Raw genomic sequence first — 72,089 nt, forward strand, 5'->3', positions numbered from 1 at the left:
CACATCCTTACCATACAAAAAGAAAACATCATCATGCATACATATACCAATATACACAAAATTCTGCATTAATAAGAAAACAGAATTTCAACACATCCAGTCCACACTAATCAGAAGCAGCCGGTGCATCCTACATAAAACCAATATCAACCCAGCATTCCAAGTAGCTATTGTTCTAACAGTTCCTAATTGTTCACATCAGGTTCAACATTAATGTCGGACCTGCTACCTCATCTGCATAATACCGGAGAACGAATTGAAAAGGGGAATCCAAAATGTATAGCAGACAGCAAATATATTCAGTTCATCATGTACAAGTATAATCATTTCAAGATTCAAAAGAAAAGGCATCAAAATCCAGCCTAGTTGTAATTGAGTCCAAACATTACTATTTAACATCCAAGTTACTTTCAAGTTCCATCAACTAATCATAACAGTTGTTAACTCACCTGCGATCATCAACCACAAAAATTCAGCAAAGTCACTAACCAACTTTCTCTAACCACCTAAACTAACTTTCCTAAACAGCCTAACAGAATCCTGAACCAATTCATAACAACTTATAACCGTCAAAACAGAAGATAACCAACAGCTCATAACAGAAGCAGGAGAAGACTTGGATGATCAGAAAAGAAAAAGAAACAGAATATAACTAACCTCTCATCCGCCCTCCATTCATAACAGAAGATCCAAAGGCTCAGATTGACTCTTCTGTAACAAACCATAACCGAATTCACTCCACTTGAACTTCTAAAAAATCAGAGTCACGACACTTCACAACCTTCAACCATTCCTCACACTTCACTCTCTCCACTTCATTACCATCTTCTCAACCATTCTTCATTCTTATCATCACCCACACCTTCACTCTACTTCCATTCATCACACACCATTCGTCATCACCTTCAAACTTTACTCTGAAATTCCATCAACGAACTTCAGGCGCAAGAACCTTGTTCTTCATCTTCAGCCTTCCACTAGTCATCTACAACCAACCTTCCTCCTCACGCCAAATCCACAGAAAAGACAGAAGAAACAGATTCAAGGCCAACAGAAAATTACCAGAACAAAAGCGTAACAGAAAGAGAGAGCATAACAGAAAAACTCACCTCTAATCGAATTCTCAGAACCTTCATCTCCAATCGATCTTCTTCGCAACATCAATCCAAAACCTCTCAGCTCTTCATCATCATCGATATTCATCATCTCTGCTCCAAACAATTTCGTGAAACCCTGTCAACGCATCTTCATCGCGTCATCTTCTTCATCGAGCTGCACAAACAACAACAATTCAACATCGGACAATCAACTGCTGAATCGCGCGAGAGTGATGAATAGAGAGGTCGAACTCGTAAGAGCAGGATTCAAGAAACTACCTGGGAGCTGATATCTCTGGTCTTCTATTCTGATTGGAAACGGAGAGACGTGAGAGTAAATCTAGAAAGAAGTCGCATCGGAGAATAAGTGAAGGAGGTGTGCACCGCCATTCTTGAGAGTGAATCGGAGATAAGAGAAACGGATTGAAGAGGAGACAACGGAGAGTTTGTGGTGACACCGGCGAAGTTAATCGGAGAGGCGTCGCCGTTCACGATTGAAGAAGGTTGACACCGGAGAGCCACCGCCCCGCCGCACTGAGTTCATCGTGAAAGAGAAGAAGGGGCTCTGAATCGTGAATATGAAGGGACACAAACAGATAAAACCCTAATCCTCTTTCTATTTAATTTGATTATTTGAATTAATTGAGAAATTAAATTTGATTTAAACTTCATTAGTGAATATAAGATGTGGATTAATTGCTGTTAATGGAGATTTAATTAGGAGATAATTGTGACTAATCTGAAACAAAAAATCTGTATACCATTGAATCTGGGCCTAACGTCAGTTACTTCCCCCACCCCCCAGGAATCAGGCCCATGCGCTGACAACTAGCTTTTAGTTCAAATCCTTTTTACTAACTCACCCCCTGGCAGGCAGACTTCTAGAATTTGTTTCAATATTGTTTTCTTTCTAACTTTAGATTCATAAACCATTTTTAGTTCAAATAAAAATAAACAAAAATATGTTTTAGATACTTCTATGTGTGTAAATAATTGTGGTATTTTTTATAGGTTTTTAAAAAACTAGTTTGCTATTTTAAATAAATCATTTACTTTGGTATGTTCATGTTTCTCTTGATTTCGATAGATTTTGCAAAGTAATTTCGTTTAACACCTTAGGAACAGAATTTAACCACCAATTTTTGTATGATTGCTGTAGACTAACCCATGATGTTGTGTATAAAAAATGAACTCCTAATTCTTTGTTGTGATTGGTATTTGGTTAGCTTTGTTTAGCTCGATTAATATGCGTTTCTAATAGATACTTGTGACGTTTGTGCTCTCAAATTGAAATGCATTCATGCAATAATGTTGATTCCCTTTTGTACATATAATTAGGGATGTTTAGAGGTCCTAAGACCTGGAATTGAAAATTTTAATTCATGTTTTCTCATTTTACTTGATTTTCCTTTATCACATGTAAATAACTTGTTTTTGGTTGACGATTGCACCGTAACTTGTACAAATGACCCGTAATTTTGTGTGAACTTCTTGGCATGATTTTGTGATTGTTTAGGCATCTAGTATAGGCTATTTGCTACTGACTTGTACCATTTGATTGCATGTTTCTAACTTCATTCACAATTTGAAACCGTTTAGCTAGTATTAACCTAGTGTTGTCTAGTTTTGGTTAGAGTTTTGTATTGCTTCATGCTAATTGACTAATATAGATTAACATATGATATTGGAACTAAATGAATGAGTTTGCTACTGACTTCAAGCCTAGTTCATGTATTCACTTGTTTTTGTTTTGATTAATTGATGTTTGTCCGCTAATTGGTAAGTAATGACGTATGCGATACTTTGGTAACTTCTTGTGGATATTTTTGTGTGATACCGTGGTGCTTTTGTGTTTGATTTGGGACATTCAATCCCTTGTTTTGCTACTGACTTGGGGCTCTTTCTCCCCTTTCCATGCTTAGCCTCTCATTCCTTGCTTTGATGTTGCTTACTCCTTACTATTGCTTGCTATGTTCCCTTAGACTCTTCCTTCTTTGCTAAGAGGAATTGAGATAGGATAGGTATCCTTGACCTTAGGGCCATTTGTAGATTAGAATAACATAGATTAGATTTAGAAATAGTTCCCTTTTGCATTCTTTTTCTTTTTCAACTCTTTAAAACATTAATAAAAGGAAGATGCGAATCACATTAAGCAAGTGATAGAGAAATGAGTGGGATTCATTCCCTAATCTATTTCTCAATCACTTAGTGGCATAGAAACGAGTGGGATTCATTCCCTAATCTGTTTCTCGGTCACTACTTAATGGGAGAGAAACGAGTGGGATTCATTCCCTAATCTGTTTCTCAAACATTAATTAATGGGAGAGAAATGAGTGAGATTCATTCTCTAATCTGTTTCTCAAACATTACATAATGGGATGGAAGTGAGTGGGATTCATTCCCTAATCTGCTTCTCGATCATTATACATTTTATGTGATTCGAATCGAAAAGTAAATTCCCTTAAAAAATACACAACCAAAAACACTTTAAAACATATGACAATGGTTCAGACTAAAGCAAAGTAGAGAAAGTGGTGAGTGGCCCGGTATTGGGAACTGTTCATCACTCATCTATCCTAAAAGACACAAACCAAGCATTTCTTTTTCTTTTGCCTCGTTGGCACCTAAGGGCAATGTCATTTCCGTTCGTACGCATCGTAGGTCTTCCCTTATGCAAGAACGTGAACGTTGACTCCGCCCAATTAAAAAACACAAAAACAAACAGAAAATCTTTAGCCGAGCTACGGTAACTCTGATTCCTGAAAAGGATACGTAGGCAGCGGGGTAGGGCCCGTGCGAGTACAATTCTTTCTTTTCCCTACATTTTGCATTCATTTCGCATTTAGACATAGACATAGTTATACACCCTTTAGATAGAAACAAACATAGGTGGATACCATCGAGTACGATGGGCGTGAGGGGTGCTAATACCTTCCCCTCGCGTAACCGACTCCCGTACCTTGATTCTCTGGTCGCAAGACCTTGTTCCTTCCTTTGTTAGGTTTTCTGATATTCCTTTCCCTCTTGGGATAAATATATTGGTGGCGACTCTGTTCATTTTTCGCGAGCGTGCGACAATAATCCACGTATACGATGGTTTAATTTCCATATCCATCACCTATATGTTTTTCATATAGTATGCTTATATCCATCTGACCCACAGTGAATCTGATTTTCCACTCAATCCAAAGAAGTATAATCATGGTGGTTTTGTTCCATATCTCTATGTCAATTACTTTTAATCCCCCATGAAATTTGGGGCTACATATCCTCTTCCACGCTATAGGCGCCTTTCGGCTGCCTTCAAACCCTCATGTCCACAAGAATATATGACATATGGATTCAATTTTTTGAAGCACACTTTTGGGGAACAGAAAACATTGCAGGTAGTAATTAGTCAGTGTGAATGTTACACTATTGATAAGTTGTAGTCTCCCTGCATATGTTAGCAGTGGAGCGGTGCGGTCCAACGTTTAATTTTGCCCACAATACGATCCACCAATGGCATATAGTGGTGTATAGCTAGTTTCTTACCAGTCACAGGTACACCCAGATATTTGAAGGGTAGAAGGCCTTCTTGAAAACCAGTCACATTGTAGATGTCCTATCTTGATCTGTCATCAATACCAGCACAATATATCCTGCATTTTTGTGGGTTAATATATAATTAACTTTGATATTATAAATTTGAGAAATATTTAATAAATGATTATGATGTTTTTAATCATTAGTACATAAATATAATTTATTTTCATTATTAATTAGGAACAATTTATCTATTAATTATATTGAAAATAACAAATGTATTAACTCATTAATAAATATATTGATAATTGTCACAAAAGTATTGAATATAAATTGATTTGTAATTATAAAATTGATTAAGCAATAATTTATCTATTAAAATATTGAATATACTTTAATATAAAATGGTTTGTAGGTAATAAAGTGTTCTTATCTAAAATGACATTCAAAAGCAAAAACAACAAGACAAAACTCTACAAATCAAAAAATAAAAAGCAACACGAAATAATTTGTATTAATCATTATATTTTTCGAGGAATTTTCTATTTTAAATAAGTCATTTGTATCCGTCATGTATTTTGAGTTGTTCTTAATATTTTAAATAAAGCATAATTTATTATTGTAGTATTTAATTTTTACCAAAATGTAAAATTGTAATTTAAAAACATTATTTAACCTTTTATATTTTTTTTACTAATATTATTTTTATTTATCTTTATTGAAACCATCATCCTTCTAATTTTAATTATAGATCTGAATAATTTTTAAAATAAATTAATTAATTTTATTTTCACTGCTCAACCGGTTCAAAGTCTAGTAATCAATTAATTGACATTCTAGTCAATTAGGAGGCGAATTTGCTCCTTAATCGATTATAATAGAGTTCATATGATAAATAGCGAGATTAGCTTTTATAATTGGTGATAATTGCTTCTTAATCAAATAACCACTTGCCAAAATTGTTTTCAGAAGAAAATAGACAAAAATGAAGAAAATGAAAAGGTTTTAGTGTTTGTATGCATTGCATTAGTACATAATTCCTTAATATGCTTATTTTACAAGCTAATTTTACACGCCAATGATTTAAACAGAACCAACCATTTACCGGTGCAGCAGGTTATGTAGCACTGGCCCCAAATTCTAAGGGGTCATTTTTTTTTTAATTACTTAACGTTAGAAATGAAACAAATCGTTTAGTTACAGCTAAATTGTATATTATATAAATAATTGTATAATGATTAAAAGCAAACAAAAGAAAGAAAGAAATGTAATTTAGTTATAGCTAGAGAGAAGAAAGTGAAAACGAAACACAGTCAGCAAGTTAATATATTGAATTGCAATTTCTAAATGCCTTAGAAAGTTTAGAAAGTTAGAAATTGTGGAGTTGTGGTCATCAAAACAATTCCTAGGTAATTAAACCAACTGATTGGTTGAAAACGTTTTTGACTCATCATAGTTGGAATCTTTTTTAGAAGCTTGTTGGATAACACACTGGATACGTTAAGACAACGAGGAATGTTTCTCTTGTCTTATGTGGTTTGACTTAGGTGTCATTATTAGAAATTATACACTATAACTTTCTAGGATTTTTAAAAATGTAAACTTCTAAATTATTCAAAATATCTTTCTACATATTTTGTCCTTCCATATTACTCACGCAATTTCCCTCTCTTGTCTACTTTTAATATAATAAAGTAGAAGGCATATGAAATACTATAATTATCTCCCTAATCTTCAATTTGAGGGTGATAAACGGGGACATAGATGTAATTGCATCTCCTTTAATACTTTAATTAATAAATAAATTTTTTAATCATTTGGTAACCTTTCAATTATCCCTTTTTTTGTTTTACCATCATTATAACGTGAAAAAGTTTTTTTGGAATTGTGCAATCTTTCTTGGAATACAGCAAAACCACCTCCACACTTCTCCTCTTTGATTTCTGAGAAACCCTTCAATTTTCTCTCATTAATCTATATATTATGGCTTTTGATATCAACCAACAAACCCTAAACTACAATAACTGCATAATGCATCTCTCATTAATTTTTGTTTATGATTTTTCTTTTAAAATCGTTCTTCTTTGTTTGATAGCGTTTTCCTCTGCATCTTACAATATTCCCATCTGTGATATACTTATGTTTTTTAAAATCTATTACATGTTCCTTCATCTTTGTTGTTTGATATCGTTTTATTTTTCTGTTTTTTGATTAATAGTTGTTTTCCTCTTCCATCTTTCAATATTCATTATAACTTTTTATTTGAATCTAAAAAATCGTCTTAAAAATTATTGACAGGTTCAAATCCCAACTTTTCGAGTGTAGGAGCATTTGCACCTGCTATGGACGTTGATGCAAACAAGCATTTGAAGAAGGTAGGTAGGTAGGTTATCATGGATGCGCAGTGATAATGCTTTGCAAACACTTGAAATCATTTTATATTTTACTGTATCTAGCATTTGGAGATTTTAGTGTATCGTGTATGGAGCAGAATGGAATATTTGGAAATGTTTCATCACTATGTCTTCAATCTTTAAATATGTCATATGTTTGTAAATATGTCATATTGTTTTCTTCATTCATTTTTTAATCTTTAATTCTAAATTTTTACAGTGTCAATATAAGATGCATGCATCTTGCAAATTGCCATCGAATTTCAAATAAAGCTTCAGTGAAGTTGTGAGAAAACTTCCACTGTTAGAGGAGATGGACATTTTAATGTGCAATCTATAGAAGAGTTCTCTTGAAGTTGGACATTTCAATATGCAACCTATGGAAGAGTTCTCTTGAAGTTCTTGGACGTTCTTGCCCAGTTTTGAAATCGTTCAAATTTGCAAGGGTGTATGAATACATGGAATGTTCTAATGAAGTGACTTTTGTTATTGCAGAGATAATGAAAGCACTACACTATTATGATATTCAAGGAAATCTGCTTACTATTAATTTAGTTACCAACTTCAATAATAATCGTTTTTTTTTTAATTTTCATCCCTTTTATCTACTACTGTATTTATTTTTTCCTAAATTATCAAATTAAGAATGGAATAACCATTACAAAATTTCAAGGGATGTATATGCATTCAATAAAATTAAAAAGTATTTAATTTTTAAGTGGAACGATGCGAATACACTATGGTTGGAAATAGCTACTGTGAGGTCATGAAAGAGGTTTTTTTAGAATAACTTAATTGTACACTTCATTTTAATTGTTTTGGAGAAAAAAATTGTATTTTTAGTTGTCATTTTTAAAATTCATTCCAACATTATTATTCGTTTGTAAATAATGCATATTTATTTATTAGCACAATGAACAAAAATAGATATATCATTTGATGATAATTAAGTGTATTGTAGAAGTTTAATAATGGAAAAAATAAACTTACTGCTCTTCACATGAAAAAATAAATTTACTACTCTTCACATGAAAGTAATTTTTTTTTCCATTATTTTTTGATTGCACCTGTTTAACTTTTCACATGAAAAAAAAAACATAAGTTTTATTATTTTTTAATATGATTATTTATTTTTCTCTGCAATATTATTTATTTAAAGACATGATTAAGATTTACTTTGTAAGCATAATGTTGCATTCTATAAATATCAAGCATATACAAAGTATATACTTAAACGTTTTATTATAAAATATTAACATTAAAAAATTACATAAATATTTTTTTTATCAAAAAATGAAATAATTATGATTGGTGAATACATAAAGTTTGAATGATAATATAAATTTGTTAATCTTAATGAGCGATTCTTATATTTCCTTTTTTTTAAACACTTATTCTTTTTTCCAATAAATGTGAATTAATTATTAATTATCATAAATTGTTATTCCCTTTCTCTTTCCAATAAATATCATTTAATTTTCTACTTTAATATATAAAAAGTAATTACCACCAAAAAATACATTATTATCCTAACTAATACATAATCATTATTAAAAACAACACAATTAATACATCCAATTTTAATTGATTCTTTCCATTATTTCCATAAAATTACACGGTTTACAGAGTAAACAATGTTGCACTCAAAAAACTCTTACGTATTCCAAGCAACATGCATCATTACAACTTTAATGAGAGTTGAATAGACAACCACTATATTAAACAATGCAGTGACAACCTAAAAATTCAAATTGACAAAATTGATTCAACCGGTCATTATTATTCTCTAATCTCTCCAACTACGGTTGTTTTTCTATTTGTTAAAAATATATTTGTGAACACAAATAAGAAAATAATTCAATCTAAATCCAAATTTATGAGAATAAATAAATGATTATAATATTAATGTATAATTATAAAGATGACTAATTTATAGGTAAAGAAATATTATATTTTTAATGATAATTGAGTTATAAATATCGCTAATTTATAGTTAAAGAAATATTATATTTTTAATCTTAATTGAGTTATATTTGTGAATACAAATAAAAAATAAATCAAACTAAATGCATATTTATGTTCAACCATATTATATCTAAATTATTTAATAATTATTTATTTATTTATTTTTAAAATACTTTATAGTCATTTTTTTATAATTACTGTGAGAATAAATTATTTAATTTGTATCAAATAGAATGAGATTTCTCAATAATGATTTACACTATTCTAAAAGTGTATGCGTGATTATTATTGATATTTATTTATCTTCATCTCCTTAAAAATAATAATATCACATTCATTCTTTTTTCAAGTGAAATATTTGGATGCTTTTGTCATTTTTTTTTATGTTCTTTCAGGTGATTATTCAAATGGGATGAGTTAGATTTTAATTATTTTTCCTTTTTTAGTAATAATAAAATACAATAACTATTAATAATTGAGAAGTTTGAAATATCACATTTAATGAGGCCAATTACAATTATACACTCATTGTTATTCACGTGAAAAAATTATTAGTAAAAAAAAATTATGTTGAACTATTCCACTTCCAATGCATTTTTGGCAGCTCTCCATCACGTTTCATGTGCATAAACCAATTTCAATGTTATTTTGCAATTATTCTCTTGGAAACATTCACAACGCTTCAAATTATTATTATCTTTATTTTATTTATTATATATTGTGATAGGAAGGGTATAATCAAATCGATCATCAATAATAATAATAACTAATATATTATAAAACAATATTTGTAATTTGACATAAAAACTTAATACTATATATATATATATATATATATATATATATATATATATGCAAATTAAAATCTTAAGTTTTAATAATTGTAATTATAATATTTATTTAAGGAAAGAAAATATATTTATTTTTAACTATGACATTTACTATTATAATAACCTATGATACTCACAAAAAATGAGAGCATTTATAATAAATCTATTAATTGATTGCTGTAATAAATCAATTCAGGCCCTTCAATATAATTACCACTATTATTAACTTTTATTCTAATCACGCATGACTCACACCAAATGCAATGCTTAATATTAAACCCTTAATAATATATGGAACAATTCATCTGAAATCATATCAATTTTATAAGGAAAGTTTTATTGTTTAATATAATCATTTAATTATTTTATTTATTTTTTATCATAATCAATGTTGTCTTTTAATATTTTTTATTTGAAGTTATATTGATTAAACTGAATCTGTTAGACAAAAGAATAGATTGATCTTATATACATTCATCCACATGCTGAAAAATTAAATGACCCAATAGAGGTAGGTATTAGCTGTAGGTGATAATAATTAATCGTCTTTTTTAATTAGTTGTAATTGAGTTTAGGTGGTAATAATTCATTTTATAGGTAATTGTAGGTAATTATTAGTTGTATCAACAAGACTAAATTTATTTTATAGAAAATTTTAAGAAAATGTCATTGGGAATATGCAGTTTTAGGTGATAATAATTAATCAGTTTTTTTAGTATTTGCAATTATTACTGTTTTTTAAGAAATTATTCATCTACTATTATAATAACTACTATCATAATAAAAAAAAAATCATTTCTACCAAAATTAATTTCATTTCCAAGTTTAAACTAATATTTTAATTGGATTTACATGTCTTCAATTATCTTTTTCATCATTAACTCATATTAACACGCCTATATCTTTAGTATTTGACAATATTAAAAAGAATCATTATTTTTTGGATGCTACACATTTTTCGATGACAAAGTTTTTCAATATCTAAAAGCAATCATTATGCTTAATTAATCATAAAAAAAAGTAGAATTTAAAATTAATTATTTATAGTAAATAAATTTTTTATTTATTTTTATTTTTATCAAAATTCATTATTTTTTTTCCTCTATAAATAGAGACTTGGTTCATTTGATTTGGACTCATAAAAAAAATTCACTTTTAATTGATAATAGATATTAATATATAATCATAAAAACAAAACTTTAAAAGAAAATAAGAATATGATGTGGGGTAGGGTGTTGAATTTTATTAAACAAAACCATTGTAGTGAAAAAAAATTGAATAGGTGTTGAATTATTAGGTGGAAGAGAGAGAAGATGATGTGGAAGATAAAAAGTGAAAAAGTAGGGTGTTGAATAATGTAACCATTGTACATAGTCTAAATATAACTCTCTACCTTCCATACAATACAAATAAAATAATTAGTATCTTGACATAATTCAAACCCAAATGGAGGAATCTGAAAAGTATGAAATAATTAAAAATAAACGTACAAAAAATATTTTATATAGAATTAAAAATTAAAAATTAAATACATACAAACATATTCTCATATTTCCAATGCCTTCATTACCTAAACATGCACCTAAACAAACACTATTATAGGGTTGACATTAATTTTAATTTATATTCATTATTTTAATATCCATAAAAAAATAGTTGATATTAATTTTTATTTTAATTTATTCCTTTAATATCCATAAAAATATCAAATATATCGTACAAACAGAGAGTTAGTATTGACCATTTTTTCTATAAAAATTAATTCAATCAATGACATGTAATTTTTTTAAAACAAAAATATCATATATTTGATAAAAATAATATATGATATTATGACATGATATAACGAAAAATAAAATTGACTTGAAAAAATGTTAGCATTTTTATATTAAAATATTAGTATTTTTTATATTAAAATGTTAGCATTTATACTAAAATATGATACAAATATTTGTTAATACAAAAAAAGAGTGACAAAAAAATTTGGCTTAATTGCAACTTTAGTCCCCCTATTTTGTCTTTTTCTTGATTTTGATCCCTCTATTTTAAAAATCACTATTTTAGTCCTCTTTTTAAGTTTTCTGTGCAATTTTCGTCCCCCTATTTTGCTTTTTTCTGCAAATTTAGTCTCTATTTCTATCTCTGTTTCAATAGAAAACTCAAAAGGGGGACCAAAATCGTGATTTTAAAAATGGGGGGACTAAAATCAAGAAAAAGACAAAATAGGAGGACCAAAGTTGCAATTAAGCCAAAAAATTTCTTATGAAACACACAAATTTATTATTCTTCTTTATATTTAAAACAATAATTTAATATATCAATTATAAATCTTATTCAATATATTATAACACTGTCATTTAATTTTACGGTATACATTTAAAATATTAATTAATTAATTCTATTTTATTTTAGTTTTTCAAATTTGTTTTTGACTTAGAACATTTTTTTTACCACTTCTTAAAATCAATTCAAACTATTAAATATCATTTATCTTATTTCTCTTTTTTTTATATGAACAAATATCATATACTTTATGACGATATTGTATGATGCATGTGAACGCAAGATAAATGACTACTTAATTATTTTATTTATTTTTTCTACTATAGTATATATTTCTAATTAAATTAATATTTATTCATATTAATTATAATTTCAAATATTTTTTTCTTTTTAATGTGCATATCTTTTATATATATTTATTAACCATCGTTATATATTTATTTATTATTTATATCGAATTAACGTGACCCGTGCGAACGCACGTATTTGCAATTATTACTGCTTTTTATGAAATTATTCATCTACTATTATAATATTAATAACTACTATCATAATAAAAAAATTTATGTCTACCAAAATTAATTTCATATCCCAATTTAAACTAATATTTTAATCCAATTTGCATGTCTTCAATTATCTTTTTCATCATTAACTCATATTAACACGCCTATATCTTTAATATTTGACAAAATTAAAAAGAATCATTATTTTTTGGATGCTACACTTTTTTCGATGACAAAGTTTTGCAATATCTAAAATCAATCATTATGCTTAATTAATAAATTGGCATAATCCAATTAATTATTACGTTGACAAGTAATAATTAATTGGATTATGCCAAGTTACAAAATTATTTAAAAAATATAGATCGATAATTTCACAACTGCTTAATACACTTTTTTAGTATCAATAAATATTTTTTAAATTCTTTTTAATTGTCATTTCATAAATAAATATACTTTTTTTATATATCATTTCGAGACTTATACTACACTTTTTATTATTATTTAATCAATAATACTCATACTGAATTTTACGGGATACATTTAAAATATTAATTAATTAATTCAATTGTATATACCGGATCAATTTTACGAAAATAAATTATAAATATTTTTATAAAGAGGAAAAAGTTTTCTGTTGATACAATTATTTTTATAAATGGTATCAAGTTTTAAATAATTTTAGAAATGGAAATAAGTTAACTGCTAATACAATTATTTTTGTTAAACGGGAATAAATTACAAATATTTTTATAAACAGAAAAAAGTTAAATGTTCGTACAATTATTTGTATAAACGGAATTAAGTTATAAATATTTTACTTATCACGTTCCATTTTTCAAAAAAAAAAAAGTTTCTTTTAAGTTTTTCAACAATTGTTATTTGTTCAAGATTTGTCACAGATTTCTTATAAAACTTAACTGTCTTTAAATTTATTTTCTATTGATAAAATCATTTAATATCAATAGTATCCATAAATTTACAATACATAAGAATTTAAAAATTATAGGCATGCCCGACGAGCCGAACCTGTTTTTTTGACGGGCCGACAAAATATTGACTTAAATTGAACAATATTAGAGATCATGGGTTTAATGACTTCTCAATTACTATAACATATGTGTTTTTTAACGGATATTAGAGATCATACGTTCAATTTATTAAATTTAATCATATTATTAAACCAATATATTTTTTTGGTGTGTAATATATTTTATCTTATAATATTTATTAAGATAAATTGTAAAATTAAATTAACAATTACCAAACCTATTTTTCCACCATATATTTAGTTTGATAGCAATTACCAAATCTATATACTCCTAACAACTACTAATAACTTGATAAATTAAATTAATATTTGTATGACTTCGTATTAATTAATATACATTTTTTTTGCTATAACTATATAACATTTATTTAATATTTATTTCGACTTTACGTGACCCGTGCGAACGCACGGGTCCATTACTAGTTATGTTAGAAACAACATCAATTTAAAAAAATCAATGAAACTTTTTACAGATTAAAAAAATTGCAATTTTAAACTTATGTTGTTATTCTTTTATAACAATTAATCTTTTATAACAATTTTAAACTTATGTTGTTATTCTTTTATAAAATGTCTAAGGTATATCTAAGACAGCGCATTTAAAAAATAAATATTTAAAAATAAAGATTTTATCTCTCATACTATGACAATGGTTGATTAAAATAAAATAGATATTGTGTTGACAGTGATCCGTGAGATAAATAAATTTTTAATTTTATTTAAATAAAAAAATAGATTATTAATGTTGGTAGTGATAATAAATAAATAGAGAAAAAATTAAAATGAAAATGAAAAAGTGTGGAAAAAAGAAATGTGAGAGAAAATTGAAATTTTAATGAAGAAGGAATGAGTGTAGAAAGAGAGAGAAGTGAAAGAAAGAGAATGTGTTATGCTTTAAAGAGGGAAGGAGAATTTTAATTCTAAACATTGCAATTGACACTTGGCAAAAGCCTTGATTTTGATTGGACAATAAAAAAGTAGTAGGGTGATTTTGTTCGTTACTATTTTGTCCAATTTGTAGGGTGTTTTATAGTCATATCATTATGCCAACAAATCATCTACAACTATGGCTAATTAAAGGAACTTAACCAATCAAACCTCCGGTCATAAGGTCAGCTATTGGTCTCCCAAAGAAGAACCGTAACAAGGAAAATGATGAGTCTAGAAACACAAACATTTTATTAAGAATTCTTCAAATAGTGAAATGTCAAAAATGCAGGAAGAAGAGACATGATAAGCGAACAATTAAATGGAAAAGGGCGGTTGAGAAAGCAATTCCAAAAGGTGGCAATAAAAAGACGAAGGCAAAGGGTGTTGGATAGACTGTTATAGAAGGAGGGTTACAAGCACCAAAATAAATCCAAGACTAGTAACTAGTTTAATTTTGAAGCAATTATTGGTCAAACTATTTGTTTCCTATGTTTTGCATATTTTGGTCCCTACACTGAGTTTAGGTAATCAATGAATACATTCTAGTTCCTATGTTTATCTTGTTTTGGTTCATCCACTAGTTATGTATTTTCTTTCATATGAATGAAATGAAAAATATTGTGAAACAATGGTATTCTAAAATGAAAAAGTGTTGGCCAAATTGTTATGTGTTATTCCGAAATTTGCTAGGCCAAACAGGTTCAAAACTGCAATATGTGAATACAGGTGCAGAATGTTGTGAAACATGTCCAAAATCGAGTAGAATACATGTTCAAATTTTGATGAAAACAGGTCAAAAAAATATTGAGAATAGATGTAAAATTTTGTTGTGAATACACGTCCTAATTCTGCTATGCTATTTCTATTTTGGATTGCGAAACAGGTTCATTTTTGTTGTGAAAATAGGTCCAAAACTGTGTAGACACTACTAGAAATACTCGTATTACTTGCGGAATTTCCTGCGGAAATTTTACCGCAGGTATACCTGCGGATTTTCTTGGGATTTTATTAAATAAAATAAATTTCCTGTGGATCCAGTATTGACAGCAAATTCCGCAGAAATACCTGCGGATTTTACTGCGGAATATATATTTTAAACAAAATATCTAACAATAATATAGAATCCGCAGGTAATTTTACAGGAAACTTTCCTGCGGATCTTCCTGCGAATATCAACTTTTGTTAACACCAAACTGTAGTACAGTATTCGCAGGTAATTCCGCAGGAAAGTTTCCTGCAAAATTACCTGCGGATTTGACATATTTCATTATTTAAATTAAAAAAAGTTAATTATTATTTTTTCTATTTTATTAATTATGTTTATGGTGTTTTTTTATTTAGTTTAATTTTAATTTTTTCTAAGTTACTAATTATTTTTATAATGTATGTTAGTTAATTGGAAAAATAATAGGTATGGAAGTTTTTAAAAAATAAAATTAAAAAACTATAAAAATTGGAAAAAGATTAATTTGATGAGAACTAGGTAAACTAAAAAGTTTTTTTTTAAAAGTTTAATATATTTAAATGTTTTCTAAAAATAATAGTGATTTTAAGATTTTTTTTTTAAATTTAATAAAAGCTAGTGTTTTAAATTAATGTAATTCTTCAATTTATATTTTAATAAATGGTATGATAATTTTATAAAATAAAATTTAAAAATGTATAGAAAAATTGAAAACAATTTTTTTTATAATAATACCAAATAATCAATCACTAAAAAATTATATTTTAAATTTATTAATTTATCTTTTAATATCATTTTTATATTTTAAATTTAATCTCTTATATCAAATATACCTTTATGTTATAGATATAATATTTGTTCTAATGTTTTATAAGAAATTATATTTGAACTCTTGTAAAAATATTAAATATTAAATTTTGGTTGAAAACTAATCGTGTTTCAAATAAAAAATTATTGACATAGAGAAAAGAGAAAGAAAAACCTAATCGTGTTTCATTCTGAAACTTTATTCCTCTCTTCTCACTGTCGTGCTGAATCTCTTTCTATCCACCATCGCGATTTCTCTTTGTGGAATGCTCCTGCATCTTCGTGTATCATCACCGTCAAGCGCTTCTACACCGTCGTGAATCCTCATTGTCGACGATGTCACATCCATTTCGAGCATCTCAATACTAGGGTTGTTTCACTTTCTATTGCGTGTTTTGTTACTCAGATTAAAGTGTAAATATTTATTCTTCTCCCCTACTTCACTCCATTTTAACCCTGGGTTGTTTGTTTCTGACAGTTTAAAGTTGCGGATTCGCTAGAGCATCGGTCACGTTTGCAGAAATTTTGTTAAAATCCGCAGGTAACTCCGCAGGTAATTTGAGTATTTCTAGTAGTGAGAATTTTATGTAAACAGGTTCAATTGTGGTCCGAAATTCAATCAAAAAGTGTAAAAATTTTGTCAAAATGATGTCAAAAATTCTGTCAAATTGTGCCGTAGATGCAGTAACCCTATCTTCACAAGTTACATCAATGTTAAACAAACAAATTACAGATAACATTATGCACCAAATCTCATTTCATTGAAACAAACACAAGTAACAATACATCACATTACACAATACAACACATGTTACAAGAAAACACAAGTAAACCATAAACGTAATCTTCATCTTCAACAAATCTTCATCTTCATCTTCATCTTTCTTTATATTAATATTTGGAATATAAAAAAATATTAGCTTAAATATTAAATAAAAATGAATTGAAATAATTTTATATTGAGTTGGCAATGACACTTCAGTCAAATGAGTGTCATGTCATATAAAAAAAGCTCTCAAAATTGAAAGAGGACTAAAATTTTAAAAAATAAATAAAGGAACTTAAAATCTAGAATTTAAAATAGAAGACCAAAACTAAAAGAAAATATTAATATGGAAATCAAAATTACAATTAAACCTCCTAAATTTTTCAAAATCTAGTTCTACTCGTTTTGCCTTCCATCTTATTCATGCAATTTCCCTTCCATTATATATATTTTTATGGAACATTTTACAAATATAAAAAAAATTACAATTTTAATCTTATATGTTTATTCTTTTATAAAATTAGTCTTCCAATTTTAAAATCTACTAGTTTAAGTCCCTCGTATATTTATGGACTAAAAGGTAATAATATAATATATTTTAATTGATGTTGATGATTTAAATGGACATCTTTAAAATTAAAAGAAAACGATTAAGATTGATCTACAAATTCTGTGAAATATTGAAATATTATAACAACACAAGTCTCTTGAAAAAACGTGTAAAGCAGCACATTTCAACAAAAGGTTTTTAGGTTATAGTGAAGAAAATCACTAAGAAAGTCCATTATTTTAAAATCTAATGATTCAGATTCATTCTCATATTCTCATTTAAAAATGACATTTTTATATGATACATTCCTTTTATATATATATATATATATATATATATATATATATATATATATATAAATATATATATATATATATATATGAGTTAACAGGACAAAAATATTTCTATTTTAATCTTATACTTTTATTCTTTATAGAATTAATGTTCCTATTTTAAATCTTCTAATTTTTCTGAATCATGCAAAGACTAAGTAAGTCTACAAGTCAACCTTAAACTAACAAACGTACTACTCATGCTAAGACTAAGCAAAATTTCTTTATCTGACTCATGCAATTTCCTTTTGGTTACGGCAGAAACTATAGATTTTAAATTCTATAAATAGTTAGAAGCGTCGACACGCTATTTAGAAGTCGTATCGCCGCATCGGACACAAATACTCGTATGACATATATCTGACATTATTTTGCAGTGTCCATCGAAAAAAATAATTTAATCGCAGCGGATACGGATACGACACTTTGTTTTAAATAAAGGACACACCTAACTTTAAAAAATTTAATTTAATTTAAAAAAAAAAAAGCTCAACTCAATAATTATTAGATTTTTATTTATAAAAAATAATAGGTTTTTTTACCTTTCATATTTCACTTCTCCAAAATAAAAATAATACAATCAGATTCTTTTTATTCTTTTCTTATTACACGATTTAGAGGCTGATTTTATCAATATGGAGTGACTAGTTGTATTATTTTGTTTTGGTGGATTTATGTCTTTTTTTTGTTGATTTAAAGTACTAAGTTTATATATATATATATATATATATATATATATATATATATATATATATATATATATATATATATATATATATAAAATTTGTTTTTCGTTTTAAACTTTTTATAAATTGTGCTCATACATTACATTATTATATTAATATATAAGTCGTGTTTGTGTCCTATGTTTTATATATTAGCAGCATCCTCGTGTCCTATGTCCGTGTTCGAGTCTGGGCTTGATATCCTTTTTTCACAAAACATTCTCTTCAGAGTGTATCTACCTAAAAAACATGAAGTTTCTTATTGTTGTTTGTACCATGAAGTTTCTTATATTGAAATAGGTTTTTTTACCTTACATATTTCACTTCTCCAAAATAGAAATAACACAATCAGATTCTTTTTTTCTTTTTTTTTATTACACGGTTTAGAGGCTGATTTTATCAATATGGAGTGACTAGTTGTATTATTTTGTTTTTGTGGATTTATGATTTATGTCTTTTTTTTGTTGATTTAAAGTACTAAGTATATATATATATATATATATATATATATATATATATATATATATATATATATATAAAATTTGTTTTTCGTTTTAAACTTTTTATAAATTGTGCTCATACATTACATTATTATATTAATATATAAAATATAAATAGTCGTGTCTGTGTCCTATGTTTTATATATTAGCAGGTTCCTCGTGTCCCGTGTCCATGATCGAATCTGGGCTTGATATCCTTTTTTCACAAAACATTCTCGTCAGAGTGTATCTACCTAAAAAACATGAAGTTTCTTATTGTTGTTTGTACCATGATCTTGTGGGCATGTGCTTACACAACCATGTCTCGAACACTATATGAATTATCGGTTGTTGAAAACCATCTGCAATGGATGGTGAAACACGGATGCACATACATAGATAGTGTCGAAATGAAAAAACGCTTATAAATATTCAAAGAGAATTTGGAATACATAGAAAAGGTTTTTCGCAGATGCATCTCTGAAAACACCCGTAACAAAATGAAATGTGGTGCGTTCAGAGATGCTTCTCCGAATTCATGGGTTAAAACAAGAATTTCGTCAGAAACTCCTAGAAGGTTAAGAGGTAGGTGTACAAAGAAATTCCCAAAAATTAATTGCAATTCTAATCTACTATTTTTTGGCCCACTTGTTTTGGCTTTTTTAAAAATAATTTTTATAATACTACATAAGTTTTTTTTAATTATTTACAAAGAAACATTTGATAATGTTTCAAATGAAAATTTGATTTTAATAGTTATTCTTAAAATGTTATTTTAATATTTTATCATCTTTTTGACACGTTTTTCGGATATCAAATTTTTTAAAAATTACTTAATTTTAAATTTATTTCAAATATTTTTTCATAAAATTAAATTATTTTTGAAATACAACTTTTTAAATAAATTTACAATTTCGACTAAATATGATCTTCAATAAGTTATACTTATGTTATAGAATATCAAAATTAATTTTTCAATTAAAAAACATAACTATAAAAAATAAAAAATGATATTATAAAATTTATTTATAAAATTACAAAAAAAATATTTTTTTTTTAAAACTAAAACAAACATACCCGTCAATAGAATGAATTTTTTATTTTAAAATCTTTCAGTTTGATTGGCTCCTATATTTATGAACTAAAAGATAATAACATAATGTATTTTAAATGGCAAACTAAAAGATAATAACATACTGTATTTTAAATGGCGTTGTATGGTATGAAATCAGCATCTTTAAATTTGCAAAAGAAAAAAATATAAAAACTTCTGTTTAATCTCTAAAAATTATTTATATTTTTAATAAATAACACATATTTGAATGATTCTATATTATATGGGAAGTATATTTATTGGCTGAATCATACAAAGAGGAAGTGATATTTACGTTTACAAATCAACCTTAAACTAACAAACGTATTACTCATGTATACCCAGATTTTCGCCAAGAACAAAATTTCCTCTTCTTTTGTCTGTTATACTATAATTTCCTTTATTGACTCACGCAATTTCTTTCTTGTTACGTTAGAAAACTGGATTTTAAATTCTATAAATAGTGATATCTAATGTTACTTTTCTTCATATCTAGTTTTTCACAAAACATTCTCTTTAATATCTAGCTACTCAAATATGAAGTTTCTTATTATTGTTTGTATCATGATCTTGTGGGCATGTGCTATGTCTCGCACACTCTATGAATCATCTGTTGCCGAAAAACATCAGCAATGGATGATCAAACACGGACGCACATACACAGATAGTGTTGAAATGGAGAAACGCTTACAAATATTCAAAGAGAATTTGGAATACATAGAAAAATTTAACAATGCTGGTAACAAGAGTTACAAGCTTGGCCTAAATCCATATTCTGATTTGACTAGTGAAGAGTTTATTGCTTCACATACCGGAATTAAGATTCCAAACCAACTTTCTTCCTCTAAGTTGGGGTCAAATGCAATACTGTTCGATGTTAATGATAATGTTCCAACCAACTTAGACTGGAGAGAACAGGGAGCTGTCACTGATGTTAAGAACCAAGGCAATTGTGGTAAGTTACATAAAATTTTTTTTTCATATTAAGGAACTAATCTTCATCTTCTGATATTATTAAATATGTGTTGTAGGATGTTGCTGGGCATTTTCAGCTGTGGCAGCTGTAGAAGGTATTACGAAAATCAAAGCTGGTAACTTGATCTCATTGTCGGAGCAACAATTGCTTGACTGTGATCAACAGAGCCATGGGTGTGGTGGAGGTTATATGGATAGTGCCTTCCAATCTATAATACAAACCAATGGTATCGCTAGTGAAGCAGATTATCCATACCAAGAAGTTCAACAAACATGCCAAAAAAATGATCAGATGACAACCGCAGCTCAAATAACTAGTTTTGTAGATGTACATGCTAATGATGAACAACAACTACTACAAGCTATAGCACAACAACCAGTATCAGTTGGAATCAAAGTTGGTAGTGAATTTCAGTCATACAAGGAAGGCATATATTCCGGAACATGTGGAACATCCTTCAACCATGCAGTTACAGCAGTTGGTTATGGAGTAACGGAAGATGGAACAAAGTATTGGTTGATTAAGAATCAATGGGGTAAAGATTGGGGTGAAGGAGGGTACATGAGGGTGTTGAGGGAAAATGGTGACCCTGAAGGTCAATGTGGCATTGCTGCACATGCTTCTTATCCCACTATATAGTAATACTTTCAAATGAATTTCACTTTATCAGTTCTTGTTGCGTTGCTATAAGTAACTATAAGTGATGTAGTTTTGTCCAAGTTTTCCTTATTCTGAAGCTCTTGGCTTCTTCGTGTTTGTGCTTCTGTTGTGATGAAATTAATCTTATTTATATAAATCAAAGAAACATATTTATTATTATAATGCTTTAGAGTTTGAATACATTTCATTAGTATTCAAGACAACTTTGAACAAAAAGGTATTAGTATATATAGATGAAGAAGAGAAATACTTGCATGAATACGAACCTAAATCCATATTTTTAGGCACAACCAATAAAAAGAGAGAGAATATAAATTTATTTAAATTTTAATTTCGTTTTTAATTGGCATCATGGGGGTGGTTGAGATAAAAGAGGAGAGAAACAATTTTATTTTTAATTTTTAATTAATAAAAAAATGTGATTGGCTGTGTGTATGTACAGGTGTTATGGTTGTGTCTATGTAAGTATTTTCCGATGAAGAATATGAGATTACGAAGGTTGCATGTGCATGATATGTAGCATGTACTGCATCTCACTCAATAATAGTTGCATGGTAGTTAGTTTGTTAGTGTAACAGAATTGATACACTATATAAACTACTTGTAACCATTTTTTTTCATCAATCAATGCAATCTATTCTACAGTTCATCTTCTTCTTTTTGGCTTCTCCATTAATGGAGCTACATGAACACTAAGATGGTATTAGAGCTCACCTTGTAGATCAAGGTTTAAACCAAACTGAAGGGTTGGATTATTTTGAAACTTTTTCTCCTGTGTTGCTAAGTTGTCTATTGTTCGGGTATTGCTTGCATTGGAAGCTATACATGGATGGTACTTGTATCAATTGGATGTTAACAACACATTTCTTCATGGAGACTTGCATGAAGTTGTCTACATGAAGAATCCTCAAGGTAATTCAGTTCCTAAACCTGGCCAAGTATGCAAACTAGTCAAATCTCTTTATGGTTTGAAACAAGCTAGTCAACAATGGTTTGAGAAGCTTACTACATTCCTTAAGGCCCAAGGTTTCGCACATGCTCATGCTGACCATACCCTATTTACCAAATCAGATTCCACATCATTCATACCTATTGTAGTTTATATGGATAACATTATCATGGCTGGAACTTCCCTAAATGTGTTTGTAGATTTGAAGAAAGCATTGCATCAATCCTTTCACATCTAGGATCTTGGTAAGCTTAAATTATTCTTAGGGCTTGAGGTAGCTTGATCTCCTAAAGGTATCACACTATGTCAACGAAAAGATTGTCTTGAATTACTTCAAGATGCTTGATTGACAAGATGTAAACCATCATCCATTCCTTTAGAAGTCTCTATTCATTTTCTTCAATACAATGGTTAAGCTTTTTTTTGATATTACTGCATATAGAAGGTTGGTTTGTCAATTGTTATATCTCATGACCACACGACCAAACATTGCTTTTGCTACTCTGTAGTTAAGCCAATTCATGAGTTCTCCTACTGAGATGCACTATAAAGTTGCTCTTCGTGTCATGAGATATTTAAAGTGTTCTCTTGTTCGCGGTATCTTCATGTCCAAATCATCTGATTTACAGATCCTTGGTTTCAGTGATGCAGATATGGGAGGATGTATTGATACACGAAGATCTATTTCTAGTTATTGTTTCTTCATTAGCCAGTCCTTGGTGTCATGGAAACAAGAAACGGTGAGCTGCTCTTTTGCGGAGGCTGAATATCGTGCATTGGCAGCTGCCACTCGTGACCTTCAATGGATGTGCTTCCTTCTCCATGATCTTAAGCAACACCCCTCGAGGCTTCATAATTATTTTAAATTAATTTATTACAATTAAATAAATAATAAATGTTTAAATTAAAAATATTTTTATTTATAAGATTTTACAACTTTTTATTAGTTTATTATGTTATTGACCTTTAACTTCAAAAATATCCCTATTGACCTTTAACTATTTAAGACTTTAAAATGTATCATGTTAGTCCTTTTTCGTCTAATTAGCGATAAATTCAGCGATAAATTTTTTATTTCTTCCCATCGCTAATTAGATGAAAAGAACTTGCATGATATATTTTAAATAAATTATTTAATTTTCTTAGTTTTTATGCTATTTACAATATAAATATTATTTTTTTTCAAATTTTTTATATTTTATTTTATTATAGGCCCTATTTTAAAAATAGAACAGGGCCTCTAACCGGTTTGGGCCGGCCCTGGTGATGGATGGATAAATATCTCATGCACGTGGGGTTAGTAAACAATGTCTGTATATACAAAGATAATAACATAACCAAAGTATAAATGTACAAGGATGTAAATCAACAAGTATATGTACAAGTGTATAAACAATGGGAGATCATGGCAATAAGTTATATTAACATGGTATTGCACTTGGTGATCAAAAAATCAAGGGATCATGGATTATGGTTTTAGGGTTTTGATTATGTGTACCTAAACCTAATCATTTCAAAGTTGAATAAGCAAAACCCTAGGTGGATCAACTAAGGGAACATGTTAGTATCTTCAAGGTTGACTTTAACCTAGCCCTAATTGGTTCACAAAATATATACAAGTCAATGGACAAATGTTTACTAAAAAATATTTGAAGAAAAAAATTGTTTTTAAAGGTATTAAAATACCATCTTTTGAATTAATTAAAAGCATATCAAAATAATTTTTTTTTTTACTTTTGAAAATATATTCACAAAGTATGTCCCATAAACAGGGAGTGTGCAAAAAATCAATTAAAAATAAGTTAATTTGGTATTTTAAATAAATTCTCAATGTTATAAAATAAAAAAAATAAATCTAGTAGTAAAATTTTGTTTTGGCCTGGGTGAATGTTAAACCCACGCCCTTCACTTCACAGTTTAAAACCTTAACCATTGGGTCAGGCGCCATTTCGTAATCATAAGGTGCAACCAGTCTATTATATAACAAAACTAGTTGAGAAATCATAAAAGAAAGAATAAAATGACAAAGTAGCAAAAGGGGGGATCAAGCCCGCGCCCTTGACAAGAAATGGACTTAAAGGTAAGCGTGCTACCACTGGGGTGGTCACACACATCCATTAATTTAAACGCAAACCACTAAATATATAATAAAACAAGTTTAAAAAATCAGAAGATGAACTTCATCTTCTTCCTCAAAAACACGGTTTCTGGAAATTTCAACTCTCTTAGAACTCAATCATTTTCAAAATTATACACATTAAAGTTGTTCCATTTTTCAACACGAATTCAGACATGTATCAAACATAAATTTATTTAACCTATAACTCATGAATTTTTCCAGAAATCCTTAAGAACCCTAAAACTTCAAAATCAAATTAAATGACATGTTCAAAGAATAAATGGCAACCAGTTGAGAGCTTTTGATCCTCACATATTGTAACTAACATAATAGAATCGAGCTTTGCTTAAAATGATACACATATGAAAAAGTTCAAGATCAAAAAGCTTACCTCTGCAGTTGAAGATCGAGGGAGTGTTTAAAGGACTTTCAGAAATGCTTTGATGGTTCGGACAACTTCCTTGGACCTTGGTGAAGCTAACAAGATGCTTAGAACACCTTGAGATGGTCTGCAATGCTCTACCTGATTCCTCTTGCAAGTGATCAAAAGTGAAAATGGGAAATGATGATAAAGTTTTTACAAATTCAATGTAAGTGTTGCTATAGCTTCTATGAGATGTATAGATTGTTTGGATGGCTGTTTGACACAGAAACAACTTGGAACTCAAAAACTCTAAGTTTATGCAAAGTGACAATTTTGAAGTTTCAAGTGGAGTTGTGCTTTTGAGAATTTCTGTGTGTTTGATTTCAGAAGCAAGACCTTCTATTTATAGGCAAGATTTGTCGTTTGTGGAGGGAAAAATCAGACCAAATGGTTGATTCAAACAAAACTTGTACCACTTTGCTTCTTGATGAAGAAATGAGAAAGTTATGGTCTCAATGGTCCTTGCAATACTTTAAGCAAGACTTATGGTGGCTTCTCTGCACATTAGATGGTTGCTTATTGGGTTTGAAACTCTTTTGGTGTAGAACAAACAATGTAAAGGCTCAATGCAAGAGTTGTTGGTGATTAAAGCCACTTTTCCAAAAAGGAAGTGTGATCTTTACGCTTGAAATGGAATGGATCACTGGACAATGGGCAAAACACTTGGACAATAGCTCAAAAGCTTGTGTAATCTTCTGACTAGAGGGAGATTTACAATCAAGAGGTTCTGCAAACAAGGATTATGCAGATTTGGTTCAAGATTGCAACTTGGTTCTTCATAAAAAATGACTTGTAATTCAGGAATGAAACCCTAACTTCATCTCTTCGAATCTCCTAGATCACAAATGCTATTGAGGAGTTCTAGTACTTTTTGGAAATATCTAGACATCCTCTACAACTTTATTGTTTGGTGTTTCTTTAAATTCTAAAGGACTCTTGATGATAAGTGGCCTCAAATATGCTTTCTTTTAAGGGGAAAATCTGCCCTTTGTAAATTTTTCTAAGTGTTTGAAAAAGTAGACAACTTTAAAGCTTCATAACCTAAAAACCATTTATATTTTGAAAAATTGTTCATAATGACAAAGTTGTAGATCTTGAAATTTTCTTCAAATTAGGCTTTGGAGCAAAAAATTTGGCCAAACAATGAAGAAGTTACGACCTTTCAAAGTTGAGTAAAAAATGTACTTCTTCATGAAAAAGTCAAAACCCTAATTGTTGACTTTTTGATTCTTGATTGATTTTCTTGATTTTTCTTGACCAAATGACTTCAATAATCATATATTCATGATTTTGATCTTCAAAAGTCCATGGTTGACCAATTTCCTCAAAAGTCAAAGGTGATCTTGAACAGTTGACTTTTTCCAAATGAATTGCATTCTTGTAAGTACCAATTGAATTAGGATATTTCAATCAAATGAATAATGTGAGTGGATTATAATGAGGAATTGGAGGTCCTTGAGTCATTATTTAATCCATGGAACCATGCCTTGAACAAAAGTCAACTTCCTAGATGAATTATGTTAAAGACCCTAATTGTGGACCAGATGAATTTGAAAGTTGTTGATCTTGGATTGAACCACACTTGGGCTTGGATATTGATGAGGGGAATCACTTTAGATTATTAGAATGCTTGAGCTCCTTTATGAGCCTCAAAACCCTAATTGCTTGAGTTCCTTGATCAATCATCTATCTTGTGTAACAAGCAACAAACAAACACAATATTTTGTTAGCAAATGATGCATGAATGATGATAATAATGATCACACTCTTTGCAACATGAAGTGGGATCTCAGGGTCAGAAATTGGGGTACAACAATAAGGAAACTATTGATTTTTATACCCTTCTCTGACTCTATATTTTGATGGGACGAAATAAATTGATGAATTCATTTGAACTCAATTATAATGAAATTAACGGAAGAGGATGGTCCGAATTCCTGTGAGCTCAATTAAAATGAATTTAAGGAAAATGATGGTTCTTTATAGGGCACTGTTCAAAAAAAATAAGAACTAAATTGAACCCCCGAACCGAATCAAACTGAAGTAAACAACATAATTTCCCAACTCTCAAAGTAAGCTTTTTCTTTCTCTCAATATTAAAATAATTATAATGAATAAAATAGATTTTACAATGAGAATGCGTGAGATGGGAGAATAGATAGTCCAGAATATCCATACTTTAGAAGTGACAACAACACTCCTTTATATAGGAATGTATTTTAGCTAATATAGACAACAATCCATGATATTTATAGCTCTCTAGTCGATTATAATATGTCGTTTTGATTAGACTATGCCAAAATAGAAAGCCCTAATTTAGGTTCGCTCCTTTATTGATTAATTGGCTTTCTGATTCAGTAGGACGCGGACTCCCTCCTTAATTCGAGATTAGCTTTTATATTTGGTATGAATTATTTCTTAATCGATTAACCACTTGTCAGAATTGCTTTATAGAAGAAAAGAGACATGAATGAAGAAAATGAAAATGTTTTAGTGGGTGTGCCCATTGTCTTAGTTCATTAATACTTACTCTTGCTTATTTTACACACTAATAATTCACACTCGATAAAATAAAAAAGATAAAGCATGTGATCATGGGAAAGTTTACATAATCTTCAATTCCTTTTATGTTGTTATAAGTAATTGATTATCTTGTGTTAACAATCAGAACATTCTCGCTTTTTGATTTACTTAAATATTTTTATTCTTCGATAATGTTCATGATAATTTTGTTTTATTCTCTGTCATCATCAAAATCAATTATAGTTGTTAAACACGTAGAGCCACATAAACGCCTTTCCCGAACCACATCACAAAGTATTTTAACTCATTCTCATTTGGTTGACAAGGATACTTCAAATATATTAACATGTACAATTATTAAAATTTTGCAATATTTTTAGTTTAACCAAAATCATTAAATCGATAATATTATTAAAACTATATACCTATATATTACTACCTCCGTCCCTAAATAAAAGACTTCGTAGACAAAATTACACTAATTAAAAAGTTGGTTAGAGTATTAAATTTATTGATTATTTGTATAATTTTATAAATTTATCTTTAGGAGAGAGAAATAATTGATTTTCATACGTGTGTATTTATTATTGATTGCAGATAAAGATGTGATATAATTAGGGGTGTCTTTGAAAACAAATAATTAAAACATTTTAAAAGTTGAAGAGGATCTTATAAAAGAGACAAGAGAAAAACTCAGGAGAATCTGATAAACACGGAGAGAGGGGTAGTATTTTATTTTTATAAATGGAAGCAAATACTTCTAAACGAGTTTAAAGTAAAGAAGAGTGAGCATTCATTTTCAAGTCTTTTTTGTATGTTTTGATGCATATTTGGTAAAATGATTTTCCGTCTCATTTGGTTCAAATTCCAAGTTGGAAAATTCACTATATTTGGATTCTAGAAACTTTCACTATATGATGGGAAAATTTAGAAAATTAGAAATTGTGGTCATCAAAACAATTCCTAGGTAATTAAACCAACTGATTGGTTGAAAATATTTTCTTGTGTTTTTGACTCAACATAGAGGAAATATTTTTTAGTAGCTTGATAGTTGGATAACCCGACGGATAAGTTAAGACAACAAAGAAAATTGATTGATTTAATTAACCTTTTGTTTTTTTTTTTGAGATGTCACATTTTATCATAAAATCGTTCAAACTAATCCAAATAGGAAAATCGAATGATTTTGAGAAAGATTATTATAAATTTTTTTTAATAATAAATTAGAAATCATATATTAATAAAGTAAAATATTTATTTTAATCAGTAATTATATTCTTAGGTTTAGATTAGTCCCTTAATTTTTTTCGTATCACTTAGGATCCTTAACTTCTAAAACATTTCATTTTAGTTCTTTTTGTCTAATTAAAGACGGATTTAACGACCAATTTTAAAGTTTTTACGTCGTCAGACAAAAATGAAACATTTTGAAAGTTAAAGAACCAAGGCGACGACATGAAAAAAATTTAAGAAACCAAACTGGATCCAACGGTATTGTTAAGGGAGCGAAATGAGTATTTTGTCTATTATTAAAATAAAAGTTCACAAAAAGAATAAAAGAACATAGAGTATAAATAGTATGCAAGAGCGGGAATAACAAATGAGACAGGGTCGGCCCTGTGGGTGTGTGGGGAGTGCTACCGCACAGGACCTCCAACATTTTAGGACCTCGTTGATAGGCTTAATATAAATACATAAAATAAATATTACATATGTTTAGTTACATTTTCAATCACATGTGGTTGGCTAGCCGAGCGGTTGTGGAGGTGTTTTTATAATTAAGTTGTAATTTGTAATTAAGTTGTAGACTGGATAAAATTTACTCTGGAAATTTGTAATTTTTGGTTGTTGGTTAAATACAACACTTCCTTATTAATATTATCAAAGAATTTCAAATAATTATGTCCTTTCATTAAATGGTATGAACTTTTCTATAAATAAAAAATGGTAAGAATAAAAAAACGTAAAAAATCTAAACTTCGATGACTCGAATTTCTACATAATATTTCTATATAATTTTTTATTTTTATATATTTAATTTTATTTACAATATTAAATGAAATATTATTTTTTTAATTTTTCGTGTTTTTTTATATTAAAGGCCTAATTTTAAAATTGAACGGGGCTTCCAAATTGTTTGGGTCGGCCCTGAAATGAGAAAGAGCAAAAATCTACTAAAAAAATAGCCAACCAAAACAACAATTCTACCTATCAAGACATCTCTAATACTACGAACTAATGAAAAGAGCAAGTTCAAGGAAGATAAACACAACCACCGTTACAAAACAAAATTCGCTTTAGCCGGTCCCGTTGACAATCTAAAATTTGATAACTTAGAAATCTATCATGTTTTCTACTCGATTTGCATGCTATTTTATGTTTTTTTCTTACCCTTTTTATAGTTTTATGCTGGTGTGAGAAAGTGGTAAAAAAACGCGACAAAATGCAAGGATAGATTTGGCATGATGGGCCCTCCACAAGTCGAGGAGAAGAAATGAAGAAAGAAAAAAAAACACTGGCTGATGGGTAGGTGTTGCACCCCAAAATTTGCCTATCTGATTTATCTACTAACTGGCTTATTGTTTTTAACTTCACTTGCATTTTAGGTCATTTGCACATCATGCATTCATCAAAAATAATAGTGGTTCATTAAATCAGTAGTGATGGATCAAAGGCGTCAATTGGATCGGGGTTTATTTCCATATTTATTTAGTAATCAAGATGATCCCTTTCTATGGAGTTTGGGTATAAATATTCGGTGCACTGCTTGAATTACATGTTATGGTGCTCATCTAAGTTGGCAAAGGAGGAAGAGAATTAAAATATTACTAATTGGAGGGAAAAGAGGTAATTTGAATTTTATTTGAAAGTGTGAAGAAAATCAGTACGTGTCCAAGAGAGGTCAAATACGAATTCTGATTACAAGACATTACAAGAAAAATGCACCATTTAGAAGATTACATCAAAATTTTAACTTTGACTTTTTGCCAACAGTTTATTTTTGTCAAAGTCAGATCATTGGCCATGATGATCAATCCATTCTAATTTTGTAGTGGCCCGAAGTATAATGCTTCATGTTCCAAGTGTGCTCCACACATGATGCCTTGATTACTACACGCCTTGATTCACGTTACCTTCATCATCAGGCAGGTTCTATGCTGCCAAAACAAACCAAAACGTATCAAGGACCCACATCATACACAAATCACATAACATCTTAAAGCAGCTCTATTGCTAACTTATATAACAGGCAATTATCCTTAGTTAAACATCATTAACCTCACCTGCATAAAAACAGTTCCAGGAATACTCACACCAAATTCTACATTTTTGGACACAACTTCAAAAGCAAATTGCCAGCTCCTGCAAGACAATCCAAGACAAAAAAAAGAAGAGAAGGTTACTGCGAGTTAAATGGTTGTATTGGCATATGTAATCCCGAACGGAGTATGCGTACAATCAAGCACAGATGCATCAGTCCATAATAATGAAATCGGTAAAACATACAATGAGCAACATGATTCAGAACAAAAATACCCATCTCAGTACAAGAAAAAAAGCAACGCGAAGATTGGCATTAGACAAATCAGGTTTGAGATGAACAGGTTCAAGGCAAGCACAGGGTATCGAATTCTTTAACATATAAATCCGCAGCGGCCTAGCAAACTCAAAAGAGAACCAAGATTCGACATTTATTCAAACAAAGCTACTACAAAAAGTTCAGTTCAGTGCATACATGTATAACTTCTAACAGAATAACTAACTTCCCATCACTAAACCAACCCTAGCCATTTTTATAACCAACCCTCATCTCCTAACCGATTCAGTTACAAACTCCTAACTCACTTCCCAAATCTGTAACAAACCCCAAACACTTTGTAACTAACCTATCCTAACTATCATAACAAACTGAAACCAATCTCTAACTACCTTTAAACTGATAACAGAATCAATAACAGAAATTCAGAAAGAAACCGACCTTAAAAAGCTCTGTATAACAGAGCTGAATCTTCCTTCAGCAGCCTTTTTGATCACCACTTTCACTCATCATCATCTCTGAACCTTCATCCCCACCACTCTCTCGATTCATCTCTGCACCTTCTCCATCACTCTGCTCTTTCATCACTCTCTCTGAACCACCTTCTTCACACAACCATCTTCTCCACAATTCTTCACGTCACCTTCCACCCTCACCACCACCAAAGCACAACCATAAGCCTTCCTCAGAGTTCCACCATTGAACTCTGGATGAAGGTGTGCTAAGCCTTTGATCCATCAGCAATCATCCAAACCGGAGTTTATTCATCAGCATCTCACACTCTCGGCTCAGAGCAACAACATCAAGGCTATCAAAAAAAAAACAGAGAAAGAATCAGAAAGAAGAAGAAGAAGAAGAAGATAGCGCAAGAAGTAGAAAGATAACGGAAGAGTACCTGAAGATAAGACTTCCTCACGGTTATTTCGCCAAGTGGACGCCGTCGAAGGAGCGCCGGACGGACTCCGGTAGGTAAACGCGAACTCCTCAAACTTTCTTCTTCTCTTTACGCTATTTTTGCCATATAGTAGATTATTGTCCTCTGATTACTTCCCCCATAGTCTCGTTCCTTGATTCGTCACCATCGCTGGTTAATTGAACATTCAGCTAGATCTAGGGTTTCACTTTGGGTTTAATTATGAGAATTCGAGGGAGAATCAAAGAAAACAGAGGAGATTGTCGTAGTCAGGGTAACGTAACGACTGGGTTAGTGGTTTCAATTGGAGGTTCTGACCTCCGGCCGTCGCGGTCGTCGCCATAGGGCGATTTCCGGCCACCGTGTGTTTAGAGAGAGAGACGTGAGAACGAAAGGGAAAGTCTGAGTAATAGGAAGTTGAATCGACGCCCTCACTTAATCCTAACCTCCCTTTTCTTCCTTTTAATTAATCACATTTAATTATATTAGTTAGTGTTAATTGGTATAATTGGAAAATAACATAAGGTTTTAATGTGGTTAATTGATTCATTATAGTTGGACATTTAAAATCTGAGTACAAACCTTGGGCCACCGAATTCTGAATGTACTCCCCTGAGGGTCCATACTGCCATTTTTGGCAAATCAATGCTGTAATAAAAACAACCTCCGGGCCAACACCATGGGCCTGCGCCCAGTTGCTCACTGCACCACTAATTCAATTCTCACCCCCTGTTTACATTGTTATTTTAGATTCTATTAGTTTCTTTTTCCATTTCTTTTAGGTGTTAAATTACTAATCTTCACTATCATTTTTAGACCTTAGTGCTAATTTTGTACATAAAAATAATCATAAAAAAAAATAGTAGTTTTAGGCTATTTGTTTTAGTCTTTTGCTTGATTTGTAATTCAATTTCTCCCATAAAATCAATATAAAAAAAATAAAATAATATTTTACTTCATTTTGTACTATATTTTTGACTTGATATTTCATGCTTATGTGTGATTCTGTACCATTGCGTCATTCTCAATTTTTGCTTCTAATGTGACTTTATTTTCATGCCGCTTTTTGCTCCTAACCATTAGGTAGAAACCATGACAACATTAAGACTTAGAAGTTCCCTTCATCATATTAGGCTAGTTTTCATCTTAGGCTAGTTTTGTTTCCTTTTTTCTCTTTCGACTTTAAAGTACTTAACAAAGGAAGAGGCGAATCACATTAAAAGTGGGAGAGAAACGAGTGGGATTTATTCCCTAATCTGTTTCTCGAACACTTAGTGAAAGAGAAATGAGTGGGATCAATTCCCTAATCTGTTTCTCGATCACTACTTAGAGAAATGAGTGGGATTCATTCCCTAATCTGTTTCTTAATCAATAGAGAAATGAGTGGGATTCATTCCCTAATCTGTTTCTCGGTTATGCAGAGAAATGAGTGGGATTCATTCCCTAATCTGTTTCTCTGACATCATACATTCTATGTGATTCAACTCGCAGATTAAAATCCCTTAAAAAACACTCAACCAAAAACATTTAAAACACTTAATAAAGGCTCGGACCTAAACAAAGTAATGAAGTGGTGCGAAGCCTTGTATTGGGTTTTGTTCATCACGAAGTTACATAAAAAACACAAACCAATATTCTCTTCTCTCTCTTGCCTCCGAGGCATTCTTTCTCTTGCCTTCAGGGCATTCTTTCTCCTAATCGGACACGTTATTTCCGCTCCATTCCCAGCTTAAGACTCCAGAGGTCGAGCAGCGGAGTGCGAATGTAACTTCGTCCACTAAAAAACACAAAAAACAAACAAAAACTAAAGAGCCGAACTACGGCGCTCTGATTCCTGAAAAGGATACGTAGGCATTAGGTCGCGGGGCCTAAGCGAGCACAACTATTTATAAACCTTATTTTCCCCGTGTTTCTTTCATTTGCATGCATTCCCTTAGTAATTAAGCTTTAGATTTATACACCCTTAGAATAGAACAAACATAAGTGGATCCTGTGGAGTACCACAGACGTGAGGGGTGCTAATACCTTCCCCTCGCGTAACCGACTCCCGTACCCTATCTCTGGTCGAAAGACCTTTTCTTATCCTTTCTTTATTCCAGGTTTTCTGATATTCCTTTCCCCTTTTGGGATAAATATATTGGTGGCGACTCTGTTCATTTTTCGCGAGCGTGCGCCAGCTGGCGACTCTGCTGGGGATGTTGCTAGACCTGTTGCTGGTCCATCCTTAGTGAGTCGATCCTAGCCTGCGTTTGTTTGTTTATTTACTGGGTGTTTATTTGTTTTTATGTCTATACCTTGTATATATGTTTGCATGTTTATTTTTCTGCTTGCATATCATGTTTATTTCTGTTTGCACATCATGCATATGGATTATATTCTGTGTTCCTTGGGGTCTTCTGTTCTGTTTTGCAGGTTGGGTGGGATGTTCTATGAGGTAAAAGGCCCAATACCCAGGCCATGTGTGATACCTTAGGAACTAGGAATAGAGTGGCCATGACGGACAGAAGACGTATGTCTGATTGATCCGATCATGTATCCACGGGCAGAGCTTGGTTGAACGAGGCAATATCGTATGATTGCGCCTACTTTCAATCCTCTGTTGGCTTTTTGACCTACCATATACTAGATCCTACCTGTGAGAGGGGTTGGGAATTTTGTTTTGCAGGAAAACATGCCTCCATCCTACCTTAAACCATTCAGACTATCTATCATAATCAACGTCGAACCTCTGAATCTGGAGGTTTGACCTTATGTGACTTTTGCAAAGGTTATCTATCAGAATCAACGTCGAACCTCTGAATCTAGAGGGTTTGACCATCTTTGACTTATGCACAAGCTATTTATTCAGAAAGCAACGTCGAACCTCTGAATCTGGAGGATTCGACCATATCTTATTGACCATGAGAAGTTGTTATCCAAGAGGCCTTGATCCTTGATCCTGATTTATGTTGCATTTGCATCATCATTAACATTTTGCATTCATGCCTGTGCATTCATGGTTACCAATACTCTTACCTATTTCTCTCCACCAGATCAGTCAAGACGATTCCTCCACACCGATATCTGACAAGAGCTCACAGAAGAAGAATTATGGAGAACTATGAACAAGATCAGGCTGCCATTAGAGAAGAGATGGACCAAATGAAAGGCAAGGTCGATGCTATCCTGGAAGCTATCCAAGCCTTGCGAACTGAAAGGGTTCCTGCTACACAAGAGATTCCCGCTGTTGGTAACCAAGCTGCTGCTAGCCAACTTGAGGTCGTTCCACCTTCTTCTACTCCATTTGAGTTCCAAGCAAGGACTAATGCTACTCTTGGGATGCCATTCAACTTCATGACTGTTGATACCCTTGGAGCTCCAAACCAAGGTGGGACTATACCCGTGACTTCTGGAGCAATGACTATGGCTGATCCCGTCTTCCCACCCCCTGTGCCACCTTCTCAAACAGAGATTCCTATTCCTGCTTTCTGTGGTACTCGTTCTGCTAATCCAGAAATGCAAACAATACCAACTGCTGAAAGAGCTCGACCCGTTGAGAAATCTGCTGAGAAGTACAAAATCCTTGAGGAAAGAATTCGAGCCATTGAAGGATTTAGTGCCTATGGGATGGATGCTGAGGATATGTGTCTAGTTCCTAATCTGGTTGTCCCTCCTAAGTTCAAGACTCCCGACTTCCAGAAGTACAAGGGTTTGAGCTGTCCGAAGAGCCATATCATCATGTATTGTCGTAAGATGGCTTCTCACATCCACAACGACTCATTGCTCATTCACTGCTTCCAAGATAGCTTATCTGGGGCATCTCTGAACTGGTATATGAATCTGGAGCGTAATAGAATCCGATCTTGGAAGGATTTGTCTGATGCTTTCCTCAAGCAATATCAGTATAACATTGACATGGCACCGACTAGGTTGCAACTTCAAAATCAAGTGCAAAGGACCAATGAGACATTCAAAGAGTACGCTCAAAGGTGGAGGGAAATGGCTGCTCAAGTGAATCCACCACTTTCTGAATCCGAACTGGTTGACATGTTCATGAACACTCTTCAAGGACATTACTATGAGAGAATGGTTGGTAGTGTTTCTTCTGGTTTCTCCGATCTAGTCAGGATTGGTGAAAGAATTGAGAATGGTTTGAAAATTGGTAAGATCCAGAATCCCGCCAATGCTGCTGCTTCAAACCAATATGGGTACAAGAAGCCTCAGGGTAATTTCATCAAGAAGAAAGAAGGCGAGACCAGTGCCACCTATGCTCAAGATCAAGCTCCTTGCTATCAAGTGGCCGCCACCGCCCCTCAAGCTTATGTGGCACCTGTTGGTCAACAACCTTGGGTCCCTTATCAACAATATGTCCAACAACAACAACAAGGTTTCCAACAACAAGGTTATCAGCAGAGACAGGGTCAACAGAGGCAGAATAGGCCTAAAAGGGTGTATGATCGTGTACCAATGACCTATAGCCAACTTCTCGCCGCCTTGCTTGATCAAAAGTTGATTCAATTAGCTGAGGCGAGGCCTCCTCCTGATCCTCTCCCTCCAAATTACAAGATTAATGCCAAGTGTGAATTCCATTCTGGAGGATCTGGTCACACCACTGAAGAGTGCAGAGTTCTCAAAGACAAGGTTCAGGATCTGCTTGATGCAAAGGAGATTACATTCACACCTGCGACACCTAATGTGGTCAACAATCCCATGCCACCTCACAATGGAGCTTCCACCAGTGGACCATGAAGACTTTATGTCTGTCAGAGAACATTTCATTTGCATTAGAATAAGGCCAAGCTTGCCATTGTATAGATTTCTTTAGTATTTTCAATTGTATTACTTTTGTTGTTATCAAGTACTTCTCATTGTAAGAAACTCATTCTGTTTGAATAAATAAAAATAATGTAATATACATGTTTTTCTCAAATCGTTTCATCTTTGTCATTATGTTCATTGATACTTCACTCATTTGTCTTAAGCAACTAAAAAAAAGGAGAATGATGAAAAATCAAAAAAAACACATGAATCACTAATTGTATGCTTTTGGAACAAGATCCTGCTGAGGATGTACAGGCATTGTTTCAATTCCTAAACACCGGAGTTATAAGGGAGTGAAACCTTCGTAAACCCCTTTGAGCCTATGGAGTAGTAGTTTCTTTTCAAAAATACAAAACCTCAATATTAACCAGGGGCAGGGTAGTCTTCGGTTAGTGCGACCGAGCGCTCAACTTTCAGGTATCTCCTCAGAGGATCAATCATATCTCATATCTCACGACAAAGAAGAAGAGCACAATCCATAATGGATGTCTCTCATTCACCAAGAAGAGGGCAGTCACAACCTTTTCATCAAGTCAATCACAAAAGTCATGCAACTTGTCCCTGAACGAGACAAAAAGGAATAAAAGAAAGTTATGAATAAAAAAAAAGAGAAACAATAGCCCGCTAAGTCAAAAAAAGGAAAAGCTTTGAAGCAAATGACTTAGGCAAAAATTAGGGCATATCCCGCTGGACAACGAAAACCAAATTCAAAAGAAACTTTTTGTCCAGGCAAAAGTTAGGGAAAGCAAAAGACAAAGCAAAATAAAAATCCTCCAAGGGACAAGTTGTTGTGACCATCAACAAAAGCGCCAAAAGGTGACTGCCACCTCCATCAAAGCTACAAAGGATCCTCATCCATCACAATCCTTCCTGAAAGATGAACACTCGTGTCAAACTAACTGAACGTAGGACTGGAGGACATCACGAAGAGGGGTGGGTTAAGTAGAACTTGAGCCTTTATCCTTTGTTTCTCAAACCGTGAACCCGGCCACGTTACAACCCTCAAAAGTCCTAATTGAAGCAGGGTTCGTTCCGAAAGCATACAAACTGTAAAATCATGTCAAACTGACTCCTAAATGTTGTTTGTCACTTGTATTAGTATCAGTACAGCATTTTGACAAATAAAAACTTTTCTTTGAGATTAACATGTGCATTGCATTCTCATTATCCCTTTCAAAACAGAATTGTCTCTAAATCTGAAAGTAAGTACTTGATACCAAGGAAAGTTTAACATTGAAATCCCATTGAGTAGTCTTACAAAGGTAAAGGTTGGTCATCCGCCGAGCAAATATCTGAAGCATCCATCTGGTGGAAGAGTTCCCTACAATCTGGGGCATTCATTCTGTTATCAACACTGAGGCAGACCATTGCTAATCTCCATGATTCAAACCTATCAAAGTCATATCTCAAGAAGATCCTACAAGCTGGGGCAAGCTAGTAGCAATTCATTTCTTCATCTTCAATCAAGTGTCAGATATCGAGACAAGTGTCGAGGAGTCAAGCTAAACACCTCACCTCCACAAGTTCTATCCTTCAAGCAATGACCTTCCTACAAGGAACACTCCATTCACTCCTAGTATCATGGAAACAATCGTTCCATTCATAATCATACATACGTCATGCATAATCATTGCATTTTCATTATCATTTCACTCGCATGATCCAATCATCAATAAATCAGGGGCATCCCCCCTACCATGATTCTCAAACAGAGTTTCAGAACTCCATCCAATCTATTCCATGCAAAGCAAAAACCCTGATCAATCAGTACATTGCATATAGAATTCATTGCATTGCATCTCCAGAAGTGCATTAGATAAATCAAACATTCGCATATGAAGCATAAGCCAAGTTACTCATCAGATGAGGTCCCTACAAGTATTCAAATTGATATTCTACTGGATCACTCAGAGTTACCATTGTGGTGTCATCTCCCAAAGTCAGTCATGTTCATCTTTCTTCAACCCAGAGTTGATGTTTTTGTGTTCAACCCAGAGTTGACTTTCATCCTTTAACCCAGAGTTAATTCTTTCCGCTTCCCACTCAACCCAGAGTTGACGGTCATCATTTTTCTTCCCACTCAACCCAGAGTTGACGGTTATCTTTTACTCAATCCAGAATTGATTCCTTTTCCCACTCAACCCAGAGTTGACGGTTATCCTTTCTCCTTTCCCACTCAACCCAGAGTTGACGGTTATTCCTAATTGTTCATCGTTCTTCTTTCAACCCAGGGGTTGAATTAACTTCTCTCAACCCAGAGTTGATATCTACCTCTTGTCTTCAACCCAGAGTTGACGGATATTTCATATTTTCTCCTTCCCACTCAACCCAGAGTTGACGGTTATCCTATTTCTCTTTCCCACTCAACCCAGAGTTGACGATTATTCCTTACTTTCCTTTTCCACTCAACCCAGAGTTGACAGTCATCTTTTCTCTTTGCCCTCTCAACCCAGAGTTGACGGTTACCTCTTGTTTCCCTTTCCCTTCCAACCCAGAGTTGATGGCTATTCCTCGTTGATCTCTTTTCCCACTCAACCCAGAGTTGACGGTTATCTCTTATTCAATCCAGAATTGACTTTTCCTTTTCCCACTCAACCCCGAGTTGACGGTTATTTCTAAATTGTTCATCTTTCCTTTTGTCAACCCAGAGTTGATGTTCTTACTTTCTTTCTCAACCCAGAGTTGGTACCTATGTCCTGTCCCACTAATACTGATTTCTCTTTCCGTTCTCGATCCAGAATTGATGTTTACCTCTTATCCAACCCAGAGTTGACTTCCCTTTATTCTTCAACCCAGAGTTGACCCACTTTTCTTTTTCAACCCAGAGTTGATATGTATTTCATTTCTAACCCAGAGTTAATTTGTTCAAACCTAGAGTTGATACAATCTTCCTCAGTGGATTTGACACCATCTTTTTCCCAGTGGATCTTATCTCTCATCAGGCAAATTTTCAGGTTCTCTTGGTATTTAATCTCCTTTAACCTTGAATGATCGAAAGGCTAGCGCCAATCTCATCTTCAGGTTTAAGACGATTAAATAGGGGCAGCTGTTGCACCCCAAAATTTGCCTATCTGATTTATCTACTAACTGGCTTATTGTTTTTAACTTCACTTGCATTTTAGGTCATTTGCACATCATGCATTCATCAAAAATAATAGTGGTTCATTAAATCAGTAGTGATGGATCAAAGGCGTCAATTGGATCGGGGTTTATTTCCATATTTATTTAGTAATCAAGATGATCCCTTTCTATGGAGTTTGGGTATAAATATTCGGTGCACTGCTTGAATTACATGTTATGGTGCTCATCTAAGTTGGCAAAGGAGGAAGAGAATTAAAATATTACTAATTGGAGGGAAAAGAGGTAATTTGAATTTTATTTGAAAGTGTGAAGAAAATCAGTACGTGTCCAAGAGAGGTCAAATACGAATTCTGATTACAAGACATTACAAGAAAAATGCACCATTTAGAAGATTACATCAAAATTTTAACTTTGACTTTTTGCCAACAGTTTATTTTTGTCAAAGTCAGATCATTGGCCATGATGATCAATCCATTCTAATTTTGTAGTGGCCCGAAGTATAATGCTTCATGTTCCAAGTGTGCTCCACACATGATGCCTTGATTACTACACGCCTTGATTCACGTTACCTTCATCATCAGGCAGGTTCTATGCTGCCAAAACAAACCAAAACGTATCAAGGACCCACATCATACACAAATCACATAACATCTTAAAGCAGCTCTATTGCTAACTTATATAACAGGCAATTATCCTTAGTTAAACATCATTAACCTCACCTGCATAAAAACAGTTCCAGGAATACTCACACCAAATTCTACATTTTTGGACACAACTTCAAAAGCAAATTGCCAGCTCCTGCAAGACAATCCAAGACAAAAAAAAGAAGAGAAGGTTACTGCGAGTTAAATGGTTGTATTGGCATATGTAATCCCGAACGGAGTATGCGTACAATCAAGCACAGATGCATCAGTCCATAATAATGAAATCGGTAAAACATACAATGAGCAACATGATTCAGAACAAAAATACCCATCTCAGTACAAGAAAAAAAGCAACGCGAAGATTGGCATTAGACAAATCAGGTTTGAGATGAACAGGTTCAAGGCAAGCACAGGGTATCGAATTCTTTAACATATAAATCCGCAGCGGCCTAGCAAACTCAAAAGAGAACCAAGATTCGACATTTATTCAAACAAAGCTACTACAAAAAGTTCAGTTCAGTGCATACATGTATAACTTCTAACAGAATAACTAACTTCCCATCACTAAACCAACCCTAGCCATTTTTATAACCAACCCTCATCTCCTAACCGATTCAGTTACAAACTCCTAACTCACTTCCCAAATCTGTAACAAACCCCAAACACTTTGTAACTAACCTATCCTAACTATCATAACAAACTGAAACCAATCTCTAACTACCTTTAAACTGATAACAGAATCAATAACAGAAATTCAGAAAGAAACCGACCTTAAAAAGCTCTGTATAACAGAGCTGAATCTTCCTTCAGCAGCCTTTTTGATCACCACTTTCACTCATCATCATCTCTGAACCTTCATCCCCACCACTCTCTCGATTCATCTCTGCACCTTCTCCATCACTCTGCTCTTTCATCACTCTCTCTGAACCACCTTCTTCACACAACCATCTTCTCCACAATTCTTCACGTCACCTTCCACCCTCACCACCACCAAAGCACAACCATAAGCCTTCCTCAGAGTTCCACCATTGAACTCTGGATGAAGGTGTGCTAAGCCTTTGATCCATCAGCAATCATCCAAACCGGAGTTTATTCATCAGCATCTCACACTCTCGGCTCAGAGCAACAACATCAAGGCTATCAAAAAAAAAAAACAGAGAAAGAATCAGAAAGAAGAAGAAGAAGAAGAAGATAGCGCAAGAAGTAGAAAGATAACGGAAGAGTACCTGAAGATAAGACTTCCTCACGGTTATTTCGCCAAGTGGACGCCGTCGAAGGAGCGCCGGACGGACTCCGGTAGGTAAACGCGAACTCCTCAAACTTTCTTCTTCTCTTTACGCTATTTTTGCCATATAGTAGATTATTGTCCTCTGATTACTTCCCCCATAGTCTCGTTCCTTGATTCGTCACCATCGCTGGTTAATTGAACATTCAGCTAGATCTAGGGTTTCACTTTGGGTTTAATTATGAGAATTCGAGGGAGAATCAAAGAAAACAGAGGAGATTGTCGTAGTCAGGGTAACGTAACGACTGGGTTAGTGGTTTCAATTGGAGGTTCTGACCTCCGGCCGTCGCGGTCGTCGCCATAGGGCGATTTCCGGCCACCGTGTGTTTAGAGAGAGAGACGTGAGAACGAAAGGGAAAGTCTGAGTAATAGGAAGTTGAATCGACGCCCTCACTTAATCCTAACCTCCCTTTTCTTCCTTTTAATTAATCACATTTAATTATATTAGTTAGTGTTAATTGGTATAATTGGAAAATAACATAAGGTTTTAATGTGGTTAATTGATTCATTATAGTTGGACATTTAAAATCTGAGTACAAACCTTGGGCCACCGAATTCTGAATGTACTCCCCTGAGGGTCCATACTGCCATTTTTGGCAAATCAATGCTGTAATAAAAACAACCTCCGGGCCAACACCATGGGCCTGCGCCCAGTTGCTCACTGCACCACTAATTCAATTCTCACCCCCTGTTTACATTGTTATTTTAGATTCTATTAGTTTCTTTTTCCATTTCTTTTAGGTGTTAAATTACTAATCTTCACTATCATTTTTAGACCTTAGTGCTAATTTTGTACATAAAAATAATCATAAAAAAAAATAGTAGTTTTAGGCTATTTGTTTTAGTCTTTTGCCTGATTTGTAATTCAATTTCTCCCATAAAATCAATATAAAAAAAATAAAATAATATTTTACTTCATTTTGTACTATATTTTTGACTTGATATTTCATGCTTATGTGTGATTCTGTACCATTGCGTCATTCTCAATTTTTGCTTCTAATGTGACTTTATTTTCATGCCGCTTTTTGCTCCTAACCATTAGGTAGAAACCATGACAACATTAAGACTTAGAAGTTCCCTTCATCATATTAGGCTAGTTTTCATCTTAGGCTAGTTTTGTTTCCTTTTTTCTCTTTCGACTTTAAAGTACTTAACAAAGGAAGAGGCGAATCACATTAAAAGTGGGAGAGAAACGAGTGGGATTTATTCCCTAATCTGTTTCTCGAACACTTAGTGAAAGAGAAATGAGTGGGATCAATTCCCTAATCTGTTTCTCGATCACTACTTAGAGAAATGAGTGGGATTCATTCCCTAATCTGTTTCTTAATCAATAGAGAAATGAGTGGGATTCATTCCCTAATCTGTTTCTCGGTTATGCAGAGAAATGAGTGGGATTCATTCCCTAATCTGTTTCTCTGACATCATACATTCTATGTGATTCAACTCGCAGATTAAAATCCCTTAAAAAACACTCAACCAAAAACATTTAAAACACTTAATAAAGGCTCGGACCTAAACAAAGTAATGAAGTGGTGCGAAGCCTTGTATTGGGTTTTGTTCATCACGAAGTTACATAAAAAACACAAACCAATATTCTCTTCTCTCTCTTGCCTCCGAGGCATTCTTTCTCTTGCCTTCAGGGCATTCTTTCTCCTAATCGGACACGTTATTTCCGCTCCATTCCCAGCTTAAGACTCCAGAGGTCGAGCAGCGGAGTGCGAATGTAACTTCGTCCACTAAAAAACACAAAAAACAAACAAAAACTAAAGAGCCGAACTACGGCGCTCTGATTCCTGAAAAGGATACGTAGGCATTAGGTCGCGGGGCCTAAGCGAGCACAACTATTTATAAACCTTATTTTCCCCGTGTTTCTTTCATTTGCATGCATTCCCTTAGTAATTAAGCTTTAGATTTATACACCCTTAGAATAGAACAAACATAAGTGGATCCTGTGGAGTACCACAGACGTGAGGGGTGCTAATACCTTCCCCTCGCGTAACCGACTCCCGTACCCTATCTCTGGTCGAAAGACCTTTTCTTATCCTTTCTTTATTCCAGGTTTTCTGATATTCCTTTCCCCTTTTGGGATAAATATATTGGTGGCGACTCTGTTCACATTTTCGCGAGCGTGCGACAGTAGGCAGTCAACTAGGCTGACGCCGTGAGCCCACCTGGACAACACCTCTTTTGAAAAGGTCATGACGCTAAAAAGTCGATTTTCACGCTCACTACATGCACCGTCATCTTTCTCACTCCCATATTTTTCTCCACTACTCTTGCACGTTTAATGCAATTCCTGTAAGAATTTTAGCTCTATAAATAGACATTTAGGATTTAATTTTGGGTGTCAAAGATTTTGGTATTTATATTAAGCAAAAAATTCAGTTTTATAAAAGCGCTTATTTTCCCATACTAAGAGATAAGTGCATCTTAGATTTGGATAATGCAAATTTTCAATATACATCTGAATTGTCTGAGTTGTAATCTTGCTGGCATCAGATTTCCAAAAAAAAATTCAAAGATTATTCAGTACCAATTTTTGGAACTTTTCTTTATTATTACGTTTGATCAGTGCTTTTTAAGGTTTCTTATTTATTGCTTTTATTATTTAACTACCACTTGCATGTGCTTATATTATTTTATTATTATAGTTATTATGCTTAGAATGTTTACATTTTATTATCAGTATTGTTTTTGTTCTGTTTGTAAGATGTCCGACTAAACTCTTAGAGCTCGGAATGTAAGGATCGTTGTATTGACGTTGCGCATATGGGTTGTAAAAATTATGATTAAATTGAGATTATTTTAGGGACTTTTTTAATCTATTTTTAATTAAAATGTTTACTGCAAAAGCGTAACATGAAGATTATGGTTCCAATTTGAAAGAACAGAACCTATATTCGACTTTGATAAAAATCATATTTTGACTATAGGCACTGTGAAAGCATCTTTTAATTAATTTGTAAAAATAATTATTTTCAGGAAGGGATTTTAATAATATAAACGAACACACGAAAGCGGGCGTTTATGCGATTAAAATACGGTATTGGGTGATGCGAAAATCGATAATACATTTAAACTTAATTTTCAACTTAAAATAACTTTTTGAATAACTAAAAGTAATTAATTTGTAAAAATATAGCTTTGCACTTTAACAATGTTGAACATGCGAAAGCGAGAACATAGATTTTTGGCTAGAAGCCGATTTCAGTTATGCGAAAGAAAACGGCTCATTTAAATTAATTATTTTCTTATGAGAAAAAATTATCTGAATTTAGTTATAAAAAAATAAAATTTCGTGAGTATTGTTGGTCGATGAGGGCCGCATTCCGGTCTCCTTCTTTATATTAATTCTTAAAACTAGCTTACTATATTTCTTCGGCATCCAAAATTGTTATCGATAGCCTTAGATTTATATAGCAATGATAGATAACGACACATTTAATAATTGGTCTATGTGGGTTCGACATTCTTTTATATTACTATGATATTTCCGTGCACTTGCGGAGCTATACACTTTTTGGTGTCGTTGCTGGAGATCACTAGGTTAGTAAATATCGTAACTTCGTTGTTGCGTTGTATAAACTAAGGAAGTTTTTGTTATTTCCCCATTTCATTGATTGTATGCCAAGTTCTCGAACTTCATGAGGGACTGAACCAGAGCTTAGAGGTAGTCCCCGTCATCAAATTCCATCACTGCATAGAATAAACTGAAAAGGCATACTTTGCATATTATTTCTCTCCAAGTAAAACGGTTATGCTACGAAGCCAAATAAATTGTTTCAGACCGAAAGATGGCGAGTGCCTTTTTGAAGCTTAGAAGATGTATAAAGATATGATGAGGATTTGTCTGCGTCACAGTGTAGAGAAGTGGTTTTTCACACCATTTAGTGTAGTGTATATATTGAGTGTTATGCATGTGTTGTCGAGTCTTTTATGCATGATTTTCTATTTGTCTGTAGCATGATTAGAAAGTATAAAGGCTATGAAGAAAGAGAGACTAGGTTGAGAAGACTTGGGAGATTTTTTGCAAAATCGGTATCATATCCTGTTTCCTCAAGCCTCCTAAATATGGAGATCGGTCTGAAATTATGTTAAAACAATAATTAATCAACCTTTGACCGATTAAAAAATGTCTTATAACAATAAACTTTTAATTAACTCAAAATTATTTAAAAATTTTAGCATTCATAATTGATGATTAGCAAACTTACAAGTTTAACATTGTATGATAAATTCAAATAAACTTACAAGTTTGACCACATTGGTAATTAGCAAACTTTCATAATATTTATTTATATAGTTATAGACAAACATACAATAGATAAAATACACAGTTGTTAATGAAAATAAAATAATGAACGTATACGTCAAATATTATAAAGAATTAGATGAAAGTCCCATAATGCTTTAATAAAAAAGTAATCACAGCATATTCAACGGAAAGCATATTTTTAAAATTTTAAACTGGAAAACATAATTTTTAACATTTTAAATTGGAAAACATAATTTTTAAAATTCTAGATGATCGAGATTGGCGGCTTCTGAATGTTCTTGACACATGGAGTTTGCAGTTGTTGACTTAATACATGCAATGAATAAGTAGTTTATGGTCTAGGAATTATTAAATAAATCAAACAATTAACGAGATAGCTTTATTGTGGAGAATTTGAATAAAAACCAGAATCTTTAGATAGAAATGTGTGGTTTTACTCCATAGAAAAATTGCATGGTTTGCAGTTTACCATGTCATATTTTTCTTAAAAAAGAAAAATACGTTCTGCACCACTTGCTAACTCCAGCCCTAGAAAATATTTGAGATCTATAAAATCTTTGATATATATATATATATATATATATATATATATATATATATATAACTTACTCCACATCTTGATCATTTATTCTCCTTGACCATTTATTTTCTTTGTCATCATCAAAATTTATTATAGTTGTTAAGCACGTAAAGCCACATAAACGCCTTTTCCGAACCACATCACAAAGTACTACCTCCGTCCCTAAATATAAGATTTCGTAGATAAATTACGCTAATTAATAAAGTTGATTAGAGTATTAAATTTACTGATTATTTGTATAATTTTATAAATTTATCTTTAGGAGAGAGAAATAATTGATTTTCATACGTGTGTATTTATTATTGATTGCAAATAAAGATGTGATATAATTAGGGGTGTGTTTGAAAACAAATAATTAATACATTTTAAAAGTTAAAGAGAATCTTATAAAAGAGACAAGAAAAAAACTCAAGAGGATCTTATAAACACGGAGAGAGCGATAGTATTTGATATTTTTATAAATGGAAGCAAATCTTATTAATTAAAGTTGTTAAATCTCCTAAGTAATTTTTGGCGCCAAAACTGAGGATAATTTTGTATTTTCATGTATTTATTTATTATTGTTTATCGTATAACTACCTATTTTTGTTCCATTACAAGATCGTGGCAAAGGCAAGGCGGATTAGTCCTTTGACGTTGTTGCTAGATGTTATCTCTTGATTTTTGTTTCGTGCCTTTTTAGTACCTTGTTGGATATTATACTACTGTGGATGTATTATCATTTTGGCCATGATACATTCGGCTTTAGTACCTTGTACTTATGATGTCCTATTATCTTTCCGCTGCGACGTTATGTAATTGTTGTCTTTATGAAACCATATTTAATACTTTATGCATATTATTCTAGACAAATATGTGTGGGGTGTTACAGTTGGTATCAGAGCAGGTCGATCCTCGACTTTGCTAAGACGCATCATAATGCAGTACAATTCTGCCTCATATGTGTATAGCCGGCATGATTCCGTATGTCTTACCTATGGCATTGAGCCTGATCAACTTAATTCCGTGTGTAGGACAAACAGGGAGATGGCTGAGCAACGCAGAGGTCCCGGAAGGCCCAGAACTAGGAATGTGAATCCCGAGCAAGAAGCTGAAAATGCAGGCGTACCTTGGCAGCAAATAATGCAACAGATGCAGCAGCATAATCAGATGATGATGCAGATGATGCAAGGGATGCAGGGACAACAACCTCCTGCTCCAGTTCCTGTTCCACAAGCTGCAATAGGGCCAGATTTTCGTGCTTTCTTCAGAATGGATCCTCCAGAGTTTGCAGGTGGCTTAGACCCGGTGGTAGCTCATGATTGGTTGGCTAGTATGGAAAGGATATTCCAGGCAATCTAGTGTAATGAAGAAGAGAAAGTGATCTTTGCTACGCAAAAGATGAAGGGACCGGCTCTTAGGTGGTGGAATACCGCATCTACCTATTTCACTACCCAGGAGATCCCTAAGGACTGGCACCATTTCAAGGCGGCATTTCTGGAGAAGTATCTCCCTAACAATGTTCGAACCCAAAGGGAAAGAGAGTTCCAGAACTTTAAGCAAGGCAACTTGTCTGTTTCTGAGTATGCTGAGAAGTTTGAAGACATGGCTGATTACTCACGACAGGCTGTTTATGCTCCTGATGAGTTATGGAAGATTGATCAATTCTTGATGGGTTTGAGGGCCGACATTGCCCATGGTGTGTCCCAGAGGGAGTTCACTACATATGCTGAATGTTTGAAACAATGCTATGTTGCGGAGAACAGCTTGAAGAGGGTTCAAGAGGAGAGGAACCAGAACAAGACCAATTTTAGGGAACAAGGGAGATCTGCTCAATACCTAAAGCCCCGCAATTCTCCATCAAAGAAGAAACAAGGCCCTGGTGACCAATCCTCTCGACCTCCTTTTTGTGACAAGTGTAGGAGGAGGCATATCGGAGATTGCAGATTCGCCCCAGTTACTTGTTTCGAATGCGGCGAGCAGGGTCACATCTCTCCGCGTTGTCCTAGAAAGAAAAAGGCTCCTGAGACGACTACAGGACGTGTGTACACCTTAGATGCGAGGAAGGCTAAGGGGAACAACAATCTCATTGCGGGTACGTGTTATGTAAACGACCAACCTTTGTGTGTTTTAGTTGATTGTGGAACTACTCATTCCTTTATTTCTACCGAGTGTGTTTGCCGACTTGGATTGGAAGTCATCCCTTTATCCGATCCGATGGTCATTTCTTCGGCAACGGATGATACCGTGGAAGCCCGACTAATTTGTAAGGATTGTTCAGTGTCTTTTAATGGTCGTGACTTCCCGATCGATCTAATTTGTTTACCTCTCAAGAGACTCGATGTCATTCTTGGAATGGATTGGTTATCTCTTAATTCGGTATATATTGGTTGCAAGGAAAAGGCCATATTCATTCCTGCTGAAGAGACTTCTTCCGATGATGCAATTACCAAGTTGATAGAAGGTACGGTCAGCACGGTCAATTATCTCTTTTCTCAAGAAAGATCTTTTCTTTTAGTTCTTTTCAAGGAACCTTCTGTAAGAATGGTGTTGTCTGAGATTTCGGTGGTGTGTGAATTTCCTGATGTGTTTCCAGAGGATATCACTTCACTTCCTCCGGAAAGGGAAGCGGAATTCTCAATTGATCTTGTTCCTGGTACTGCCCCAGTTTCCATCACTCCGTATAGGATGTCTCCTATTGAACTCAGAGAACTGAAGAACCAGTTAGAAGAACTTTTGGCTAAGCATTTTATTCAGCCCAGTGTTTCTCCATGGGGAGCTCCTGTTTTGTTGGTGAAGAAGAAAGACGGAAGTATGCGTTTGTGCATCGACTATCGCCAGCTGAATAAAGTTACCATAAAGAACAAATATCCCTTACCACGGATTGATGACCTCCTGGATCAGTTGAAAGGAGCCAGTGTGTTCTCGAAGATTGATCTTAGGTCAGGGTATCATCAGATTCGGGTAAAGAGCTCAGATGTGCCTAAGACTGCATTCAGGACTCGGTATGGTCATTACGAGTTTTTAGTTATGACTTTTGGTGTGACTAATGCTCCGGCAGTTTTCATGGATTACATGAACCGAATTTTCCAACCATACCTAGATCAGTTTGTAGTGATCTTCATCGATGATATCTTGGTGTATTCTCGTTCTCCCGAAGAACATGAAGAGCATTTGCGGATTGTGTTGTCTACTCTTCGAGAGAAACGATTGTACGCAAAGTTCAGTAAGTGTGAATTTTGGCTATCCGAAGTAAGTTTCCTTGGTCACGTCATCTCTGGGGGAGGCGTGGCGGTGGATCCTTCTAAAGTAGAAGCGGTGGTGAATTGGGATCGACCAAAGAGTGTGACAGAAGTCAGAAGCTTCTTAGGTTTGGAAGGTTATTATCGGAGATTTATCATGGGATTTGCTAAGTTAGCACTACCATTGACAAAACTTACTCGAAAGGAGGTTACATTTGAGTGGGACTCCAAATGTGAGCAGAGTTTTTAGAAACTTAAGAAGAAGTTGAATACTGCACCTGTGTTGGTGATTCCAGACCCAAACCGATCCTATGAAGTATTCTGTGATGCTTCTAAGAAAGGCTTAGGCGGAGTGTTGATGCAAGACGGTCAAGTTGTGGCTTATGCATCTCGACAATTGAGATCTCATGAAGAGAATTATCCTACCCATGATCTTGAGCTTGCTGCAATAGTTTTTGCACTCAAAGTGTGGCGACACTACTTGTATGGGGTTCACTTTGAGATGTTCAGTGATCATAAAAGCTTGAAGTACCTTTTTTATCAGAAAGAGTTGAACATGCGACAAAGGAGATGGATGGATTATCTTAAAGATTATGATTTCGAATTGAAATACCATCCAGGGAAGGCTAATAAAGTAGCAGATGCCTTAAGTAGGAAGGAATTTCGGATTGCAGAGTTGATGATGTTAGAGCATGGATTATTAGAGAAGTTTCGAAACCTCAACCTCCAGTTTGATTGGACACCCGATGGTGTACTGATTAGTAACTTGAGTATTCAGAACAAACTGCGAGAGAGGATTCGAGTGGCTCAAGGATATGACGAGAAATTGCAAGCAAGTGAGAACATGCCCGACTTTGCTAGAGCACCTGACGGAATCCTTTTGTTTAAGAGAAGGATGTGTGTATCAGATGATTTAAAACTGAAGCGTTTGATTCTCGATGAAGCCCACAAGAGTAAATTTTCTATTCATCCTGGATCGACCAAAATGTATCAAGATTTGAAGAAAGACTTCTGGTGGCCAGGAATGAAGAAGGAGATTGCATAATATGTAGCACAGTGTCCTATCTGCCAACAGGTTAAGGTTGAACATCAGCGACCAGGCGGAATGTTGCAGCCGTTGGAGATACCTGTGTGGAAGTGGGATTCTATCTTTATGGACTTCATTGTGGGATTACCTCGTGCTCGAGGCGGATATGATTCTATATGGGTAATAATGGACAGGTTGACTAAGTCTGCTCACTTTTTACCTGTAAAGACGACTCACAAGGTGATGCATCTCGCGAGACTTTTCATAACGGAAATTGTGTGGTTGCATGGTGTACCATCTAGTATAGTGTCAGATCGAGATCCAAAGTTCACTTCGAGATTTTGGAAGACGTTCCATAAGGAAATGGGGACTAGACTAAATATGAGTACCTCTAATCATCCTCAATCTGATGGACAAACGGAGAGAACCATCCAGACGATTGAAGATATGTTAAGAGCTTGTATTCTGGAAGAAGGTGGGAGTTGGAAAGATCATTTACCCTTGGTAGAGTTCGCATATAATAACAATTACCATGCTAGTTTGGATATGGATCCCTATGAGGCTCTATATGGGAGAAAGTGTCGATCTCCTGTGTGTTGGGCTGAAGTGGGAGAAAAGAGTATTCTTGGACCAGAGATTATACGAGAAACCACTTAGAAAGTCAAGGTGATTCAAGATAATCTTAAGAAAGACCAAGATAGACAAAAGAATTATGCGGACAAAAGGAGGAGGCCCTTGGAATTCGATGTTGGAGACCACGTGTATTTGAAGGTTACCCCGAGATTGAGATTGGGAGGACCGTTCAAAACGCGTAAGCTTAGTCCGAGATATATGGGACCGTACCAGATTCTGAGTCGTGTAGGCAAAGTGGCTTATCAGTTAGCATTGCCACCTTCACTATCAGGAATACATGATGTGTTCCATGTATCTCAACTCCGAAGGTTCGTGCCTGACACTTTCCGCCCTATCCTCCCAGATTCTGTCGAAGTAGAACCAGATCTCTCCTATGATCCATAACCTTGCGGTATTTTGGAGTATGCTAGCAGGTCTCTAAGGAACAAAGAGATACCTCTTGTAAAAGTGTTGTGGGATGAGACGCGTCCTGAGGAAGCTACGTGGGAGCTTGAGTCAGAGATGCGAGAATCCTACCCTCAATTGTTCTGGTGAGTTTTCGAATTCGAGGACGAATTCTAATTAAGGGGGGAGAATGTAATATCCTATTTATTTCTTCTTAGAATAAATAGTAATGACATTAGTTGAGATGGAACTAAATGGCATAATGGATATTAAGACTTAGTTGAAGGGCATCTTAGTCTTTGTACCCTTAATTAGACATAAGGAATTGTTTGGCTTAGGCAAATTTCTCTTCATTGTGAACAAAAATAGATTTTTGTTAGAGGAAGAAAAGGATAGAAACGTGGAAAGGAAGAGAAGAGAAAGAAGACCACTCCAAGAACTCCAATCCTTGCATGTCCAAGAATCTGTCCCGAAGTTCTGATTTTCGTTCAAATCTCCCTTGCTCCAGCTCTACTTCTTCAACCTAAGGTGAGTCCCTAGATAGAAAATGGGGTTTTGATCCATTGGGAGATTTTTGGGGTTTAGGGATTTGAGAAAGGATGCATGAAATACTTGCTAATGTCATGTTGTGGTGTTAAAATATGCTTATCTATGTTGTATTCTGGTTGTATATATTATTGATTCGTGCATGCAGTTGAATTTTAGGGGTTAGGGTACCCCAAGACAGAACTGATGAGTTCTGCGTTTTTCTGCATCTGCTATGGTCCGCTGAGCGGGCTATCGCCGCTGAGCGAATGCTGAGCATTTTTCCAGAAATTCGCAATCCCGCTGAGCGGACCCACGAGGCCGCTAAGCGGAGGATGCTGTTTGTGGAAAAATAATTATCGCGAGGCCGCTAAGCGACGCGAGGCCGCTAAGCGGAGGAACAGTTGAAGTTCGCCACTGGAAGGCCCGCTTACAGCCCGCTAAGCGGCCAATGCTGAGCAGAGTTTTATTCTTCTTTCCCCTGAGAGCAGTTATGGGTTCCTAATTGTAACCAAGCTCATCCTTAACCATTAGTACATTTATGCACATTTAGTATGCGATATTTTATGACACGCATTACTATTATTTCCGTTCGATTACTTATGTTGAATGACCTACATAATGTTAAATATGCCTATTCAATAATCCTTGCTTATTCATCGGTGATTGGTTATGAATGCTATGATGAGATAAAGAATGGAAATGGTTGATATCCAAATGTTCTGGTTAAACATTCGGATTGGATTGTTTCACGATCTTATGATCGTTGTGTGTGCGTATGCTTGAATCGAAGTGGCCGGGGGCTAGATTGGGATATACCTCTTACTATGAAGTCAAGGTATTTTCCTGGACCATGGAGTCCGTAGAATAGTCCGATGATGTGATCAAAGGTCGCGCACCTGAGCTACCGTTGCAGTGTGCTCGTGAGTGCCGTACGGGGCTTTTTACTCACTTGGCGTTAACACACTTGCGTGCTCGGTATGGTGGGATTATGTGGCCACGTAGGCCAATGCATTTTCGTTAACTCACCTCTAGTGAAGTCACGTAGACTACTACTAGGCTTTCGCCCGGTGGGCTCTTGCGTCAAGATGGCGGTTCGGTACTTGGTGTGAACACACGTGCGTATAGGTAGTTACCGGGACAATGACGCCATTTAGGCTAATGTCATCTCGCGGCCAAATAGGCTTGTGCGAACCCGCTTGACTACTCTTGCAGTGTGCTTGTACGAGTCTCTTGACAATAGGCGTGGGCGAACTCATCGAGGGTGCGTTCATTCTATAATCTAGCCGAGGTTTATTACACTTCTGGATTCCCCGTACATGGGTATGGGTTTTGGCATACTTGTTTGTTATTATACTTGTGTATTGGTATAAGATGAGTCCAATGGCGGATGAATCCCTTGTTTACTCCGTATCTGTACCGGACATGAGGATAACCCGAATCCATGGTGGATTCATTTATTATGCATGTACCCTTTAGATCCGAGTGGACTAATAGGATAGGTGGACTCACTGAGATTTATTAATCTCATCCCATTCCAATTCTATCTTTTTCAGGTGGTTCGAGGCAAGATCGTGGCAAAGGCAAGGCGGATTAGTCCTTTGACGTTGTTGCTAGATGTTATCTCTTGATTTTTGTTTCGTGCCTTTTTAGTACCTTGTTGGATATTATACTACTGTGGATGTATTATCATTTTGGCCAGGATACATTCGACTTTAGTACCTTGTACTTATGATGTCCTATTATCTTTCCGCTGCGACGTTATGTAATTGTTGTCTTTATGAAACCATATTTAATAATTTATGCATATTATTCTAGACAAATATGTGTGGGGTGTTACAAAATGAATACTTTTTAATTATAAAATTAATTTATCAACAATTTATCTATTAAAGTATTGAATATAAAATGGTTTATAGTTAATAAAATATTTTTATTTAAAATGATATTCAAATAGCATATATGATATAGAGTTTGATTCTGACATCTTCAAATTTGGTCAATCAATGGAATTATAAATATTTATATAAAATTTCTATTATGATTGTTTTATTGGATTATTTATATAGATCAATATTTATTTTTTTGGAAATTAATAACATTGATTAATTCAAAAAACCGTAATTACAAGCGATCTAAAATAGGATCTAGCTACTGTCAAAATCATGAAACTATGAAGACAAACTAAAAAACTATCACTCTTATAGCATTAGGATAGTTATGTACTTCCTAAGCTTCTTATTACTCCATCCTCTATACACAATTGTGTTTATAATTCTTTTTCCTATATGTGGTATCCATATCATTGCCAAAACTTTTGTTGTTTCTCAAATTCCAAAGCTCATAAATAGTTTCTACAGCTGCCATTTTAATAACAGCAACTCTAGCTTCTTTTCCTTTGGTTTATTCTATTAACCAAGCGATTTCATTGTGCCAGTCTCCCTGGTTATGTTGCATCTGGATCCATTCCAAAATCTTCATCCAAACCTTCTTTGTAATTGGACGATAAAAAAAAGGTGCTTTATCGATTCTTTCTCCGAACAAAAACAATAATCCCTATTATCAATAATTCCAAGTCTGTATAACCTGTCCTTTATGGCTAGTTTTCTGTGGCAGGCAAGCCATATAATAAAACAGACCCTGGATTTAGCATTGTTTCCATATAACAAATTCCTCCATTCAACCTTTTAAGTAAAGTTTTGTAGCGTCTTATATACTTTGTTCATGTTGAATTTGTTCCATTTCTTGATATCGTCCCACTTCTCAATGTTCTTTACAACATCCCTTTGTTGGAGATCCGCCTTCATAATCCACGTATACAATGGTTTAATTTCCATATCCATCACCTATATGTTTTTCATATAGTATGCTTATATCCATCTGACCCACAGTGAATCTGATTTTCCACTCAAAACAAAGAAGTATAATCATGGTGGTTTTGTTCCATATCTCTATGTCAATTACTTTTAATCCCCCATGAAATTTGGGGCTACATATCCTCTTCCAAGCTATAGGCGCCTTTCGGCTGCCTTCAAACCCTCATGTCCACAAGAATATATGACATATGGATTCAATTTTTTGAAGCACACTTTTGGGGAACAGAAAACATTGCAGGTAGTAATTAGTCAGTGTGAATGTTACACTATTGATAAGTTGTAGTCTCCCTGCATATGTTAGCAGTGGAGCGGTGCGGTCCAACGTTTAATTTTGCCCACAATACGATCCACCAATGGCATATAGTGGTGTATAGCTAGTTTCTTACCAGTCACAGGTACACCCTGATATTTGAAGGGTAGAAGGCCTTCTTGAAAACCAGTCACATTGTAGATGTCCTATCTTGATCTGTCATCAATACCAGCACAATATATCCTGCATTTCTGTGGGTTAATATATAATTAACTTTGATATTATAAATTTGAGAAATATTTAATAAATGATTATGATGTTTTTAATCATTAGTACATAAATATAATTTATTTTCATTATTAATTAGGAACAATTTATCTATTAATTATATTGAAAATAACAAATGTATTAACTCATTAATAAATATATTGATAATTGTCACAAAAGTATTGAATATAAATTGATTTGTAATTATAAAATTGATTAAGCAATAATTTATCTATTAAAATATTGAATATACTTTAATATAAAATGGTTTGTAGGTAATAAAGTGTTCTTATCTAAAATGACATTCAAAAGCAAAAACAACAAGACAAAACTCTACAAATCAAAAAAGAAAAAGCAACACGAAATAATTTGTATTAATCATTATATTTTTCGAGGAATTTTCTATTTTAAATAAGTCATTTGTATCCGTCATGTATTTTGAGTTGTTCTTAATATTTTAAATAAAGTATAATTTATTATTGTAGTATTTAATTTTTACTAAAATGTAAAATTGTAATTTAAAAACATTATTTAACCTTTTATATTTTTTTTACTAATATTATTTTTATTTATTTTTATTGAAACCATCATCCTTCTAATTTTAATTATAGATCTGAATAATTTTTAAAATAAATAAATTAATTTTATTTTCACTGCTCAACCGGTTCAAAGTCTAGTAATCAATTAATTGACATTCTAGTCAATTAGGAGGCGAATTTGCTCCTTAATCGATTATAATAGAGTTCATGTGATAAATAGCGAGATTAGCTTTTATAATTGGTGATAATTGCTTCTTAATCAAATAACCACTTGCCAAAATTGTTTTCAGAAGAAAATAGACAAAAATGAAGAAAATGAAAAGGTTTTAGTGTTTGTATGCATTGCATTAGTACATAATTCCTTAATATGCTTATTTTACAAGCTAATTTTACACGCCAATGATTTAAACAGAACCAACCATTTACCGGTGCAGCAGGTTATGTAGCACTGGCCCCAAATTCTAAGGGGTCATTTTTTTTTTAATTACTTAACGTTAGAAATGAAACAAATCGTTTAGTTACAGCTAAATTGTATATTATATAAATAATTGTATAATGATTAAAAGCAAACAAAAGAAAGAAAGAAATGTAATTTAGTTATAGCTAGAGAGAAGAAAGTGAAAACGAAACACAGTCAGCAAGTTAATATATTGAATTGCAATTTCTAAATGATTAATAATATACTGATTAATTTTAACCTTAATGTTATAACTAGGAAACTAATTAATCAACTTGTTATAACTTGGCTTATTTTTTTCATCTTGTACTGTTCGATGGAAGACACTGAAACTCATTTATGGAGTTGTGGAGTTGTGGAGTTGTGGTCATCAAAACAATTCCTAGGTAATTAAACCAACTGATTGGTTGAAAACGTTTTTGACTCATCATAGTTGGAATCTTTTTTAGAAGCTTGTTGGATAACACACTGGATACGTTAAGACAACGAGGAATGTTTCTCTTGTCTTATGTGGTTTGACTTAGGTGTCATTATTAGAAATTATACACTATAACTTTCTAGGATTTTTAAAAATGTAACCTTCTAAATTATTCAAAATATCTTTCTACATATTTTGTCCTTCCATATTACTCACGCAATTTCCCTCTCTTGTCTACTTTTAATATAATAAAGTAGAAGGCATATGAAATACTATAATTATCTCCCTAATTAGAAACAACATCAATTTAAAAAAATCAATGAAACTTTTTACAGATTAAAAAAATTGCAATTTTAAACTTATTTTGTTATTCTTTTATTAAATTAATCTTTCTATTTAAAAATATTTTAGTTTAAACATTTAAAAATAAGGATTTTAAATTTATGTTGTTATTCTTTTATAACAATTAATCTTTTATAACAATTTTAAACTTATGTTGTTATTCTTTTATAAAATGTCTAAGGTATATCTAAGACAGCGCTTTTAAAAAATAAATATTTAAAAATAAAGATTTTATCTCTCATACTATGACAATGGTTGATTAAAATAAAATAGATATTGTGTTGACAGTGATCCGTGAGATAAATAAATTTTTAATTTTATTTAAATAAAAAAAATAGATTATTAATGTTGGTAGTGATAATAAATAAATAGAGAAAAAATTAAAATGAAAATGAAAAAGTGTGGAAAAAAGAAATGTGAGAGAAAATTGAAATTTTAATGAAGAAGGAATGAGTGTAGAAAGAGAGAGAAGTGAAAGAAAGAGAATGTGTTATGCTTTGAAGAGGGAAGGAGAATTTTAATTCTATACATTGCAATTGACACTTGGCAAAAGCCTTGATTTTGATTGGACAATAAAAAAGTAGTAGGGTGATTTTGTTCGTTACTATTTTGTCCAATTTGTAGGGTGTTTTATAGTCATATCATTATGCCAACAAATCATCTACAACTATGGCTAATTAAAGGAACTTAACCAATCAAACCTCCGGTCATAAGGTCAGCTATTGGTCACCCAAAGAAGAACCGTAACAAGGAAAATGATGAGTCTAGAAACACAAACATTTTATTAAGAATTCTTCAAATAGTGAAATGTCAAAAATGCAGGAAGAAGAGACATGATAAGCGAACAATTAAATGGAAAAGGGCGGTTGAGAAAGCAATTCCAAAAGGTGGCAATAAAAAGACGAAGGCAAAGGGTGTTGGATAGACTGTTATAGAAGGAGGGTTACAAGCACCAAAATAAATCCAAGACTAGTAACTAGTTTAATTTTGAAGCAATTATTGGTCAAACTATTTGTTTCCTATGTTTTGCATATTTTGGTCCCTACACTGAGTTTAGGTAATCAATGAATACATTCTAGTTCCTATGTTTATCTTGTTTTAGTTCATCCACTAGTTATGTATTTTCTTTCATATGAATGAAATGAAAAATATTGTGAAACAATGTTATTCTAAAATGAAAAAGTGTTGGCCAAATTGTTATGTGTTATTCCGAAATTTGCTATGCCAAACAGGTTCAAAACTGCTATATGTGAATACAGGTGCAGAATGGTGTGAAACATGTCGAAAATCGAGTAGAATACATGTTCAAATTTTGATGAAAACAGGTCAAAAAAATATTGAGAAAAGATTTAAAATTTTGTTGTGAATACACGTCCTAATTCTGCTATGCTATTTCTATTTTGGATTGCGAAACAGGTTCATTTGTGTTGTGAAAATAGGTCCAAAACTGTGTAGACACTACTAGAAATACTCGTATTACCTGCGGAATTTCCTGCGGAAATTTTACCGCAGGTATACCTGCGGATTTTCCTGTGATTTTATTAAATAAAATAAATTTCCTGTGGATCCAGTATTGGCAGCAAATTCTGCAGAAATACCTGCGGATTTTACTGCGGAATATATATTTTAAACAAAATATCTAACAATAATATAGAATCCGCAGGTAATTTCGCAGGAAACTTTCCTGCGGATCTTCCTGCGGATATCAACTTTTGTTAACACCAAACTGTAGTACAGTATTCGCAGGTAATTCCGCAGGAAAGTTTCCTGCGAAATTACCTGCGGATTTGACATATTTCATTATTTAAATTAAAAAAAGTTAATCATTATTTTTTCTATTTTATTAATTATGTTTATGGTGTTTTTTATTTAGTTTAATTTTAATTTTTTCTAAGTTATTAATTATTTTTATAATGTATATTAGTTAATTGGAAAAATAATAGGTATGAAAGTTTTTAAAAAATAAAATTAAAAAACTATAAAAATTGGAAAAAGATTAATTTGATGAGAACTAGGTAAACTAAAAAGTTTTTTTTTAAAAAAGTTTATTATATTTAAATGTTTTCTAAAAATAATAGTGATTTTAAGATATTTTTTTTAAATTTAATAAAAGCTAGTGTTTTAAATTAATGTAATTCTTCAATTTATATTTTAATAAATGGTATGATAATTTTAAAAAATAAAATTTAAAAATGTATAGAAAAATTGAAAACAATTTTTTTTATAATAAGACCAAATAATCAATCACTAAAAAATTATATTTTAAATTTATTAATTTATCTTTTAATATCATTTTTATATTTTAAATTTAATCTCTTATATCAAATATACCTTTATGTTATAGAGATTATATTTGTTCTAATGTTTTATATGAAATTATATTTGAACTCTTGTAAAAATATTAAATATTAAATTTTGGTTGAAAACTAATATTTGATCTTATTGTTGTTTCAAATAAAAAATTAATGACATAGAGAAAAGAGAAAGAAAAACCTAATCGTGTTTCATTCTGAAACTTTATTCCTCTCTTCTCACTGTCGTGCTGAATCTCTTTCTATCCACCATCGCGATTTCTCTCTGTGGAATGCTCCTGCATCTTCGTGTATCATCACCGTCAAGCGCTTCTACACCGTCGTGAATCCTCATTGTCGACGATGTCACATCCATTTCGAGCATCTCAATACTAGGGTTGTTTCACTTTCTATTGTGTGTTTTGTTACTCAGATTAAAGTGTAAATATTTATTCTTCTCCCCTACTTCACTCCATTTTAACCCTGGGTTGTTTGTTTCTGACAGTTTAAAGTTGCGGAATCGCTAGAGCATCGGTCACGTTTGCAGAAATTTTGTTAAAATCCACAGGTAACTCCGCAGGTAATTTGAGTATTTCTAGTAGTGAGAATTTTATGTAAACAGGTTCAATTGTGGTCCGAAATTCAATCAAAAAGTGTAAAAATTTTGTCAAAATGATGTCAAAAATTCTGTCAAATTGTGTCGTAGATGCAGTAACCTATCTTCACAAGTTACATCAATTTTAAACAAACAAATTACAAGAAAACACAAGTAAACCATAAACGTAATCTTCATCTTCAACAAATCTTCATCTTCATCTTCATCTTTCTTTATATTAATATTTGGAATATAAAAAAATATTAGCTTAAATATTAAATAAAAATGAATTGATATAATTTTATATTGAGTTGGCAATGACACTTCAGTCAAATGAGTGTCATGTCATATAAAAAAAGCTCTCAAAATTGAAAGAGGACTAAAATTTTAAAAAATAAATAAAGGAACTTAAAATCTAGAATTTAAAATAGAAGACCAAAACTAAAAGAAAATATTAATATGGAAATCAAAATTACAATTAAACCTCCTAAATTTTTCAAAATCTAGTTCTACTCGTTTTGCCTTCCATCTTATTCATGCAATTTCCCTTCCATTATGTTAGAAACCGCGTAAATTTAAAAGAATATATATATATATATATATATATATATATATATATATATATATATATATATATATATATATATATATATATATATTTATGGAACATTTTACAAATATTAAAAAAATTACAATTTTAATCTTATATGTTTATTCTTTTATAGAATTAGTCTTCCAATTTTAAAATCTACTAGTTTAAGTCCCTCGTATATTTATGGACTAAAAGGTAATAATATAATATATTTTAATTGATGTTGATGATTTAAATGGACATCTTTAAAATTAAAAGAAAACGATTAAGATTGATCTACAAATTCTGTGAAATATTGAAATATTATAACAACACAAGTCTCTTGAAAAACCGTGTAAAGCAGCACATTTCAACAAAAGGTTTTTAAGTTATAGTGAAGAAAATCACTAAGAAAGTTTATTATTTTAAAATCTAATAATTCAGATTCATTCTCATATTCTCATTTAAAAATGACATTTTATATGATACATTCCTTTTATATATATATATATATATATATATATATATATATATATATATATATATATATATATATATATATATATGACACTTAAAATCTTCTAATTTAAAATCTTCTAATTTTTCTTAATCACATTTATTTATGAACTAAAAGGTAATGATATAATGTATTTTTATTCTTTTTTTTAGGCTGAATCATGCAAAGACTAAGTAAGTCTACAAGTCAACCTTAAACTAACAAACGTACTACTCATGCTAAGACTAAGCAAAATTTCTTTATCTGACTCATGCAATTTCCTTTTGGTTACGGCAGAAACTATAAATTTTAAATTCTATAAATAGTTAGAAGCGCCGACACGCTATTTTGCAGTGTCCATCGAAAAAAATAATTTAATCGCAGCAGATACGGATACGACACTTTGTTTTAAATAAAGGACACACCTAATTTTTAAAAATTTAATTTAATTTAAAAAAAAAAAAAGCTCAACTCAATAATTATTAGATTTTTATTTATAAAAAATAATAGGTTTTTTTACCTTTCATATTTCCCTTCTCCAAAATAAAAATAATACAATCAGATTCTTTTTATTCTTTTCTTATTACACGGTTTAGAAGCTGATTTTATCAATATGGAGTGACTAGTTGTATTATTTTGTTTTGGGGGATTTATGTCTTTTTTTTGTTGATTTAAAGTACTAAGTTTATATATATATATATATATATATATATATATATATATATATATATATATATATATATATATATATATATATAATTTGTTTTTCGTTTTAAACTTTTTATAAATTGTGCTCATACATTACATTATTATATTAATATATAAAATATAAATAGTCGTGTCTGTGTCCTAAGTTTTATATATTAGCAGGATCCTCGTGTCCCGTGTCCGTGATCGAATCTGGGCTTGATATCCTTTTTTCACAAAACATTCTCGTCAGAGTGTATCTACCTAAAAACCATGAAGTTTCTTATTGTTGTTTGTACCATGATCTTGTGGGCATGTGCTTACACAACCATGTCTCGAACACTATATGAATTATCTGTTGTTGAAAACCATCTGCAATGAATGATGAAACACGGATGCACATACATAGATAGTGTCGAAATGAAAAAACGCTTATAAATATTCAAAGAGAATTTGGAATACATAGAAAAGGTTTTTCGCAGATGCATCTCTGAAAACACCCGTAACAAAATGAAATGTGGTGCGTTCAGAGATGCATCTCCGAATTCATGGGTTAAAACAGGAATTTCGTCAGAAACTCCTAGAAGGTTAAGAGGTAGGTGTACAGAGAAATTCCCGAAAATTAATTGCAATTCTAATCTACTATTTTTTGGCCCACTTGTTTTGGCTTTTTTAAAAATAATTTTTATAATACTACATAAGTTTTTTTTAAAATTATTTACAAAGAAACATTTGATAATGTTTCAAATGAAAATTTGATTTTAATAGTTATTCTTAAAATGTTATTTTAATATTTTATCATCTTTTTGACACTTTTTTCGGATATCAAATTTTTTTAAAATTACTTAATTTTAAATTTATTTCAAATATTTTTTCATAAAATTAAATTATTTTTGAAATACAACTTTTTAAATAAATGTACAATTTCGACTAAATATGATCTTCAATAAGTTATACTTATGTTATAGAATATCAAAATTAATTTTTCAATTAAAAAACATAACTATAAAAAATAAAAAATAATATTATAAAATTTATTTATAAAATTACAAAAAATATTTTTTTTTTTTTAAAACTAAAACAAACATACCCGTCTATAGAATGAATTTTTTATTTTAAAATCTTTCAGTTTGGTTGGCTCCTATATTTATGAACTAAAAGATAATAACATAATGTATTTTAAATGGCAAACTAAAAGATAATAACATACTGTATTTTAAATGGCGTTGTATGGTATGAAATCAGCATCTTTAAATTTGCAACAGAAAAAAATATAAAAACTTCTGTTTAATCTCTAAAAGTTATTTATATTTTTAATAAATAACACATATTTGAATGATTCTATATTATATGGGAAGTATATTTATTGGCTGAATCATACAAAGAGGAAGTGATATTTACGTTTACAAATCAACCTTAAACTAACAAACGTATTACTCATCTATACCCAGATTTTCGCCAAGAACAAAATTTCCTCTTCTTTTGTCTGTTATACTATAATTTCCTTTATTGACTCACGCAATTTCTTTCTTGTTACGTTAGAAAACTGGATTTTAAATTCTATAAATAGTGATATCTAATGTTACTTTTCTTCATATCTAGTTTTTCACAAAACATTGTCTTTAATATCTAGCTACTCAAATATGAAGTTTCTTATTATTGTTTGTATCATGATCTTGTGGGCATGTGCTATGTCTCGCACACTCTATGAATCATCTGTTGCCGAAAAACATCAGCAATGGATGATCAAACACGGACGCACATACACAGATAGTGTTGAAATGGAGAAACGCTTACAAATATTCAAAGAGAATTTGGAATACATAGAAAAATTTAACAATGCTGGTAACAAGAGTTACAAGCTTGGCCTAAATCCATATTCTGATTTGACTAGTGAAGAGTTTATTGCTTCACATACCGGAATTAAGATTCCAAACCAACTTTCTTCCTCTAAGTTGGGGTCAAATGCAATACTGTTCGATGTTAATGATAATGTTCCAACCAACTTAGACTGGAGAGAACAGGGAGCTGTCACTGATGTTAAGAACCAAGGCAATTGTGGTAAGTTACATAAAAATTGTTTTTCATATTAAGGAACTAATCTTCATCTTCTGATATTATTAAATATGTGTTGTAGGATGTTGCTGGGCATTTTCAGCTGTGGCAGCTGTAGAAGGTATTACGAAAATCAAAGCTGGTAACTTGATCTCATTGTCGGAGCAACAATTGCTTGACTGTGATCAACAGAGCCATGGGTGTGGTGGAGGTTATATGGATAGTGCCTTCCAATCTATAATACAAACCAATGGTATCGCTAGTGAAGCAGATTATCCATACCAAGAAGTTCAACAAACATGCCAAAAAAATGATCAGATGACAACCGCAGCTCAAATAACTAGTTTTGTAGATGTACATGCTAATGATGAACAACAACTACTACAAGCTATAGCACAACAACCAGTATCAGCTGGAATCAAAGTTGGTAGTGACTTTCAGTCATACAAGGAAGGCATATATTCCGGAACATGTGGAACATCCTTCAACCATGCAGTTACAGCAGTTGGTTATGGAGTAACGGAAGATGGAACAAAGTATTGGTTGATTAAGAATCAATGGGGTAAAGATTGGGGTGAAGGAGGGTACATGAGGGTGTTGAGGGAAAATGGTGACCCTGAAGGTCAATGTGGCATTGCTGCACATGCTTCTTATCCCACTATATAGTAATACTTTCAAATGAATTTCACTGTATCAGTTCTTGTTGCGTTGCTATAAGTAACTATAAGCTATGTAGTTTTGTCCAAGTTTTCCTTATTCTGAAGCTCTTGGCTTCTTCGTGTTTGTGCTTCTGTTGTGATGAAATTAATCTTATTTATATAAATCAAAGAAACATATTTATTATTATAATGCTTTAGAGTTTGAATACATTTCATTAGCATTCAAGACAACTTTGAACAAAAAGGTATTAGTATATATAGATGAAGAAGAGAAATACTTGCATGGATACGAACCTAAATCCATATTTTTAGTCACAACCAATAAAAAGAGAGAGAATATAAATTTATTTAAATTTTAATTTCATTTTTAATTGGCATCATGGGGGTGGTTGAGATAAAAGAGGAGAGAAACAATTTTATTTTTATTTTTAATTTTTAATTAATAAAAAAAATGTGATTGGTTGTGTGTATGTACAGGTGTTATGGTTGTGTCTATGTAAGTATTTTCCGATGAAGAATATGAGATTACGAAGGTTGCATGTGCATGATATGTAGCATGTACTGCATCTCACTCAATAATAGTTGCATGGTAGTTAGTTTGTTAGTGTAACAGAATTGATACACTATATAAACTACTTGTAACCACTTTTTTTTCATCAATCAATGCAATCTATTCTACAGTTCATTTCTTCTTTTTGGCTTCTCCATTAATGGAGCTACATGAACACTAAGATGGTATTAGAGCTCACCTTGTAGATCAAGGTTTAAACCAAACTGAAGGGTTGGATTATTTTGAAACTTTTTCTCCTGTGTTGCTAAGTTGTCTATTGTTCGGGTATTGCTTGCATTGGAAGCTATACGTGGATAGTACTTGTATCAATTGGATGTTAACAACGCATTTCTTCATGGAGACTTGCATGAAGCACTACTAGAAATTTGGCCTACGGCCACGCTAAAATTTTCCACAGCTTAGAAACTGTGGCCACATATATGATTTGGCCATGGTTTTAAAAGCGTAGAATTATGTTATAAAATATTGGATCCGGAGTATGAAACTGTGGCCTTTACTTCAATTGCCACGGTTATACAACTGCGGATATTTTAAGCCACAAAGGAAAACTGCGGCCTTAAAATTTTGACTAAAAATTGTAGCCCAAATCCAAAAAATTAATCCCGCCCATTTTTTCCCTCTTTTCTTTTCGTTTCCCTCTTCTTAATTAATTTTTTTTATAATATTTTTTAATTAAAAAAACATTAAAAATATAAATACAAGTTCCCATTTTAACCTAAATTTTCCTCTCCCCCTCTCATGCCTCAATCGCCGTCTCCGTCTCTCTTCATCTTGTTCACGACCAATTTCTCCTTCATAAACAGCGCCAATTTCTCCTCTTCTGATTTTTCAATCGGTGGTCAGATCTTACCTACTTCTAATCTGAAAGTCTACACTTTCGCCGAATTGAAAGCTTCTACCAAGAATTTCAAACCTGAAACACTTCTCGGTGAAGGAGGTTTTGGAAAAGTCTACAGAGGTTGGTGTCGCACGCTCGCGAAATGAACAACAGAGTCGCCACCAATATATTTATCCCATCAAGGGAAAGGAATATCAGAAAACCTAAGATGAATAAGAACGAGGTCTTTCGACCAGAGATAAGGTACGGGAGTCGGTTACGCAAGGGGAAGGTGCTAGCACCCCTCACGCCCATCGTACTCGATGGTATCCACCTATGTTTGTTTCTATCTAAAGGGTGTGTAAATCTAAAGCTTAATTACTAAAGGAATGCATGCAAATGAAAGAAGAAGAAACACGGGGAAAATAAGGTTTATAAATAGTTGTGCTCGCTTAGGCCCCGCGACCCAATGCCTACGTATCCTTTTCAGGAATCAGAGCGCCGTAGTTCGACTCTTCAGTTTTTGTTTGTTTTTGTGTTTTTTAGTTGAACAGTTACATTCGCACTCCGCTGCTCGACCTCTGGAGTCTTAAGCTGGGAATGGAGCAGAAATAACGTGTCCGATTAGGAGAAAGAATGCCTCGGAGGCAAGAAAGAGAAGAGAGAAAGTTGGTTTGTGTTTTTTATGTAACTTCATGATGAACAAAACCCAATACAAGGCTTCGCACCACTTCATTACTTTGTTTAGGTCTGAGCCTTTATTAAGTGTTTTAAATGTTTTTTGGTTGAGTGTTTTTTAAGGGAATTTACTTTGCGATTCGAATCACATAAAAATGTATAATGATCGAGAAGCAGATTAGGGAATGAATCCCACTCACTTCTATCCCATTATGTAATGTTCGAGAAACAGATTAGGGAATGAATCCCACTCATTTCTATCCCATTAATTAATGTTCGAGAAACAGATTAGGGAATGAATCCCACTCATTTCTCTCCCATTAAGTAGTGACCGAGAAACAGATTAGGGAATGAATCCCACTCATTTCTATGCCACTAAGTGATTGAGAAACAGATTAGGGAATGAATCCCACTCATTTCTCTATCACTTTCTTAATGTGATTCGTATCTCCATTTGTTAATGTTTTAAAGTTGAAAGAGAAAAAGGAGAAGAAAACTAGCTTAAGATGAATAACTAGCCTAAGTGTTTAAAAGGGAATTTCTAGATCCTAATGTTATCATGGTTTCTACCTAAAGTTAGGAATTTAAGGAAAAAAAGACTAAACCTAATAGTTATGGAGATTATAGGTCTTAAATCTAAAGGAATGAGATTACACGCACAAGCAAAGATCGAAATTACAAGTAAAAATTACAAGTAAACAATGATACAAAAATAGTGCAAAAATGACTAAAAGAAAGACTTGAAATATGGTACAAAACATGGAAGCAAATGATGCAAAATATAGTACCAAAAGTGAATTAAAGGACTATTATTTTTATTGATTTTTATATGACAAAGAACAAGAATTCTAATCAAGCAAAAGAATTAAAATACAAGCCTAAACTAATATTTTTTAGTGATTATTTTCTATGTCAAAAATGTGTATTAAAGGTCTAAAATGATGGTAGAAAATTAGTATTTTTATTGCCTAAAAGGAAGTAGGAAAAAACTAAGTAAAAAGGCTTAAAATTCTAGCAATTTTAAATAGAGCCAGGGGGGTGTAATCTGAATTACTGGGTGTGATTAGCAGCAGGGCGCAGGGCCCAGCCCAAAGGATGTTTTTTTTGTTACAGATTTATTGCTTACCAAAAACGGTGATAGCCTGGGCCAAAGGGGAGTATGAATCAGGAATTTCGCTAGGCCCAATGCTAATTGTGATCCACGTCTCTATTATTATTCAGATTTTAATTAATGTAGAATTAATAAAAATAAAAATAAAATAAAATAAACAAAAGGGGAAATTAGGGTATAGAGCGTCGATTAGTATTCCCTCTCATCTCTTTCATTCTCGTTCTCTCTTGAAACGGCGCCGGAGAAGTCTTCTTCTCCGAGCGGCCACCTTCGAATGGCGCCATTACTTCACATCCCTCTCTCGCTTATCTCCTAGCTTAACTCTCAAACTCACTCTCATACAAAAACTCAGAAACGTATCTCAAATTGAAAGGGGATTCAAAACCCTAAATCGTGAAATCGGCGTAATCAAGAACAAAGGGAGAAGCGAATGTATCATGGTGCGACAAAGACGCAGAAACGATCGAAGTTTGAAGGATCGAAGGGCTTACCTGATGTGCAGAAAGAGGCGAAGATCGAGAAGTCTGGAGATGAGGCTCTAGCTACGAACACGCGAAATAAACGCGATTGGGAGGAGATATTGAACCAGGTAATTTCGAATCCTTGCTTGTATTTGATTCTCTGTTTCTTCTTCTTCTTTCGGATATCAAACGCTTTTCTTGATGAAGATGTTGGTTCTGCAGTGTAGAGATGATTGAAGCAGTGATGTATGATTTGGTGTTCTTGGTGATTGAAGATTAGAGATCGAGAAAGGTTGAAGCAAGGTTGAAGGTTCTGTATGTGAAGATTGATTCTGTATCTTAAGATTGATGATGAAAGTGAGGTATGAAGTTGATGGTTGTAGAGGTGATGGAGTGGAATAGAAGAAGAATGGTGGAGAATTGAAGGTGGTTGAGAGATTGAATTATGGAGGAGAATAAGCAGTGAAGATGAAGAATGGGAGTGAAGAGAAGATGGTGATGAAGTGAAGAGAGAGCCCTGAAGAACGGATCAATGTTCAGTTATATAGAGTGCAGGTTAGTGTTTACTCTGATTTTCTGATTCTGTTATAGGTGGTTACAACTAGGAGAGTTAGGAGTTGTAACAGAATTAGTTACATTCTGTTATTGGTAGTTAGGAGATTAGTTAGTTACAAAAGTTAGTTAGAAAACTGTTGGGTAATCCACTAAGGTTGAGACTGAGTTAGAAAAAGTTAGAAGGTAGAGATAATTAAAACTGTTAATAAACTTAGACAGAGACAGTTAGGATGCTAGAAAATTCTACTTCAAATCTGCTTCTTTGCCACTGTATCGAATGATTTGAATATTGTTTGAACTAGTGCTGGAAATTGAACTGAATGTGTGACTGTCTTATGGTATATGCAGGGCTTTTGGTTATGTTATCTTTTAATCCCCTATACTCGTGCGATTTTCTTTTGAACCTGAACCGTTGAACCTCTTGAGTTAGATAACATGAGCGTTCTTATCTTGTGCTGGGAAAATGTTAATCATACTATCAGTGTGTCAATTTCTTAATTTTATGTTATGGAGAATGTAGTACTGATGCAAACTTTTGCTTTGTAGTTTCCTCGATGGCAAAAAGATGATGCCAATGTGGAGCTGGTGGTATCTTTGTTGGATCCGAACAAGGCTGCAATTACGTAACGCATTGGATACGTGCATCATGAGTGTTGCAGGTCTATAGTCGTTGCCGGTATATGCTTGATTTGAATTTGATTATCTGAGGCTCTTTTGAGTTAGATGCTGAACATGGTTTATTGCATCTCATTTGTGAACCGGTTGTACTGAGTTTGAATAAAAGGTGACGCTGCTGAATGTATTTCCTGGATTTTTCTTGACTTTGTTGAATTTTGTAACATGTAATTGAATGGTCTCCTAAAAGAAAGCTTGCATCTCCTTTTCTTCCAATTTATACTTTGTTAGAACTTTTCCAATCCTTTACCACTTCTTGCAATATTTGAATAAGTGCCAAAAGATGAGTACCAGCAGCACAGCAAGGATTTTGGTCAAAAGTCAACCTTCCACGTTGACTTTGACCAAAAGTCAAAGTCTTGGCAAATGACTCATTGATCTTGGAAATAACCTACCATACTCCATGTGATACTTTCCAATCTTGTATGCTTAAGAACTTTGATCCATCCAATTAATGTGAGTGCAAATTTGAATTCAAAGCCTTAACAAATCCTTGAAAAGGAATATGGTTTGAAACCTATAAAAAATAATGACCATATAACCATAAATCTAATCATCAATTGACGAATCCAATAAGTTTAAACATAAAAATCCAAGACCCTAATTCTTTTTGAGATGTTCTTTGGTAATTTGACTTGAGAGAGCTCCAAAGCACTAGTTCTAAATAAACTTGTTTAAATCCTTGGTATTTTGAGAAGTCCAGACGAAGATGCTATTATAGCCTGACAACCTTGAATAAAGAGGATAGCCTCAAAACCATAGAGAAACTTTTATTAATAAGATCTTTGATCCCGATGTCAAGTTATTGATTAATGATGCATGATGTGTGAAATGACCTAGTGGATGAAAATGTGAGATGCATAAGAATGTGAAACTTAGCCAGTTAGGAATAATTAGATGGGCAAATTTTGGGGTGCAACAGTTGGCTTGATGGAATCACCATTGCCGTCAAAAAATTGAACTCCGAAAGTTTACAAGGTCTCCAGGAATGGCAGGTAATGAATAATTGAAGTTGTATCTGATGTCCTTAACCTAATTTATGTTAGCTTAATTATTCATTCTAATGGTTGATTTGTGGTTTTTGCAGTCAGAGATACATTTTCTAGGTAGACTTTACCATCCTAACCTTGTTAAACTCTTGGGATATTGTTATCAGGATACAGAGCTTCTTCTTGTCTACGAATACATGCAGAAGGGTAGTTTGGAAAATCACCTCTTTGGAAGTAAGTGTTTTTTGGTTTCTGCTGCAACTAATTAATGTTTTGTGAAGATTATATATATTTTTGTATTTTTTTATTCAATCATTGAAATTAAATACTATAGGAGGTGCTGTTGTTCAACCACTTCCTTGGGAGCTGAGGCTTAAGATAGCAATCGGAGCAGCTACCAGACTTTCGTTCTTGCATACACCAGATAGAGAAATTATTTACAGAGATTTTAAGGCCTCTAATATATTGCTTGATGGGGTCAGTCTCTCTTCACTTTGCTAATCTACCTCTTTGTTATCATAAATCTTTATTAATTGCCTTTCATTTTGAGATTTGAGAGGCTATTGGTTGTTAATTTTGTATTTTCCTTGAACTCAAGTAGCTAGCAAAGAAATTGTGCATTTCAGTGACGGCTTGCTATTGTTGATATTGTTGTTGAGACTAACCAAAGTAACCTTGTTACTGTGTTTAGGAAAATCCATCTCTGGAGCAAACTAGTAATCAAACAAGTGCTTCAGTTTTTTCTACTTCAGCAGTTAAGAGACAGCGAGCGATTTCACGATTTTTCCTCTAAAATTCGAGAATTTTGGGTATGTAAAAGTATGCATTTCTTTCTGAAATCTGAAAACTTACTGAGAATGATGTCTTATATTATGTTA

At 32.6% G+C, this 72,089-nt stretch overlaps 2 protein-coding genes and 1 long non-coding RNA gene across 3 annotated transcripts; all 3 read left to right on the forward strand.

Moving 5' to 3' along the window:
* Positions 1-20,771: 20,771 nt before the first annotated feature.
* On the forward strand, positions 20,772-22,091 carry LOC131637389 (zingipain-2-like). Its single transcript, XM_058907978.1, has 2 exons — positions 20,772-21,248; positions 21,325-22,091. Exons 1-2 carry the CDS (start codon positions 20,831-20,833, stop codon positions 21,906-21,908), a joined length of 1,002 nt encoding a protein of 333 aa, XP_058763961.1. The 5' UTR covers positions 20,772-20,830; the 3' UTR covers positions 21,909-22,091.
* Positions 22,092-64,254: 42,163 nt separating this feature from the next.
* Positions 64,255-65,507, forward strand: LOC131637386 (zingipain-2-like). The gene is made up of 2 exons (XM_058907975.1): positions 64,255-64,701; positions 64,778-65,507. Exons 1-2 carry the CDS (start codon positions 64,284-64,286, stop codon positions 65,359-65,361), a joined length of 1,002 nt encoding a protein of 333 aa, XP_058763958.1. The 5' UTR covers positions 64,255-64,283; the 3' UTR covers positions 65,362-65,507.
* A 5,636-nt stretch (positions 65,508-71,143) lies between these two features.
* LOC131637387 (uncharacterized) lies at positions 71,144-71,687 on the forward strand. The gene is made up of 3 exons (XR_009294322.1): positions 71,144-71,217; positions 71,310-71,445; positions 71,546-71,687. It is a non-coding gene; the product is annotated as an uncharacterized LOC131637387 (long non-coding RNA).
* Positions 71,688-72,089: the final 402 nt, after the last annotated feature.

This window comes from Vicia villosa, unplaced genomic scaffold (assembly GCF_029867415.1).
Source record: "Vicia villosa cultivar HV-30 ecotype Madison, WI unplaced genomic scaffold, Vvil1.0 ctg.001989F_1_1, whole genome shotgun sequence".
Lineage (NCBI taxonomy): Eukaryota > Viridiplantae > Streptophyta > Magnoliopsida > Fabales > Fabaceae > Vicia > Vicia villosa.

Excerpts from the sequence above, each read along its gene's own strand:
- LOC131637389 (XM_058907978.1), top strand. The coding sequence starts at position 20,831 with ATGAAGTTTCTTATTATTGTTTGTATCATGATCTTGTGGGCATGTGCT. Across the intron at positions 21,249-21,324 it reads TAAGAACCAAGGCAATTGTG|GATGTTGCTGGGCATTTTCA; the intron begins GTAAGTTACATA and ends TATGTGTTGTAG.
- LOC131637386 (XM_058907975.1), top strand. The coding sequence starts at position 64,284 with ATGAAGTTTCTTATTATTGTTTGTATCATGATCTTGTGGGCATGTGCT. Across the intron at positions 64,702-64,777 it reads TAAGAACCAAGGCAATTGTG|GATGTTGCTGGGCATTTTCA; the intron begins GTAAGTTACATA and ends TATGTGTTGTAG.